Source organism: Natrix helvetica (genome assembly GCF_964273705.1).
Source record: "Natrix helvetica genome assembly, chromosome: 2".
In the NCBI taxonomy this organism is placed as follows: Eukaryota; Metazoa; Chordata; class Lepidosauria; order Squamata; family Natricidae; genus Natrix; species Natrix helvetica.
Genome location: NC_138552.1, coordinates 53,853,989 through 53,905,542, shown reverse-complemented (window position 1 = coordinate 53,905,542; position 51,554 = coordinate 53,853,989). Strand labels below are relative to the sequence as shown.

Sequence of the window (51,554 nt, the reverse complement as noted above, 5' to 3'; positions counted from 1 at the left end):
GGCAGCTGCTGCACACTGCTGGCTCATATTTAAATGGTTGTCCATTAGGACTCCAAGATCCCTTTCACAGTTACTACTACTGAGCAAGGTATCACCTATACTGTACCTGTGCATTCCATTTTTGTTGCCTAAATGTAGAACCTTACTTTTTCACCATTGAATTTCATTTTATTAGATAGTGCCCAATGTTCAAGTTTGTCAAGATCCTTCTGTATCTTAAGCCTATCTTCTGGAGTGTTGGCTATTCCTGCCAGCTTGGTGTCATCTGCAAATTTGATGAGTTCCCCATTTATTCCCTTATCCAAATCATTGATGAAGATGTTGAAGAGTACTGGGCCTAAAACAGAGCCTTGGGGTACTCCACTGCATACTTCCCTCCATGTAGATGCAGTTCCATTGAGGACTACACGTTGAGTGCGGTTGGTCAGCCAATTACAAATCCATCTGGTGGTGATGCTGTCTAACCCACATTCTTTACTTTATCTAGTAGTAGGTACCTTATCAAAAGCCTTACTGAAGTCCAAGTAAACTATATCGATGGCATTCCTCTGGTCCACTATTTTTGTCACATTATCAAAGAATGCAATAAGATTAGTCTGGCATGATCTGTTTTTGACAAATCCATGTTGGCTTTTGGCTATTACTTTGTTTGCTTCTAGGTGTTCGCAAATTTGTTGCTTGATTATTTTTTCCAGAATCTTTCCTGGTATTGAGGTCAGGCTGATAGGTCTGTAGTTTCCTGGATCTAATTTTTTCCCTTTTTTGAAGATGGGAACCACATCAACTCTTTTCCAGTCCTCTGGTAGTTCCCCGGTGTTCCAGGATCTCTGAAAGATATAATTCAGTGGTTCTGAGATCTCGTCTGCTAGTTCCTTCAGAACCCTGGGGTGTAATCCATCCGGTCCTGGTGATTTGAACTCGTCTAGGGTAGACAGGTGCTCACTTACCATTTTCTTCCCTATTTCAATTTGTGTTCCTAATCTGATTTTTGTGGTGCTGCTTTTGATAGGTTGGACTGTTTTATCCCTTTGTGTAAAGACAGATGCAAAACATGAGTTAAATAGTTCTGCTTTCTCCCTGTTGCTTGTCACCTTCTTGCCACTTTCTCCTAGCAATGGACCAATTGTTTCCTTAACTTTTTTCTTGTTTTTAACATGTTGGAAGAAGCTTTTTTTTGTTAATTTTTACTTTTGTGGCAAGCCTTTCTTCATTGTGAGCTTTAGCTTTCCTCACTTCATCTTTACAGGCTCGAGCTATTTGCTGATATTCTGCCTTAGTTACGTCCCCCTCCTTCCACTTTTTATACTTACCTTTTTTGTCTTTCAGTTTGTCAGATAGTTCTTTATGCAGCCATGCTGGTTTCTTTTGGGAGCTGTTATTTTTCTTCTTCATTGGTATTGTGCTAGACTGGGCTTTTGGAATCTCATTTTTCAAAATTTCCCAAGCTTCTTGAATTGTTTTCCCCTTGAGGATTCTCATCCATGGAATTTTTCCCAAGCTCTCTCTAAGTTTATTGAAATTAGCTTTCTTAAAGTCCAAGACTCTAGTTTGACTTTGTTCTACTACTTGTGTTTGCATAATGTTGAATTCCAATACTTGCCCCCAGGGTTCCTATAGCTTCAACACCTTCTATCATTTCCTCTCTGTTAGTGAGAATTAAGTCCAATATGGCTGATCCCCTTGTTCCCTTCTCTACTTTTTGGAAAACAAAGTTGTCTGCTAGGTTTGTTAGGAACCTGTTGGATCTTCCACTTGGTGCAGAGTTTGTTTCCCAGTTGATGTCAGGGTAGTTAAAATCTCCCATTACTATTGTGGTGTGCTTCCTACATACCTTAGTTAGCTGACTAGCAAAAAGTTCATCTACTTCCTCTGCTTGGTTGGGTGGCCTGTAGTATAGACCTATGGCAATGTCATTTCCTCCACAACCTTTAATATTGACCCAAATGCATTCAAGCCTTTAATATTGACCCAAATTCATTCAAGGTTGACCCAAATGCATTCAAATGATCTCTCCTTGGTTTTCAATGCCATCAAATAGAGAATTAGATTGGGCAGGCTTAAGGAACTGGGATGGCATATACAATTTTGTGTAGTTCTTTATTTGTGGTCGATTTCAATCAGTGTTGAGAGGGGGAGAGAGGTCATGTCTGCAGCTGGTTACTTGTACAATAAGGTGCTGCAGGGCTGGGAAACCTCTCCCCTTTTCTCTCTCCCATCTATATGTATTTGCTAAGTGAGAAGATGCGAACCAAGTGTACCACCAAAGTCTCACCAGTGCTTGAAGGCTGTTTAGGCCTGAGGAACAGAGGATCAATCCTGTCAACATCAAGTTGATTTTTTTCTTTGATCCTTCTGGCCGCGGCACAATGATAAAAAACATAAAATATCAAAATAATCAAAATATATACGGGGGTGCAAAACCAGCATCTAAGAGTGGTTAGAATGGAGTACTGTAGGCTACTTCTGCTGACTGCCGGCTGCTGGCACCCTGCAATTTGGCAGTTTGAGTCTCACCAGCTCATGGTTGACTCAACCTTCTATCCTTCTGAGGTGGGTAAAATGAGGACCCAGACTGTTGGGGGCAATATGTTGACTCTGTAAAACTGCTTGGAAAAGCATTGTGAAGCGGTATATAAGTCTAAGTGCTATTGCTATATAAGGTAAAGGTAAAGGTTCCCTTGCACAAACATGCTAGTCATTCCTGACTCTAGGGTGCGGTGCTCATCTCTGTTTCAAAGCCGAAGAGCCAGTGCTGTCCAAAGACATCTCCCTGGTCATGTGGCCAGCATAACTAAACACTGAAGGCGCACAGAATGCTGTTACCTTCCCACCAAAGATGGTTCCTATTTTTCTACTTGCATTTTTTATGTGCTTTCGAATTGCTAGCTTGGCAGAAGCTGGGACAAGTAACAGGAGCTGCCGACCATTCTGATTGACAAGCTCAGCGTCTTAGCCACTGAGCCACCGAGTCCCTGTATATATTGATTATATACTGCTATATAATCAACACTAAATTGAGGCTGGCAATACTAACATTCAACTTTAACCCAAAACTCATCTAGCACCCTGATCTAGCACATGGTGTGTGTGTGTGTGTGTGTGTGTGTGCGCGCGCAGTCTCTGCCGAACTGTTTGAAGAGTTCAAATCTTCCTTTGCTAGGTTTGAATTTCCCTCTGGGAAGCATGAAAAATAATTTGAACGGAAAGCTGCATGGAAGCCAGGTATTTTATTTTTTCAGAAAGGAGGTACAAGCAGCAAGGACACCATTCCTGGACTAGCTACTAAACTGGGATTGACTACGTATTTTTATACTCTTTTTACCTTTGAAGTCTGATTTTTTAGTAGCTTTGTGCTAATGATTCTGGCTTTTGTATGATTCTGGCTTTTGTATGATTAATGATTTCATTCCTGTTTTGCTCTACTGGCAAATAGGTACTTTCTAGTTTGTGCTTCTAATTTTAATTTTATTTGCCCCAAGTATGTTTCCCAAAACTGATACTATTTTATAACCTGTCTTTAGCACCTTTCTGTTTTGCTTCCCCCCCCCCTCATCTTGGTTGATCTTTTCTTGTGTCTGCATTTCCTGTGTGCCCCCCCCCCCATTATATCGCAATTTTAATTACTCTGATCTTTCTTCTTGTGCTATTTGTTTCTATGGGGATTTTTAATGATATTTTATTATAATGTTTCCTGTTTTTCCTAAAAAGCTTCTAGTGGTGCCTTTGTTTCTGAATTTAGGATTTTATCCTTTTTCCTTTTAGTGGTAATACCTACAGAACGGCAACGGAATTGCAGGTACTCCCACAATTCCCTGGTTCTATAACGGCTGGTAGTTCCGGCTAACCGGAGAACAGGAAAAGCCGGCTTGCTTCATAACCACTGTCGCCTAGCAACATTTGTTTCCACCCACCCACCCACTCCCGCCGCCATTTAGGAGCGGCCATCTCTCCTCGCAGGACCAATAGTACCTTAGACCACGCCCATCCCTTTGTTTCATTTCCGCCCCATTTCTTTCTACCACACCGCCTAATTCTCCTCAGCGAACACCACGTCTACAAATGATGCCTCCCGGAAGTTCTTCGCTCTCGTTTTAGCTAGAATCCGTTCGCTTCCGGGTCACCTCTTCCGTTTTTCGCCCTCCCCTTGTACGGCCACGCCGCAGGTGAAAGCCGGCGCGTCTTCGGCCACCTGGCAGGTAAGGGTGTTTTCCCCATCCATCCCCTTAAGGACCCTCTCCTTCCCGGTTACCGTAGATGGGCCTGGCGATCCGACCCTTCTCGCCTCGGCGCTCATTTTGCTTTCTTATTTCGCCTCAGCTTCGCCTCCCGTGCTTGTAGGTCGAGCCCCGGTCTCGGAGATGTTGTTGCGGCGCTGGCGAGGCCCTGGTGCCTGTGGAGGCTGGTTGGCGGCGGGGCTGCTGCTCTTGCTGCAGCTCAGCGGGTCGGTCCGCGCCTCAGAGATCACCTTCGAATTGCCCGATAATGCCAAGCAGTGCTTCTATGAGGAGATCGTGAAGGACACCAAGTGTACCTTGGAATTTCAGGTAAGGACAACATCGTCCGTTTCGCTGCACCACATAGGCAAGTGGCTATGCCGGCTGTGCTTGGCTGGGCCGGGCGGGAGTCCGCCCCTCCACACGCAGAATAATCCTCCTTACACTTTTGCCTGGTTTCAGTTGGTTGGACAGGAATTTGGGTTGAAAGCGGCCCCTTTGATCATGTATGTGGTCAAACAGGACTGAAAAGGCGGCGGGAGGAGTGTCACGAAAGGTAGCAGAAAATTCTGCAAAGACCCATTTAAGGACTGCGAGTTCCATGTTGAGACGTGGCCCCATTGACTATTCTCACCTAACCGACCTTCCTTTTAGTACAGATATTCCTCCTGTCCCGCCCCCGCCCCCCTACTGATCTGTCCTATTTATCATGGACCTTTTTGTTTTGAGCCTTCTTGTTGTATTATTTATATATACTTCTTATTATATTATATATTGCCCTTTTGATGTGTGTGTGTGTGTACAATAAGTCAAAGTGCTAGTGCTATTGTATACCTATGCTGGGTGTGGTTTTAAACACACAAAACTATTCCTGCTGTTTTGCTAGTTTTATCTTGGTAGTTGTATGTGGAGCTGCTACCTGTTGCTTGCAACAGTATGGTGAAACGTGACCAATGTGTGGGCGTAATTATTTGGTTTTCAAACCATCAGGCATAGACTTTTGTTAAATGTCTCTTTTGTGCAATGTGCAAAAGTGAAATTGTATGATTTTCACTTAAAAGGAGAAAATGAAAATAAAGTGGCTGTACAAGCTCGAATATGTATTGTATGTACAATATGTACAATCAGTATTAATACAGGTAAATAAAGTACATATCACTTACTTAGAAGATGCATATATCAGCAGCAACAATTTCATTCTGAAAATGAATAAGGCATTTCTGCCAACAACACTTTTTGTGTGCCATCAAATCAACATCTCCATTGAAAGCAAGGTTCCATGTACTTTCCTATTTTAAAAAAATAGATTATAAACTGTAGACGAATGTATTATATGATTATCTTTCTAGAATATGACATTGAAATGGAGTTATGCTGTATGGAGATTAAAAGCATGGACCATATGTTGCCTAAAATATGAAGAATATATGTATTTGCTATCCAACCTGAATGATGATTCATCTCATTGTTCAACAGAAACAGAGGAAGTACTATTTTTATGTAATCAGTGGCTTCACTGATCCTAAGAAACTATATAACAGTGTTCGATTTAGCAACATTAACTTATCTTGCTGTCTACTTCCTCATTTTCTACTCAGTGAGGTGTTGAATACTATTTCCAACTATGCTGCCATCTTTTAGTTCTAAGGTCAGGACCAAATATGAGTGTTACTCTCATTTAACAGGATGACTTCAGATAATGTTTTATATTATCAAGATTTAGGAAAACAAATTGAAATTGTAAATATTTGAAAATCGACTCTCTATAGAGTAAGATGTTTAACAGATTTTGGTTTGTTAGGAGAAGAGTGATGATAAAAATGAACTATGTAATTTTATCTATAGCATTAGCTGCAATCTCAGGAAACTATATTTTTTAGCACTCAAGATACTGAACATCATTATTGTTGGGAGTAAAACCATGTCCACATAGACTGACTATAAGCATACATTCATTATTTTACCAAATATATTACCATAAGAATTATTGAGGTAAATATTGAAAAACAAGGATATAACAGTTATAATTAGTTAAAAGATTTACAGTCTTATGACTAGGTGCTTTTCAGTTCTGCATTTCTCAACCTATTATGGTATTTGGGTAGTCAGTTGGCTGATATTCTTGGTGATGCCCTCATATAGGGATTCAGGACAATATTTTGACTAGATATCATTTATTTTATTGTTAATATACTCTATGCAGAGAAGAACATTTCCTCCAGTAGAATACTAGGAATAAAATGCTTACCAATAATGCTGGCTGTGCTTCCCATATTTCTATCTGAAATTGGATGATCCCTTTTTTGGGAGCCTCCCTAACATTGATCCTCTTGCCATCACGTTATTTTTATGGAAACTGTGCTATTACTTGATATTAAATTTCTTATTAGGGAATTCTATCTGAAATTCTGGTACAAGAGATGAATAAGAATTTTTGAGAATAGAATTAATTTTCTTTTATTACTTTGCTTTTCCCAAAATACCTGCTTCCTATGTTTATATGGCAGAGATTCGTTGATCTAATGTTTATCCTTGCTTTTATACATAAATATTTCTTTGTTAATGTTTATATTCATTTATTGCACGTTAAAGTAAATTTTCTCTTAACCAGATAAGTAGAAAAATTTTCTTCCTATCTGCTTGCCATAAAATAAAACTTAATGGCATTATTAAAATTAAAATATCAAATATGTAAAATTACAATCTCAATTGTATACAATTGTTTAACTACTTCAAAAAGTGAAATGTGGAGATTTCCCTTGGAAAGTTCCATATTTGTAATTCTGCTACTGAAAAACACTTGCATGCGCCCCTCTACATAGGATATGAATCTTAGTGCAGCTCAGAGAAGGGGGAGTAACACAGGTAAGAAGAAATTCTATTGCAAATAAATTGGCTAGGACTTGGTAAGAAAAAATAATCTTCATTAAACCCAGCATAATTGAATATTTCAGAGAAGGATTATGAAACCAGAAGAGAGTAAATAGAATGGAACATCACAATTATGAGCAATCTGTATCTACAACTCTATCTTTAAATCCAAACTACAGTAATCTAAAAGGCACTCTTACCTGCAGGATTTCCAAAAATGCTAGCTACGTTCTAAATTTGTCTAAATTTCAGGCTTTGTAACTAGTGCTGCTTGTTCAGCTGTCAGAATAGGTAATGAATGTTGACATAGATTCTCTTGGTTTCAGCATGGATTATTTGTGGATAACCTATTCTAGAATAGAATGAATTGTATTCATTCATCATAAGGTGAAGAAAATACTTAATGAACATAATCTATTTTTGAAAAACCTTGTTCAAAATACTTTGAACTTGATATAAAATATTACTCCGCAACACTTTAATTTTAATCTTCAGTGTTACCCGTGCATTGTTACAAGCTACAATGGCATGGATTTTGTTTCTATTTCATGGAATTGTAGTAAGGCTTCTCATAATTGATATGGAGATAACCTTGTCTGTTTTTACCTCCAGCTGCTGATTTCTTTTACACTAATTATTTTGTAGGTCTAGTGACTTTTTGTATCATTTTTTAAAGAAGGCTAATGAATGCTAGGTGAAATAGCCAAAGTTTCATAACAATATCTCCTTACTAAGCCTAAAGCTTTCCAAAAATGGAAAGGAACCCTCTATTCATGAAAGTTTATCTTTTAGTAAGATCTGCTGATTATACATAGATATTGTGTTTGTGCAAGTACAAGATGAATGGCCCTTCTCAATTTAGAGAATGAAGAACTTTTTCAGGAGTGCTGCAGGTTTTAATGTTCACATTTTCTTTTGTATTTTTCATTGATTACATGCTTTCAGATCAGTTTCAATTTTTAGTGACATCTTGGAGTTTTCCAGGATCATCTGTCACCCACTTGGCCTTTCAGGTCTTCTAGCAGGTGCTGTAATGGAAACTATACATTGCTGCTGGTCATCCTCTTCTCTTTTCTTTCACTAAAATGTAAAGCCTGTTACAGTTATTGGAATAGAGAGTTGGAACACATCCTTAAGTGATGTGTTTTCATGTTAACCTGATAACTTTTATGGTTATTTCTCAATTATTATTTGGACAAACAATTACTACAAGATGCAAAAATATGTGAAATGCAACAAAATGTTTTAAATTGCCTTTACTTAGTTGTGATTGCAATATATTTAATTTCCCTTGCTGAAGTTTTTAACAATGTGCTGTTTAGTATATTTGCTTTGTAAAGATACTTCATTAACTGATAAGAATAGCATCAGTGTTCCAAATACCAGTTTTCTTTATTCCACAGGTAATTACTGGAGGACACTATGATGTTGATTGCCGCTTAGAAGATCCAGATGGGATTGTGCTATATAAAGAAATGAAGAAACAGTATGATAGTTTTACTTTTACCGCATCTAAAAATGGAACATACAAGTTTTGTTTCAGCAATGAGTTTTCAACTTTCACACACAAAACAGTTTACTTTGACTTTCAAGTTGGAGATGACCCACCTCTCTTTCCTAGTGAAAACAGAGTCACTGCACTCACTCAGGTATGATAAATTCTGAATACACAGTAATGTGCTGTCTTCATCCTAAAATATACTAGTTTATAGAACTTCAGAAATTTTATTTTTGTTTAATAGCATGACCATATAGCCAGTTAATTGAGTGATATTCTCACTTCATCAAAAATGGGAATACAAGGAAGGATGGCATTTGTCACCTTTTCATTTACACAAGTAAATGCTTTTGTATTAATATTGCAAATTGCAACTTGATATTGCTTGAGTGGTTTGTAAAGACCTCTGAATTTTAAATTCCATTGCAATAAATAATTTGGTTTTTTTCCAATTTGCAAACATGAACGTTGAAATAAAGAGTGCTAACCTGAATGAAAGGTGGGATAAGAAGGCAGATCAAAACATCAGATTTCTGCAGCTTCTAATATGGAGCACTTTAGTACCAGCTGTCTTTTGAGAAGGAACAAACAAGTGAATAACGGCAACTAAAGCCTTGGCTATTATTGTGCAAAACACTCCCTAAAGTGTATGATTTTTACTGTTGCCCAATAGGAAGACCTGCAAACCTCCAGTTATTGTTAACTGCAACTTATAGCATCCATCATTGTTGATCAGGGTCTTTGAAACCTGCTTAAGTAACATATTTCGATCAGTAGACCAGCTTTTGTCAGTAGTACACAGATGGGCTCAATCCTTTCTCGTATATCATTCCATTTCCAAATCACAGTTTAGAGGATTAGAAGGAATCTCCTGTTATTCAGGGGAAAGAGGTTAGAAGCATTCAGCAAATAGTTCATATGATTATAGAGTTCATTATACATATGCATGTTTCATTTTTGGATCTCTGTGATAAAATTACTAAATATTAGAGTTAAAATTGAAACATTTCCAATATATAGTTTGCATCAAGTTTTAACATTCTTGTTGCTGACTGACAACAGTTTCTGTATGGAGAGAAATATTTGGTGATTGCCCTCTTTCATTAAAGTAATATTTTTAAAATTGGTTATTTTGATTCTAATCAAAATATAAGCAACTAGATTAATGCTGTATTACAATAATGTGATTCTGAAGAACATAATCCTTTTGATTTTTGTAAAACTGTACTGGCTGTTTTACTAATCAGTGCTCTATTTTTCTGTCTCTAGATGGAGTCCGCTTGTGTTTCAATTCATGAGGCTCTAAAGTCCGTCATTGATTATCAGACACATTTTCGACTGAGGGAAGCACAAGGCCGTAGCAGAGCAGAAGACTTAAACACGCGAGTGGCTTATTGGTCAATAGGCGAAGCCATCATTCTACTTGTAGTTAGCATTGGGCAGGTATTTCTTCTCAAAAGCTTCTTCTCTGATAAAAGAACCACTTCAACTCGTGTTGGATCATAACAAGCATTAAATCCATTGTTCGAAAAATATATTATTATTTGAATGATTTCTAGTTAAAGAACTTTAAGTACAGGGAACTTTTTAAATACCTTTAGCTTTCTCACTTCAAAGTTCTGAAATTCATATTTCCAAAAGCTGTCACAGAAAAAAAAGACAGTCTTTTATTTGTTATATATTGGGGTTTTCTTTCACATCTGCTGAGAAATCTAATAATTGCTATTTTTTTAAAAAATGAGACTTGTTTGTAAGTACATAGTGCTTTAAGAAAATCCTTTAAGTGGTTAATTAAAAGATTGTCCTTATGAATGAAAAAAAAATCTGACCTTGCAAGTTGAAATATTGAAATGAAAACAAAAACACATAACAGTAGTCTCAAAGTCTTGTACTGCACTGTTTTGAGTGTCTATGGAAATTCTAGGGTCTTGAATCATTTTTTGGGGTGTGTGTGTGTATATATATATACATATACTGTATATATATATATTATTTTACTGTACCAATTTTAGAGTCCTGGAAAAAAACAATTTTCTGTGCATTGAAAGGTTATTGTTTTTGCATTTTGCTTTTTAAATTAAATAATGGGGGAAATGCCTTCTAATTCTTGAAGCTGAGTCTTTGAGGATGGCTGTTGTTGCTGCCTTGAGAACTAAATCAGCTTTGACGCAAACCATCTAAATTTTAGGAATCTGATGTTTTCACTTGATAGGACTAAGCAAAAATGCACTGGTTTAAGTAACTTGCAGTTAAAATTTAGCCTTGTAGTCTCTTTAATATTAAATCAGAGCTGTTCAACTGAATGCCCTTTAGATATTTGTAACTATAATTCCAATAAATTTTAAAGACAGGTCTGTAATCAGGGGAGTTACAATCCAAGAGATCTGGAGACTACCATGTTAAATAAAGGATTGCATGGCCAGAAGTGGCTTGAGTGTTTTGGTCTAAATAATTGATTTATTAAGCAATGTATGCAGATGCTGGATGTATGTGAATTAATTTGCTGATTAAACATTCTAAATTGATGGGGGACAGTTTCTCGTGTGTGCTTACATACTGTATTGCCCTATCCTACCAGCTTTATACGAAGAGGCTACTTTTTGAAGAACCTTACAAGATTTGGGAGAATGAGGGATTTTGCTATATAATTGCTAGTTCTATTATACCTGCTTTCTAATGTCCCAAATGCTTTTATGGGTTTTTAAGATTGCACACTGTTATTTCAGAATACCCCAAAGAAATTAACATTACCACCATAACCATACACATTAAAGGTAAGCCTCATTCCTCTTAGTAAAACTGGCATCTTCTAAATGGATAACAAGGCTTGTCTGAGAGGATGAAGAAAGAAGTTGTAGTTGCAAAATATGAATACCACTATGCTTAAGGGATAACACTCGCTAAAATAAGCTTGATATTTTATAGTACTTTTGTGCAGAGAATTGACCCATTTCCCCCATTTCTTTGTAGATATCCTGTAAGCACATTTTACATTTTTTTTTCTGTATGAGCTACCTTACTGTGCTGTAAAAGGATGAGGGGTGCTCTGTCATGGAGTCTGACTAACTGACGATGCTAAAAATGCTTAATAGTTCCCCTTAGTTTGTGGATGTGGCTTTTTAGAAAAGAGAACATTGATGTGGTTAGAGATGGGGAATATTCCAGTGCTATATTTATCTAACATTCTGCAATAATAGCTTGCTGTAGAATGCTTGGTCTTTCATTTGAGTTTACACAAAATAAATTTATTGAACGTATTTGTTTTTTCTAGTAAAGGTCACCTACATGCCATTTGTGAAAACAGGGTAATTAAACCAGTTTTAGAGTGATGTGCTTTACCCTTCTATTCCTTTTAACGATTCATATACGACCCATAGAAATTCTATAAAACAAAGATGGACAGAAGTGATATTTGGCCATAAATCTGAGGAAGTCTCATAAGGGCCTACCGGTTCAGATTAAAGTTGCAAACTTTTTTTTGTAAATAGGTCAGTGAGAGTTTCTTTAGTTTTCCTTTTTTTCATTCCAAAATTTGGCTATCTGTGTTAAACTGGTTACATATATGATGGAGAAAAGGCTCATAACCATGGCCTGATTTCTGAATTTGTAACAGACAGTTGACAGGATGTAATTCAAGGATAAAAATGCATATTTGATGACTTGCCAAAATGGATATAAATACTATTTTTCAAAGTTCTGGGTATTTACCATGCATTATTTCAGTCCAATCATACTTATTTTAGGCACATTGTATACATCTAATTCCTTAATTTATAATAATAATATTTGACTTCTTTTTGTAGGATAGGGTTTGGGACAGTGACTTAACTATTTGGATTCTGTCTAAATTATCTTGTATCTTGCTGCAGTTTATATTTTTTTCAATATTCTTTTCTCATATTTTTGAAAGTTGCCACAATTGGTTCTAGCATATTATTATTATACTATTATTAGCAGTGGTTAATAGACAAAAGCAAATTCCAAAGCAAGCTTAAAATGTCTGTAAACACAATTTGGTCATAACAATTATTCAGATAAAGACTCTGTGTCACATATATATAATTAAAATACAGTTTGACCATATCACGGTTCCAGGTTTTTTTATTTCATTTTCTTGAAGTCCATATATATGTATAATATGATGTATCCAGTTCTTGATTTTAAAAAACCCTTTCTTTAGTGTCAGTAAGACAAAAAATAGCCCTGTGAAATTATACATGAAATAATAAAAGTAACATAAGATTCTGCTGAGTGGTTATTATTTAGAGAGTTGTGTTATGACAATTGTAAAGTTCTCTTAGAAGTTGCCATTTCTCTTTAGATTTGGATTTTAAAATTCTGTCTTTGTTTTAGAATCAAAGGCAATGCGGTCTTGACAAATTCTGAACAAATTCTCAGAAAAGGCTTCTGGTTTTGCTTACTATTATAAAACTTACTTCCATAAACTGTGTATGAGAATGCCACATAATTTATTTGTAGATATAGATAAATAAATATAACTGATTGTCAATCACTTGTTTTTTCATAAGCCAACATTCAGCATATCTTGGAGAGCAGTTCCCACCATATGCAGTCTCCCTCCCCCCTTCCTCTGCCCTTTTAATAATTGGTCAGATAGTTGCAAATCTCAGGATACTTTAATGTTGCTGAAGGTATTGATCAATCCAAGTCTCTGGGTATGTTTAGATTTTGCTTTAAGATATACATTTATTACACATGCTCAGACACGAATATATTAAGACCTGACTAATGTTCTTCACTTTTTCCTTTGCGCCTATTTTTTACCTTTTGTAATTACTTGTAGAATTTTACAATGTTTAAGTGAACTCGAAAGGTAATTGTAATTCACAAGCATATCACAGAGGGCACTAGACTGGAGAAGTTCATGATTATTACAAACTGGGAGTGGTGACTAACATGAGTTTCTGGCTACAGATTTATTGTCTCAGATTACAACACTGCAAGGAAAGGGGAAGAGACTTGATAGCACAAGCAGAAGAAGAAATACAGGAAAAAAAACCTACTAAAAATGATGCAGTGGAAATTTTTTGTTTCCTCTTCTGGAAATCACATGACTTGGTAAATATTCCAAAAATAATTTGAGAGTCAAGTACTGTGTTAACACAACTGAAGAAACTTGAGGAGATGGGAGAGAAAATAGTTACAATAAATAAATTGAGAACTACTTTGAAATTGTGAGAAAAACTTATGGGGGGGGGAGCATTTGTAAATAAAAGAAATCAGTGAAAGACCTAATACGTGTTTGTAGGAATAAAGAAAATGAATGTCCTTGATGTGCTAACTGGGTCATCTGGACCAGGGGTTCCCAACACTAATCTTATAATTTTAAATCCCGCGGACCACTAATATGATCTGCCTAATAAGTGGCTGGTTGGGCGTGGCCAACTTGATGCCACTCACGTCAAGGCGCGTCTCACCAGCCTCTACTCGTCCCTCCCCTCCCAGCTATGCCTCACCTGCCCACCCGGGCTCCTTAGGGCTCCAATAGAAAACAGTTGGAGATAAGCAGCCACAAGAAAGAGTTGGCAAAATAGCTGGCTCAGTTTAAATTGGATCTGATTGAGAAGGAGGCTCAGCAGAAGCACCTCACTGAGGACTACAAGCATAGGTTTTCCAAGCAGATGGAAGATCTGTGGGAGTGCAAGGCCAGGTACCTGTACCTGGAGGCTCAGCGGGCTGAAATGGTCAGCCAGTTCCAGGCCATGATGCAATCCCACTGGAACAAGGCCCTCCGGCTCTTCGCAACCAGTGGTGCTTCCCTGCAGCCTTCACCCAAAGTCCTGCACCGGGAGACTGAAGCAGATCCCAAGTCAGAATTTCTACCCTCCCTCTGCCCCACACAAAAAGACTCCAAAGGGGGAGACTCTGAGCAACACAAACATTCATTGTACATATCCAGTCCAGGGTCCATAGTTTGAGGACCCCTGATTTAGTGCAATATAAAAAATGCAAATAATTTTTCTGCGGACCACCAACATTATCTCACGGACCACCAGTTGGTTACTGCTCATCTAGACCATAACAGCAACTTTGAAAAGAATATTCCTATCAAACTGAAGTCATATACTCTAATCCAGCCTTCCCTTGCCTTTCAGGTAAATTGAAACTATAAAAGTGCTGTTTAATAATTTTGCAAAACTTCAACACATCTGATGGGAAAAGTTTTAATAAAGAACAATTTAATGGGAGCCCCTAACTGCAGTAACCAGAATTTGTAAATGTACACTAAGCAAAAAGGTTCAGTTAAGAAACATACACACTGCCATTTTATCTTTCATGCATTAAAGTGTAAAAAAGAATTGTGACTTATCCTGTACCTGAACCAGAAACCATTTTGGTTTACAAAATGCATTTTGTAGTTGATAACAAACTTCTAGGAACTAAAATTCTTATTTTGGGAAATCACCAATTGCCATATCAGGCTTGAATGCCATGTTAAGCCACAATTTTTGGTTGTGCAAAGTCAAAAATCACAAATTGTTTTGCAATGGCATTTTACCCATGGTTACATTAGCTATAAATGGGAACAATTTTTAATTCCTTTTTGGAGGAAAAACAATACTTTCATACATGGAAAACAAACGTTGCATATAAGAAAACATTCAGCATAGTTTTTAAGCAAATAATTGAACCTTAAGTAAATGAAATAACATTGATCACAGTTTCCATTTCATCAATAAAAAGCCAGCTCATAAAGAAAGTAAATATATCTGTGATCTTAGATTGTAAATCATTAGGCTTTACTGTCTCCAGATTTGTACAGTGGACTTAACTGTTTGTTTTGCTGGTCCCAAATCTACATGTCAATTACATCTTTATTTCATAGAAGTCATAGAATCATAGGGTTGGAAGGGAATTTGGAGGTTTAATGCAACCCCCTGCTCATAGATTCTCTATGGGGTTCAGGTCAGGTGAGTTGCTCTCATCAGAAAAGAGGACTTTGGACCACTGTGCTTCATCAAGATCAGGGTCAACGCAGCCGTCTACCAGGAGATTTTGGAGCACTTCATGCTTCCTTCCGCAGACAAGCTTTATGGGGATACTGACTTCATTTTCCAGCTGCCCACACTGCCAAAAGCACCAAAACCTGGTTCAATGACTGTTGGATTACTGTGCTTGATTGGCCAGCAAACTCGCCAGACTTGAACCCCATAGCGAATCTATGGGGCATTGCCAAGAGAAAGATGAGAGACATGAGACCAAACAATGCAGAAGAGCTTAAGGCCGCTATTGAAACAACCTGGTCTTCTATAACACCTCAGCAGTGCCACAGGCTGATAGCTTCCATGCCATGCTGCATTGAGGCAGTAATTGCTGCAAAAGGGGCCCAAACCAAGTATTGAGTACATATGCATGCTTATACTTTTCAGGGGTTCGATATTGTTCTATGTACAATCCTTGTTTTACTGATTGCATGTAATATTCTAATTTTCTGAGATGGTGGATTTGGGGTTTTCATGAGCTGTACGCTATAATCATCACAATTATGACAAATCACAGCTTGAACTATCTTGCTTTGCATGTAATGAGTCTTATGTCCTATATTAGTTTCACCTTTTAAGTTGCATTACTGAAATAAATGAACTTTTACACGATATTCTAATTTTTCGAGTTTCACCTGTATAACAAATAGCCAGCCCTTTTCCATCTTCTGGGTTCACATGGTACACAGGGCCATAGACTATAGAGAATGGGATTTCAGAGGACAGAAAGCTAGCCTGTGGCTTATTGGGTATCTGAAAACTTGATGATGGAAAACAATTGTGCAGAAGTTTTAAAATCAGTGTGTAACAGTACCTCCCCCCCCCCCCCACAAAGATCTAATGAAAAGGGCCTGCTGCCATCTGTAACTAGCCTTACAATTCTGGTAAAATGACACAAAATCTTGTTCTGTGTGTTCTACAGAATGTACTATTTAAAATCCAGAGCGGGACTGGAAGAATAAATAGAAAATGTGGAATACAATTTTTCCCCTATCTCAATATTTTAATAAATTGTAGCATATCAGAAATTACTGGTTTAGCTGATTGCTTGTCTCTTAAATGGTTTCTTGAACTAAGCCAAACACCTGCCGTATGAACCGCACCCGGACCCACCAGCAAGCCATAGACTTAGTTTGAGTATTCAGCTTCCTGAGCCATTCATGAAGAAAAGAACCAGAAGCTGGATTCCATCCCACCACAGGATCGGCTAACGCGTGACTGAATATGCCGTGTGAATAGAAGCACCCTTGGGATAAGAAGTAACTTCGATTTCGCAAACGTAAGGGCTCAAACCCGAATTAGGATAACCCTTCAACATAACTGACCCGTATGAACTTAAAAGCCGAGAACTGCGGTCGGGAACAGCGAACGAGGTCGCGGCGCGTCAGCCGGCCCCGCCCCGCCTTCGCTTCTCTTTTTCTTCCCCTGGTCGAGATGAGAGTCGGTAACTCCGCTGTGTGGTTTATTCCGGGCGGACGAATTGCGAGGAGTTGGTGGTTTCCGATGGTACATTTTGCGCCGGGTTCTGAGGAATTTCGTCGCCCGATGAAGCTGGTAAATGTCGCTTCGCGCCCCACGGGGGGAGAAGGGAGCTGAGAGTTAGCGTAATAGTCGCGCAAAGATCCTGAGTTGCTGAACCGTTTTAGTTTCGAGCTCAGCTTTCCCAAAGTGGCTACGGATGAGGGCAGTTGGAAGCCGAAACAAATCGAAAAGTTTTGGTTTGGGAGGGCTGTGAAAGCCACAGTGGGCTTTTGAGGAAATACATTACCACCCCCCCTCCCCGGGTCTTCTTGGGTTAGCTTGCAAACTTCTGGAAGTGTGAAAGTCAAATTCCTCCGACTGAGCAAGTTATGGCAACTGTTTGATAGCTTGGCAAGAGGAAGGATGTGTTCAGGTTTAAATGCAGGGATTCATGAAACATATCGGTAGCAAAATTGTGGTTTGCTGTTTTGAGTTATTTTTCTTGCCCTGAATCTTAATATCGTTCTTTTTCATTATTTTGTTGTTCTGTTATTTATTTAAGAAAAATTTGTAGGGATGTCCACTCGCTCTCAATGACTGCAGGCGGCTCACCAAAATAAAAACGCAATATAGGAACATTAAAAAAACAATAACCCTCTCATCCTCCTATGACAACACTCAATCAAAGAAGCCACTTGATGGGCTTCATCCCACTCAGGGTTCCCCAGGCCCACTGGCAAAACCAGGTTTCAGGACCTTGTGTAACAGTGTCAGACTGGGGGCCAATCTAATCTCCACAGGGATGGGAGGGAGCCACCACGGAGAAGGCCTTTCTTCTGGATCCCACCAGATATACCTCCTGGGGGTGGGGGTTGGTGTTGTGTAGATGTGAGGCTTTGAAAGTGATAACCAGCACCTTGAATTGTACCTGGAAGCAGATCGGCAGCCAATGCAACTCCTGTGGGAGAGCTGACGTTGTAAGATGTCAAGATGACAAGTAAGAAATTATCTTACTTCTTTCTATTTACACTCTTTTCACTTCAGAAATGAAAATGCAGCCAATAAATTTAACAAACAAACAAGCAAACAAATACAGGTAGTCCTTGACTTACAACAGTTCATTTAATGACCATTCAAAGTTACAAAGGCACTGAAAAGGCTTATGACCATTTTTTTACATTTACAACTGTTATAGCATCTCCATGGCCACATGATCAAAATTCAGATGCTTGGCAACTGGTTCATATTTATGATGGTTGAAGTGTTCTGGGGGTCCTGTGATCAGCTTCTGCTACCTTCTGACAAGCAAAGTCACTGGGGAATCCAGATTCACTTAACAACCATGTGCTTAAATTAACAAATTCAATGATTCATTTAACAACAGTGGCAAGAACAGTTGTAAAATGGGAGAAAATTCACTTAACAAATCTTTCACTTAGCAGCATAAATTTTGGGCTCAATTATGGGTATGGTCATAACTTGAGGACTAATTGTAAATATCTATTGAAGATGCTCTATCTGGTGACATCATCCCAGCATTCTCACGGGGGAATTCTGGAAATGGAAGTTCACACTGATGTTAAACACTGCTCTAGAGTAAAATTGAAATGAGAAACAGGCATATTCATTATGTAAAGATATTGCTTCCCCCAAATTTTGTTTTTGCCACAATGTGGAAGTGGTTTGCTCTTGCTTTTTTCTGGGATTTTTCTCCATTCAATACAAATGAGATCTGGTTCTGTTTGTTTCTTTTTCATAATCATTTAAGCAATACCATCTATAATGTCACCTATATTATATAAGCAACATTTGCAGTAACACTAGTCCTCAAGTTATGACCACTTGTTCGGTAACTGTTTAAAATTACAATAGTACTGAATGAGGGAGATTTATCACTGACTGCGAAATTGTGGCTATCGCAACATCACTGCAGTCTCATGATCATGATCTGGGTGTTTATGCAGTCATGTGATGGCCACTTGTGACCTTCTCCTGCTGACTTCCCACAAGAAAAATTAATGGGAAAGCTAGGAGAGAAGGTCACAAGTCGCTCCTGTAGATCATTCACATCATTTTTTTCTCCCAAGGACTTCTGCTATAGAGTACGAGATCTAGAGAATCTCATCCTCTGTTGCCACCCACTGCCTGCCTGCCTGTACCCTGTAATCGTCACACCAGCCTTTCCACATTTCATAGCATTTGCCCTTGGCCCACACCAATCGGTGCTTAGAAGCGTCCATATGTAGCCCAATTGCTGTCATAATTGAAGGACTACCTGTAATACAAATTGGAGAATGCTTATGAGATACATAGCAGGGACTTAAAAGTTAGAAAGAACATAACATGTTCTTGAATTCTCAGATAAAAGCAACAACCTAGAGTTGGAATAAGTCTGGATTCTGGAATTAAATGACTTCTGGATCAACAGTCCCTCTGTCTAGTGAGCTTCTTCCCATTCAGTTCCTCATAGCTATAGATTATCCACAAAACCAAGTGGTATCATTTCAATCCTACGCCCTAATATGAATTCTAACTCAAAGGGTTCTAGATAAATTGTTTTACACAGATCCTCTTAATTTGATGGCCGCCTCCTTTTTCAAGAAAGAAAAGGTTAGAGACAAGGTGGAAATTGTCAAGGATTGCTATTTGAGAAGAGAGCGTACTGCTGCCTTTGTCAAAGGTGATGGTACCACTCCCATTTCAAAGAGGCATTTTTTGGATTTAGCTCTTCATCTCCATTGCTAAAATGACCCAGGAAGGGCAAAGATCCAGCCCACATATTCAGTATTCACATAGGATTCTTCTACATCATTGGAATTCACAAGATCAGATGAATCTCCAATGATAGGAGAAAACATCATCCATGTCAACTCATTGGACTCATTAGCCCTGAAGGAATATGTGTGATTTTGTCCACCAAACACTTAGTAAAAAGATCTTAACAGTTTTCAGGAATTTCTTCTTGCCCTCATTCCTTAATTGGAGCTGAGGCCTGTACTTTGGGTAACATACACAGATACAAAAAAATATGTACTGATCCTTAGCTACCTTTCATAGATTTTAGTGAAAAGTCTTTCTAATGAAGTTTAATATTTTTGCCAGTTCTCATGATGTACAATCTATCCCATGTCAGCAAACCAAGGAGGTGTAAAAAAAAAGGAAAGTGGAAAGGAATTTAAAAGGATGAAAAAAATACCAAATACAAAAAAATTACACAAAAAGCTAAAAATATTTTTTTTAATCTGGAAAAAAAGGGATGGAGGTAAAAACAATGAGTGGAAATTTAAAAAATGACAACTTAGATCTAATAATACAATAGAACTAATATCATTAAAGCTGATTTGTGGAGCAGATCTTCTCATGTATTTTAAGTGCAACTGTATAGACCTGGAAACATTGTATGTGTGTTGTAACGGCTGATCCAAAATTATCTGAATTTCATTTTTGTCAGATTGTTGAATTGTCCTTTCCTTGTTGAATTGTCCATACAAACTTTGAGTAACAATGCTTTTGTTAATAACAGATTATTACATACATGAGACAAAACATATTTTCTGTTTCTACACTCCTCCAGTTCTCACCAATTAGGACAAATAACCTCACAATATTGTAGTCTTTCCAATGGAAGAATTTGAAGTGCTCTTATCAAGGTATTTGTGCTTAAACCTAGTTCTAGGAAAACAGAAAGCAAAGTGCTTTGGATCTTTCCTGTCCAACATCCATTGTAACAAATGTCCTGAAACATAAGGAATAGTGGTGGTATAATAATATAGTCTTGCACACAGAAATTTTAGCAAACAATCTAATGAAGCCAAATCTTTAGAAATAAAAAGGATTTTATTTAAAAATGAAAGCACACATAATTCCAAATTAAATTCATACACTAGCTAATTAAATGAATGATGTGTTTCGGTTTTGCATGAGAATCTGTTCATATTTCATTTCAAAGAACTGAGCCTTCTGCTTTGATTATTGGGCAGATTATCTTTGTTCTTTCTCCTCTACTTTTTAAGCATTAACCTCACAGATTTATAAGATATGAGGGATTAGTGGAAAAAAGTCAACTTTCACTTTGACTCATACAAAATCTGCCATCTCTGATGCCAGGAAATTGGTACACTCTCTAGGAGCAGATGACAACTTCTTAATGGTTCCCTATGGTTGAATACTTCTGCCAGCCTAGCAGTTCAAAAGCATGTAAAAATGCAAGTAGAAAAATAGGAACCACCTTTAGTGGGAAGATAACAGTGTTCTGTGCGCCTTCAGCGTTTAGTCATACTGGCCACATGACCATGAAGAGTTCTTCAGACAGCTCTGGCTCTTTGGCTTTGAAATGGAGATGAGCACCACCCCCTAGAGTCTGGAACGACTAGCACATATGTGCGAGGGGAACCTTTACCTTTACCTTATGGTTGAATAATACAGCCAGTTTGGTCAAGTGGTTTCAGCTAGAAACCAAGAGACTGTGTGAAAGGAACTGGCCCAGGGTCACCCAACTGGTTTCATAACTAAGCCAGGACTAGAACTCATAGTCTCCCAGTTTCTAACCTATTACCTTAACCACTACAGACTTGCAAAAATGGCTTCTTTCATCAGTATCAGCAGTAAGATTTATTAAAGCTTATTAGTGTAGCAATGTGCAGTAAAAGTGCATGTTTGACAAAGATATGTTAAGAGAGAAGTTAGAACTTTGGATTCCTTTGAGAACATTTGTAAAATATCATTAAGGGTTTTTTTTTTTTAAATTCTATAGAATGTCTTAAATATTCAAGATTTCAGAACTCCGCACTCATTTCTCTCTATAAATAAGAAGACTTCTCTTTTATTTCCTGAAGCTATATTTTCTTCTCCAATCTTGCCTTTGCAACCCTTTAATAACTTCCGTCCCATATTCCTTGACCTACATTCTTTTCAGGTTAACTCTGATAATAATATACTTCCTTCTTTTCCCTTTGTTTTACAGACTGGAGAAATGAGGTTACCAATTCTTTACTTTTAAGAGTTAGCCACAATGGGAAACAATATTTCCAGAAGAATTTATCCCACTTTTCTGAAGAACAGAATGAAGACTAAGTGTGCTAGTCAAAACGAACACCACTTTAACCAAAACTCCACATTAGAAAACTGTTGCCATCCTAGCATCCAAGACCTAAATGGTAGCAGTGATGAGGAGTTTGAAGATGAGTTTTACAGGTTTGTGATTCTTCATGCTGAGGAAGATATAGAAGAAGCCATTAGAGTCCAAGACCTCTTACAAACTGAATATTGTATCAAACCAGGAATCATTTTTGCGGAAATGCCTAGTGGTAGGCATTTACTGGAAAATTTAACTGATGCCATTAACAATTCTGCCTGGATAATTATACTGCTGACAGAAAACTTCTTAAGAGACCTTTGGTGTGAATTCCAATCATATACTTCTCTTTTGGGTGCACTGACCATCCCACACAAACATAACAGTGTGATACCCATGCAGCCACGAAATAGACCACTCTCATGGGAAAGGACTCCTTTCATCCTACAGTGTATTAATGTTCTTCAAGAAGATAGTCCTGGATTTTCTGTTCAAGTAAAGAAAATTTTCCAAGAAGCTCGATATAGGCAGCAGGAAAAAGTGTGGCGGTATGGAAGAAAGAAAGAAATCGTCCCCAAAATCCTTTAGTGATAAATGTAAAAAGCAGTTTTCCCAAACCAGCTGCCTTTCAGAAAGGCTAGGCTAGAACAGAGTGTTCACAACCAGCTTAAGCAATAATCACAGGGACCGGCAAAGATGGGAAATACAGTACTAGCACGTCTGAAAAACATTAGCTTGAAAAACATTAGCATTACAAATGCATTTTTTAAAAAGTAATTTATTTGTTCAAAGATCCTGTGATACTCTAAACTATGTCCATATTCTTGATTTTGTTTTGAATACTTAAAGCTCCTCTTCAGATGAGTTTCCTGAAATAATGCTACCAAGAAAAGTTCTTATTTTCCACCATTCTAGCTGTAAGCTTTAAAAGTCTTAAAGAGAGGGATCAAAGGACTATGTATGGAGTAAGCATTCTATTTGTAGGATATTCACTTCAAGGATTCCAGGTGACAAGGGTTAGAAAGACAACTATCTGAACCATTGAGAAATCACTGTGAAACATCATGAAATGATGGTCTCACCCAGTGATGAGTTTCAAATTTTTTTAGAACCTCTTCTGTAGATGTGGCCTGCTTTGTGGGAGTGGCTTGCTGGCCATGTGACTGGGTGGGCGTGACCAACTTGTAAAATGTGGTGAAACTCACTTAACAATGCTCTTGCTTAGAAACCAAAATGTTGGCTCAGAAACTCTGGCATTTGAAGCACGCAAGTCTTAAAGCTGTCAAGTTACAAGACCCTTGCACCCCTAATCCTTTAGGGGGAATAAACCCAGGGGTGTTCAAACTTGACATCTTTAAGACTTGTAGACTTCAACTCCCAGAATTCCTCCTCCAGTCATGTTGGCTTAGGAACTCTGGCATTGAAGTGTGCAAGTCTTAAAGCTATCAAGTTACAAGACCCTTGTACCCCTAACCCTTTAGAAAAAAAACAGGGGTGTTCAAACTTGACAGCTTTAAGGCTTGTGGACTTCAACTCCCATAATTCCTCCTCCAGTCATGTTGGCTCAGGAACTCTAGTATTGAAGTGTGCAAGTCTTAAAGCTGTCAAGTTACAAGATCCTTGTACCCCTAACCCTTTAGAAAAAAACCCCAGAGGTGTTCAAACTTGACAGCTTTAAGACTTGTCAACCTCTCACTCTTCATCTTGATGATGTGTGGACGGGCGGGAGGAAGGAGATTGAACCGGTTCTAAATGGCACTGTAGATTTGTGGAGCCTCTTCTATAGAAGAGGTTAGAACTGGCAGGAACCCACCCCTAGTCTCACCTGATATATTCTAAGAGTTAAAACAGATTTAAAGAGTAAGCACTGTTTGTGATGTGAATGTTCATCCTATTATGGATTTTAGTAATATTTCAGAATATGGAAATACTTATGACTAGACATCATAAAGGGATTAAAGAAATGTACATTTTTGTTATCTAGTCCACACATTTTGCACTAAACCATAATGTGATTTAAGTTATGAACCAGTCTTATATAAATAATTTATGGCTTACGTAGGATATGTAAACCCAACTAATTACTGTGTGTTACTATATTTTTAATCCTTTTAAAATATAGTATCTGTCTTTCATCTTTAAATGCTGCTTGGCAGGACAATCTCTCACATTCCCCTGATCCCAGTTGAGAATTACAGTGTTCATTTTATGCTGCTCTTTTATTCAGTGTAATAATATCATTTCCATTTGGATCAAACTGACCTAGCAATTCCAAGACTTTTTGTTGGAATAGCTGAAATAGAAACTGCATTTTTGAAGGAACACAATGGAATTACAAGGTCTGCTTCAAATCCACCCTCAACCATGGAAGCCAATGGATGACTTCAGATCAATCATTCTTTCTCAACCCAATCTACTTCAAAAGGTCATTATGGAATAAAATTAGGTGATAATTATATGCTGCAAGGAGAGCTAGTTACACGTGTCATCTTGAATTTTTGAAGGAAGGAATGGATATAACTAACAAGTAATGCAATATTGTTTTATTGAAAAGGCCATGATTGATACAGAACACACAGGCATAAATTATAAGCCACAATTACTGGGTTTACACTCACAAAATCAAAACACAAATCACATTATGGCTTAGCAGTCTGGTAAACTATGCAGATGTTGTTGCCATCTAAATTACCATCTAAATTGCTCTTTTTGTTAATTTTATGGTTCCTAGAGCTCCCCTCTCTATTTGTCTTGTACTAAGTTAAAGCATTAAATATAATTATTTTAACATAACCTATACATTTATTGCTGATTCTATTAATTAAATTATATACTGTCCATCTTATTTTTCAAAATCACACTGGGTGGCTTACAATACAATAAAAAGCACAAATTAAAAACATTAAAATTAACAGGCATTTGATAAAACTAGGAACCTACTCCTTATCTTGACTGACTTTGTAAAGGTTCCTTAGACTTATCAGAAAGCTGTGAAATGAACTTGCCCAGTCTGATTCCTTTTTCATAATTTCACCAGAATAATTTTAAAAAGCAAATGTATTTATTTTTTTAAAACCATCTGATGTTTTCTAAAACAAAAAGCTAATGGTATATCCTAAAATAATTCAGATTTCCAAAAAATCAGTCTGGAAGTACAACTGGTATATAGGCCACAGATATTACCTTTGGGACATTGTTTTTATTGTTGAGACATTGCGTGCTGCATATTCAACCAGCAATTTTTAAAAGATTACCAGCCTATTACAAAAGCTTCAAAAAATCTGATCCAACATGCTGCCATGAAAGTAGAAGTTTGAAAACATTAGAATACATTGAAACATCTCAACTCCTGAGTGCATATCATCTAACCTAGGGAAGATGTAGTGAAATTTTTATCTCCAAGCCAATTGCTAATGTTACATGCCCATCTCCAATGTCCCTATGGCAAGCACATTTCAAAAAGAAGCCCAGTTTTGTAAAGTTCTATCCATGAAGGATTTTTAACCCTTTGGGAATCCTATTTAGGGTCAAGGGTACTATGATTAGGTACCCTGTTTTATTGGTATTTCATTAACATATCTAATGGCTTACCCTTTTTAACTGCTGTTCACAGGAAACAAATACAAGCTTTGGGGTGGGGGGGACTGACCATAAACGTTTGCTTTTCCATTATGTTGTGAGTATTATTGTGCCAAAGACCTTGGCTGAGGGGAATAAGGTGCAGTTAGTAGTAGCCAACGCTAGCTGGCAGACAATCAGCAGTACATGCTGTTCTTGTTCAGATAGGCAGCAATGAATGCCTGACATACCATTAAGGTTGTCCGCTAGGATAAATTCCATTTTGCCCGGGTAGAAAGCCTTTTATGTCCTGACTGAAGCTAACACAGTCAAAAACATCTTCCTATGCTGACTGTTCTCAAGACAGGCAGAGTTTAACCTTTTAAACAGTGCAGACAAAAGCTTCCTATTGCACTGGAAGGGAACAAACACTATAAATAGGATACAGACACAGTAATTCATAACATGACATTTTAAGCAGCAGGAAAACGTTAACAAAGCTTAGAGAGATGGAAATCTACATTTCTCACATACTACAAGCATATGGGGAATTCTGGGAGTTGAAGTCCACAAATCTTAGTTACAAAGGTTGGACATCCTTGCTATAAAGATTATAGCACATGTAGATTTTCACCTGTCAAGGGGTATGCGTGATATGCTACATTATAAAATATAACTGCTGGATTCACTCAATGCAAAAAAATTAATGTGATCTGGTTAATTTTGACAGTGCATAAGATTTCTGCCCATGGCTTGGAGTTGTATGAATTGAATTGTTTAGTTTGTAACTGTGCTTTAGTTCTTAATATGTTATATGAACATAGCTACGGTGCTTTATTCACTAAATTCTGGTTGCGCTCATACAATCCATTAACCAGCATTCATACAAGACACTGACTTAGAAATTAAATAGAGAAAGCTTGCACAAGAAGCCATCTCCTCCCCCAGCCAAGAAGATAAAATGATCAAGGTTAGTATGTTTTGAGAATGTAGTTGTTAGTCTTGCACTAATGAATTCAGTCAATGGATAAATGAATCATGATTTATTAAAAATCCCTCCCTTTGAAATATCATTCCTTCAGAAATTACTGGCCCCCACTTGATACTCTTTCATAAGGCCTTGAAGGCTTGATTTTGCCAGCAGGCCTGAGGAACCCAGAGTGGGATGCAGCTGATCAAATGGCTCATTTGACTGTGTGTTGTCACCGGGAGTAGGGGGTTACTATATTTAATTTTTTAATTTTTTTAAAAAAATTAATTCTATACTGTGATTTTATTTCTTGTAAGCTGCCAAGAGTCGCTGTGAACAGGTAGGCAGCCATATAAATTTCCTAAACAAACAAATAACACAATTGTCAAGATTCTCACAATATGCCAAGCCAGACATGCAAAACCTCTGTAAGTTTGAGGTCAGATTCTGCATTGCATGTTGAGAACTGCAATTCAGCAGTGAGTAGCTACTGAGCACATTTGGAGACAGAGTTTCAAAAGTGAAAGGACTGTCTTAAACATTTATAAATATTCTGGATTCTAGTTTGTTTTTTGACTTGGGCTGTCAGATCTTGCTGCAAATCTCTGGGCAACTACATGAAGGCTACAAAGATTTTCTATGTCACTTTACTGCCATTGAACTTTTGCTACCCAGATTTGAGTGCCCTATCTTAACAACCTTATTTAAACTTTCCAAAACTGTAAAATGCAGGCTAAACTTTGGCTCCACCCACTCTAGCTGGCGTTAAAAGGATATTACAGGGCTCCACTTTTGGCAGCCCTGCTCTAAGCCAGACTAAAACACCACATTGCATCTAGCACAAGGTCTTGTATCCAATATTATGACTGCTTTCCAGTAGCTACCAACCCAACAGCTCTACCAACCATTAGTAATGCTTTACCTAGTTGTCACACAAATAATATAACAACATTTGTGGCCTGGACATTATCAATTTATCCAGCATATATTCATTATTTCCCAGGTTTCACTAGTTTCATGAAAGGGGTATTTATATGCATTCTTACTTGATTTTCCTTGTTGAAGAAATATGTTTTTATTGTATTTTATTAAAACAATGCCCTACCAATAATATGTTCTGAAGTTATGTCTAGTAATCTTTGTCCATCTATTTTGAGCAATATCTAAAGTGGCTAACATGTCATGGATATGATGTTTCAGTTTTTCAGAAGTACAGTGTCAATATATCTGCCCTGACAATATTCATCTGCCCTCAGGCACTTTCATAAAAGTCAATATTAAACAGGCAATTTTACATTATTCTAAAAGTATTAAATGATACTGTTTCGATGAAGTAATGAAATTTATCTCGCGAATGGAAAAGTGGTATCTTAGCACAATACTTTCCCTGAATGATTTTGATAGTGAGAGGGGTGGCATATAAATTTAAACAAACAAGCAAAGCATTTTCTCAACTCTGCTGTTAACCACCCACCACCCCCAGTTCTCCACTTGGGGTTTTCATATGTATGCATGTAGAAAAGATGAATGTGAAGTGATGCTGCACATTTCATTCTTTTTCTTTTTTCTTTTGTAATTTCCCACAACTGCTTGGTTTCAAATATGAATTTACATGTCAGAAAGCCAGTGAGGGCAAAACAGTTAACAGACAAGCAGGAAAGCGCTCTTTTTGGCATGTCTGATGTACCTTTGCTCTTAAGCATTTTGAAGCATAGATAAAGTCATTGCACAACAACTCTGTCACTATTCAGATAAAATAAACAAACAAAAATAAACTGCTAGCTAAAATAATGTTACTTATTACACTGAGGCACAAAGAAACAAAAAAAACTATTGTCAAAACACTTCCAAAGAGCTAGACTTTAGATGATATAGAGAGAGACACAAATTAATGGTATCTTGTGAAAGATATTTGTTCTGTTGTGTTGCTTAGTCAAAACTGATAAGTTTCTTGAAATATGCCTTTGAAGTGAGGAATGTTTGAAAGTCTTAATTGCTGCTCAATGAGCACTTGACAAACAGCAGAGTGCTCTATCAGTACAAGAAGCACACCCCGTAACTGAGGGAGATGTAGGAGGTGCTGGAAAGGCCATATGTTTTGGCAACTAACAGGACTAAGTTTGCAGGCTTCAATTGATATCACTTTCTATTTTCAAGACCTTTTTTTGGTAGCAAATGTTTGTTCTTTCATTTTCGTTTTTTTCTTAAGAAAGCAGATCTTTTCCACCTACCAATCTTTTAGGGATGCAAAGAACAGGGACGTCCTTTCATTGTATCTGCCAATTTGCTTGTCCTGCTGTCTGTTTCACAACTAACCAGGGAATTTGATCTATTCAGGATCTAACTAGTTTCACAAGCTGATAGGCTTAACTTTTCCTGTTTATATATAGATAGAATGAACCTTCCCTAGTAGCATCCTGTAATTCAAGGTAATAGTAGTCCAGCTTTGAAACACATTGTAATCAGTAGATGTGGAAGCTGTTAAACTGTCTGAAAAATGTTTTACAGGAAGTCTTCAGGTTAAAATAACAATTGGGACTGGAACTGCCATCACTAAGCAATGCAGTCATAAAATGGGATGTGAAGTGACCATATCACTTAGCCATGACAATTCTAGTAATCTCAGTTGCCATTATTAAGTGATGCCATGAGAATCATAACTCTGACTTCTGACTTTTTGCTGACTTTGCTGACTGGGAAGCCATCAGGGAAATCAAAATCACACAACCATGGGATGTGGCAAAGGCTGGAACTAAAAGGACCCGTTTTAAATACCATTTGTTCAGTGCCACCGTAATTTTGAATGGTCGCTGAATGGTCGCTGAATGGTCATAAGCCAAGGAATACCAGCATAGAAATGGGAGAAGGATCTTTGTCTTTCAGTACCCGCTAGTGTGATTCCTAAAGCCAATTTGAGAGCACAAGATTGTTTTGCTGTTGTGGAGAAGAGTGGTGAATACTCCACCCCCTACCCATTGCATTTCATCTAGCTGTCACATTTATTATAGATTATATTTTATTGATTTTATTGTAGTTTGGTTGTTATGAGTTGCCCAGACTTGTTGGGAATCAGGCAGCATACTAGTTTAATCAATTATAAAAGCTCATTACACTACTGTCATTAGAGATTTGTTGTGCTTTATGATTTGTCTAGCAAGAAGCTTATTTGTACATTGTTGATTCCTTTTGGGAGACGTCTTTAGATTAATTACCTAAAAGGTAAAAAGAAAAAAAAACATTCAGGAAAGAACACCTGCATATTCCCAGTCACATTTTAGCCATATTTACTTTAGTTTAGATTTAAAGGCAGGGTTAGTATTCTCTTTTGGGAAAGTATTAAATATGTACCTCCGAGAATTTTACACAATGAGACTTGGATTCTGCCACCCATGAATATCACAGGTTTTCTGGTGCAGGATTTTATGTGCTGGTTTTTGTTTTATGTATACGTATGGTGTGTGTGTGTTCCTATGGTACTGTCTATTCCACAGGCTACTTCTGGATGTTTCTGGCTATAGCCATTCTTGAGAAGTACACATGTATGCTTTTTACAACTGATCCAGATTAGGGCTCAATTTTATTGGGTGGATTTATGCTGGTATACTTTACTGTTGACTCAAGGACTGGAGAAACACGTTAGCACAATCATACCAGAAGAACCTAGAGTCAGGAACAACTAGCACGTATGTGCGAGGGGAACCTTTACCTTTACCAGAAGAACCCTAAAGTAAAATAGATTGCCCTGTTACTTCCTTTGATGTTTTTATCTAGAATTGCACTTTCCATGTCTGGGTTAAGTGGTGTTAAAGTTATTGCTTAATATGAACCTGCAAAATATATTGTGTAAAGTCCTCTTTTCACTGCATCATGACCTTGTTCATTCTCTTGCTTCTTTTTCCAATTTTTGTTTTCTCAGTGGTGAATGCTTTCACTTTATTGGTCTTTGCTATTTTGCTGTAGCATTTCTTTTCTTCAAAAATTAAAACTTCTTTAAGCCTTATAATTCCTTAAGTTTGCAGATTTCTTTGGGAAACTATAGATAATATTATAACTACATGAATACAGGCACCCAACAAAATGAGTTTATGATGATATTCATAGAATGATATATATAACCTACATTTTTCAATCCAGCATGTCCTGTAGCTTTAAGGTGCTAGAAAAGGGAGGAAGTTTTTTCTTTTTTTCTTACGGCGTTCTTGTGTTCTGTGATGCGTGCATTTATTCTCCTGTTCATTTGTCCTATGTATGATGCAGGGCAGATTTTGCATGGTATTTCGTAGACTCCTTGATTTTCTAGCTGGATTTGTCTTTGGGGTTTCTTAAGATGTTGGCTATTTTTGGTCAGTGCTGAATGCTGTCTTGATATTGTGTTTGTGGAGAATTTTGCTGATTTTATCTGTGGTGCCTTTGATGTAAGGGAGGAGGGCGATGCTGTTGTCCTGTTCTGTCTCGGTTTTTTGGGGGGGTCTCCCTTTGGATTAGGTTGTTGTTGTTTTTTAATCCGTTGGAGATTAATGTCTGTGAGAGTGTAACTCCGTTTTCAGGTGATCTTTGTCGGCTAGGCGTTTGGTTCTGGAGATGAGAGTCTTGGCTACAGAGTTGATCTGTGCAGGTGATGGGATTGTGCGTTTAAGTAGCGGTTGGTGTGTGTTTTTTTCTGGTAGATGGTGTGTCCTAGGGAGCCATTGGGCTTTTTGTAGATTAGGATATCCAGAAAGGGAAGTTGGTTGTTTGCTTCTATTTCCATGATGAATTGTATTTTGGGGTGTAGGCTGTTGAGATGTGTGAGGAAGTTGTCCAGTTTTTCTTTTCCATGTGGCCAAATCACAAAAGTGTCAATCTCAATCTTACACGGGAAAAGACCCGAATACAACAAGACCAGCATATCAGAGATAGCCTAAAACTTTGGTTCAGGCCTAAAAATCAGGCTACAGGCTCAGGCTACTTCATATCGACACTTGTGAAAATCTACGAATATATTGAGATTGTCTTGGCAACGTTTCAGCGAGGTCTCACTCACCACCTTCAGGCTGGGTTTTGGGCTTAAAGTGTGATCAGAGCTGCCGTCTTTCTGTAAATCTTGGTGGGGGGGTATGGCTTTGTTTCAGTCCCTTACATCAAAGGCACCACAGATAAAATCAGCAAAATTATCCACAAGCACAATATCAAGACAGCCTTCAGCACCGACCAAAAAATAGCCAACATCTTAAGAAACTCCAAAGACAAGATCCAGCTAGAAAACCAAGGAGTCTACGAAATACCATGCAAAATCTGCCCTGCAACATACATAGGACAAACGAACAGGAGAATAAATGCACACATCACAGAACACAAGAACGCAGTAAGAAAAAAAGAAAAAACTTCCTCCCTTTTCCAGCACCTTAAAGCTACAGGACATGAAATCAATTTTGAAGGAACCAGATTAATCTCCAAAACAGAACATTTCAACAGGAGAATAATTATGGAAGCTATCGAAATAGAGAAACACCCCCACAACATGAATAAACGTGACGATATCTCCCACCTACCAAACATCTGGAAACCAGCCCTAGTCAACAAACGAGCCCCACCCACCACCCAGGCCGTTACAATACAAAACAACAATGTACACATAGCCAGCACCAATCAGCACCAATCTACCAATCATGATACAACCACACAATCATTCCACTTACTGAAACAAAGCCAGCACTCCATACCTCCACACCAAGATTTACAGAAAGACAGCAGCTCCGATCAAACTTTAAGCCCAAAACCCAGCATGAAGATGGCGAGTGAGACCTCGCTGAAACATTGCCAAGACAATCTCAATGAAACAAAACCAGCATACCTACCCCTGTGAAAATCTACGATTTTCAGCTCTACCCTAGGAGAAAACCATGTATTTGTGCTGATAAATAAATAAAGGGAGACTAGCATAGATCTATTTCAAGCTATTTAGTTCTCATCAGCTAGCCAACAATATGGCTAGCTCAGTGATGGCGAACCTTTTTTGGCTCGCATGCCATAAGCGGGGGGAGCACAGGGGGGTCGTGCGCGGGCGTGCCGCACCCATAATGCAATGTGCGACACCCTCCCAGCATGCATGACAAGCGCTCCCCTCCATTTTTTTTGCATGCTTTTTTCGTCCTCCCCAGGCTCAAGAGGCTTTATAGCCTGGGGAGGACGAAAACAGCCTTCCCCGCCCCCGGAGGCCCTCCAGAGGTTTCAGGAGCTTCCCTACGGGCAAACCGGAAGTTCAGGAATGGACTTCCAGTTTGCTCGTAGGGCTAGTTTAAGCCCTCCGGAGTCTTCAGGGACCTTCAGGAGGCTTCCCTGAAGGCTCCAGAGGACGAAAACCGACCCAACGAGCAAACTGGAAGTCACTTCCAGGTTTGCTCGTAGGGCTGTTCTTAGTCCTCCAGAGACTTCCAGTTTGTCCGTTGTGTCAGTCAAAACGGAGGTTCGGGAAAGGAACTTTCAGGGACCTTCAGGAGGCTTCCCTGAAGCTGGGTTGCTTTTCGTTCTCCGGAGCCTTCAGGGAAGCCTCCTGAAGGCTCCTGAGGGCTTAAGCTGCCCCTATGATTAAACCGGAAGTCCATTCACGAACTTCCAGTTTGCCCGTAGGGCCAATTTTTTGCACTCCGGAGGCTTCAGGGAAGCTCCTGAATCCTCCAGAGGGTGGGGGCCAAGGAGGCTCTTTTTGCCCTCGCCAGGCCCCTATAAAGCCTCTGGAGCCTGGGGAGGGTGAAAAATGGCTTTAAAAAAGGCTGAACTCAGCTGGCCATCGTGCACATGGCGCTCCCAGCTGACAGGGCAACGCCTCGTGTGCCCTGACAAATGGCTCCACGTGCCACCTGTGGCATGCGTGCCATAGGTTCGCCATCCCGGGGCTAGAATATGGAGCAGAACTCTATCAAGAATCTGAATGAATTCACAATACTGAAAAGATAATTACTTTATGCAAACTGTTTCATGCTCAGCTACCCTTAGAAACAATCTGGAAGCGTAAAGTGTCCCTCAAAATGTGCAGAAATAGAATTGTAATCCAAATAATGTTTCATCTTCGGTTAAAAGAGATGGGTTAAAATAATTTCTTCTTAGGGTTGGATCTTAAGGATACTTGGAACTGTAATATTAGCTATTGTATTCAAACCTATCACATTGAAGACAATTTTATTATTTGATTATACACCACTTACCATACACTTGACTAAAATCTGACTATTCATTCTGTATAATTTAAATCAACTAATCAAGTTTTAATTTCATAAACACTCCACATTTGGCATACAATGCCAGCTGACATCTAAGACCAAATGAGGCCTTTCTAAAGATTTGTATAGTCTTTTACTTTTTTCACAAAATTTTAAGAGATACATTTGTAACTGTCCCATTTTAAACCACTGCTTTTGGATTGTTTTTTCTTAACACATAGAACAATGGTATTTCATTTAAAAAAAGAATGACATAGCTGCATGCCTTTAGGTAGAAACCCTACAAATTCTGCTTGAGAATGGTTTTGCGCTTACAATATATCTGAATTGAATCCGGATCTATCACAAGTCAGGATCCAGATTCAATTTAGAATAGAGACACTGAAAGTAATGGAAGTGATGTCTTCTGGAGCTGTACTGCTCAGGTCTAGATTCTAGGTGTAAAGGATAATAAACAAACAAACAAACAAATAGGGAGGTAAATAGATAAACAGTAACACCTCAATGCTTCTGAATACAGACGGAGAATATTTATTCTGGGAAGTGATTTCCTCCCAAAGTTTCTAGGAGCATCCCAAAGTGCTTACACGTAACTCCAAGAAACCAACGCACTGATGATGGCACGACAAAATCCCAAAATGTATTTTCTTCGGGTTTTTTTTTTTTGAACCGCAGCGTGCTGATCCGCTTGTCAGAATTAAATTCGGCCGGCAATGAACCCTTTGCGGCTCGCGGCTCTCTCGGTCGCCCAGACACACGCCCAAAGAAATTATCCATTGCTTCCTCGGCGGGCCTCACGCAGCGGGCGGGAAAGTGAGTCAGACTGGCAGCGCGCCAGGGGAAGCCTCAACGGGGTCGGGTTGCTCATAGGCCACGCTCCTTTGGCGCCCGTTCGCCTCCATTATGTGCTAATTTAGCTCAGCGTTGCGCGACTCGACTTCCCCGATTTCCCTCAGGCCAGAAGTCAGCAGCCGCCCGCACCTCAACGCGCCGCCCCACTTCAGCTTAGCACCCGCCCTCGCCTTCTCAACCGTCTTCGTTCCTGCGCTCTCAGCCTAACCTGATTCTTCGCCGAGGCCGCTCCTCCTCCTCCCTCCTTGCGCCTTGCGCTTTTCCCCCATTTGGGCCTGATCTGAAGGGAGGGCTGGAGAGAGGCGGGCGGTAGTAAGGTAGGGTGTGTTTTATTCGCTGGAGCCGGGAGGGGAGGAGAGGGCAGGGGCTCGGTCGTTGCTGTCGGGAGCGCCTGCCCTGTCATGGAGGAGCTGCGTTGGGAACCGGGCGCGGCGGTGGCGGAGGCTTCGGTGTAAAAGAAGCGGCGCGGAGGCTGCTTCGGGAAGCCGAAGTCGACGACGCGATCCTTCGACGCGCCTCGGGAAGGTAGTTCCGTTTACCCGGGCGGGATCGTTTGCTCAGGCGGGGGGGTGGGGGGTGGGAGAGAAAAGAAAGAGCCCCCGTCCCTAGTCTCCGCCCTGGCCTCGCTCTCGGACGCCTAGGAGCCCTGACTGTCGGCGATAGTAAAGGGGAGTGAAAAAGCGGTTGAGAGCCGGCGGCAGCGAAATCTGAAGGTCGGGTAAAGGGAAAGTGAAACGGACACCGGCCGCGAACCGGGACGGCGAGCCGAGGTAGGTACTTCCCTGAAGCCGGGGCTGGCTGGCTGGCTTCTGCTGCCCTTCGCCACCGGAGACTCCCCAGGGAAGAGACGTGACAAAGGGCGTTCAGAGTCGCGTCGTGCCCATAACGATTTTGCAGCTGCGGCGACGGGAGGGGGAAAGAGGCATCCCGAGACACTAGGTTGAGGACCTCGCATACGAGTGTCGAGTTTCGAGAAGGGAGCAATGAGGTTAGATATTCGTGGTCGCTCGGTCGTTTTGGGAGATAAAATGAAAAGCTGACCGAAAGGTACACTAAAGGACTCCTCGAGGTTGAGGGCGCGCTTCGTGCTTAGGGGGTGGTGATGGAGGGAAATCGGTGACATTTGCAGGACAAACTTAAACCCCAGGCACGTCTAACATCCTTACTTTTTTGTGACCGACCGAGTAGTTGCAGTCTAAACCTGCCAATATAGATTGTCAGAAGGGTTGAGCCCAGGATGGATTTGAGGGTTCGTTGAGCAAAACATTATCGGGATTGCTGTAATAATTTACAACTTAATTCTGATGACAAAAGCTGGGAGAAAATGGATCATTTCAGCTGTATCTTTTGTTTTTGTTTGTTGGAGGGGACTTCTGAGGAAGGAGAGCGCAAATATGGGCCCAGGCATTGTTCAAGTGTTTCACTTGGTAATAAAAAAAGTCATTTGAACAATATATCCACTTATCCATTCATAATTGTATATAGCTGCCCATCTCTAGGCAGTGTCAACAAAGCTACGGAAGAATAAATATTTACAAAACAGTATTATTAAAGGCTGTAAAATTATAAAAAGTATAGAAGTAAAAGGGAAATATAAATATTAGATAAAGAACAGGTATTAAAAATCGGGTAGCTGCTTCAATACTTCACCAATCTTAAAATATGTATTTTGTTCTAGGCTGCAAAGTATAGCACTTGCTTTGGAAGTCCCATGTTGAAAGTTGATGTTGTGTACAACGGTAACACATCTGCCAAGGATAATTCACAGAACAATATCCAAATTTGTGGTCCCAGAGCACAGGCGTTTTGCATTCATCTTGCTTCTGAAGAACAAATCCAACTGAAAGGAAAAGACTAAATGGATCTTAAGACAGCCGTATTCAATGCTGCTCGTGATGGCAAGTTGCGACTCCTCACCAAGTTACTGGCAAATAAAACTAAAGACGAGGTGGCTTTACTGATGTCAGAAAAAACAAATGGTGCCACTCCCCTCCTAATGGCAGCCCGATATGGGCATCTTGACATGGTGGAACACCTCCTGGAACATTGCAGTGCTTCTATAGAAATTGGTGGTTCTGTGAATTTTGATGGTGAAACTATTGAAGGGGCGCCACCGCTATGGGCAGCATCAGCAGCTGGTCATTTGAAAGTGGTTCAGTCTTTATTAAATCATGGAGCATCTGTCAACAATACCACTTTGACAAACTCAACACCTCTCAGAGCTGCCTGCTTTGATGGTCACCTAGAAATTGTTAAGTATCTTGTGGAACACAAAGCAGACTTGGAAGTGTCTAACCGTCACGGACATACATGTCTTATGATATCTTGCTACAAAGGACACAAAGAAATTGCTCAGTATTTACTTGAGAAAGGGGCAGATGTAAATAGAAAAAGTGTCAAAGGTGAGTTCAGTATCCATTTTCAAAAGGGCAGCTCCTAAAAATCTCTCTTCAGAATATTCTTGTCAAAGGTTCAAGGTGTGAGCAGACTAAATCACATTTTGATTTGTTCTTTCAGTATTTACCTAGGCTTTAAAATAATTTACCTTAGCATATAAATAATAGTTTTTTTTTAAAAAAATGTTATTTAGGATATATTCTGCCTATAATTCTGCCAGTATTCTGTATATAAAATTAAGCCTATGCATGCATATTTTGGAATAATGTGGTGATATATATTTTTTTAAAAGCATTGTGTGAAACCTAGGGTGGCTTTTTTTGGGTCATGAATTTTTTCAGTACATACTAAATAGGTAAACTTAATATAAAATTGTTGTTTTATAGCTATATTGTTTATTTGAAAGTGCTAATCTGTGATAAAAAGAAAGGTGCCTATGAATCAATCTCAGTCCCTGATGTCTTCATGGAAACATTTGTATATATTGCCTTTTCCTGGGATTTTGTCATCAGCCCTGGATTTCCTTGGTGGTTTCTTATTCAAGTTCTAATCAGGCCCAATTCTACATAACTTCAGAACTCAGACTGATGTAAGCCAGGTGCTGCCACCTGCTGAAATCTTTATGATAAGGAACTGAATGAAATTAGTCACTCTGTGGTGGAATAAACAAAGGATGTGGTATTGGGATCACAACAAATCCCTTTGTGTTCTTATGGTCCACCCTAGGCTACTGAAACAATGTTCAAAGTGTTCCTCTAATTTATACTGTGATGGCAGCTGCCCAGCCTTGTCTTTTTGTTCTAGTTGTGAGCATGTAGTTATATTTTCATAATACCTTTTCCTCATTTTTAACATAGTTCCTGATTTAGTAGGTAGGTATGGTCATTCTTTCAGTCTACTATTTATTTTAGCTGGCCTCTCTCTGACTCAGATACATGTGATTCTATCTTCCCATTTTAAAAAAAATGTTATAAGAACTCTGACATTACACATAGCTTTCATTCTTCCAAAATTTGGCCGGGGTGAAATATATTTAATTGTTCATAATACTCATTATGCAATTAAATATTGTGTGATAGTAAGATTTTTATAAATTAAATCTGAATGACTTGCTTTGGGATGTTTGTGATTGTGAGTTTAGTTATAAGCTCATAAACTAATATATCAACTTCTCATATAGAGTACGGTAATAATCTACATTAGTCTATCTCACAGATTAATGCAGAAGTTACAACATAGTTATAAAAAATCACTACAAAATTTCTAAACGCAATATTCAGTGCTCTGCTTTCTGTTGCTTAGTGAACTTCTAGTCCTGTCAGTTTTCACTGTGTTACTGAATGACTCATAATTGAAATATAAGTTCTGCTCTTAGAGCAGTGTATGATGAATTCTATTTTTATAACATGAAGAATACTGCTGTTACTGAACTTGGCAGTAGAGGCTAACCTCCTTTCCTTAAATTCTCAGCCTCATTTTAATACATTATTTTTTTGTAAAGCACGTTGTAAGACAGATACATATATAACCTGCATATCATATGAACCTTATGCTAAGATTTCTTATATATTACTCCATGTTTCCATGACCAGGGAAATAAATAAATAAAAAGAATAATTTTACATATTTTAATATAACAGTTGCTTATAAACTAGGTTTTATGATTTAAGATAAACACTAATTTGTTAAGCAATCTGCAGATACAACCCAGAATTGAAGGTGGCTTGTTTAGTATTTTAGTCACAGTATAGTAATTTTATTTTAAAATGTCAGACTGTGCTAAACTCAGAACATATTTTGTTTTATTCCTCTCTATAGGAAGAGAAGGTACAGGACAGAGAGTATTTACTAGCAATGCTTTCAATGGATACATTTTGCTTTATGTGTAAACATAATAAGTCATTGTTTAATGTTATGTGCAAACCAAGACTTTTCTTTTATATATATATATATATTATTTTTAAACAAACAAAAACTAACAAAAAACATAAAACACATACAACCTTCTTCCATTTCATATAGCATGTCATTTGGTTACAAGATTTTGTGCATCCTTCCCATGGTCACCACTTACAATTATATATTGAATCACAAATTGTTCATTAGATAAACATAAGTACATTATTATTAAATGTCAATTTTTCAACTGTAATTACTATTCCTTAATTTTAAACAAGATATTCTGAATATTGAATCCATACATACAACATCATTTTGCATCAATAGTTCAACTCCAATTATTATTCCTACGTTTTAAACAAAATATTCTATATTAAACCAAGACTTTTCAATAGAATTTTCTCATTAATGAAGAACTTTGATAATTTAAGTTAGGTAAATGGGATCTTATAGCCCCATATATGAATATTGTCCCCAATCTTTGAAGTATGACCTGATTGTTTATGAGAGAGGGGACTTTCAGGAAGCTGAGTTGTTTTTTTATTGACTGCAACCTATCTTTGACGTATGGGTGCAATACAAACAAGTTTACCAACCATTTTCAGTTTGTCCATTATTGTTTAACAATGTGCTATTTATTAATTGCATTACCCTATTATTTACACTTAAAGCAATATAAATGGAATGTGTATCAATTTGTCACTACAATAAAAATTCTGTTTAGTAGTTTGGGGTGAAAGATGGTGACTACCCAGTTAACCTACTGAGCTACCTACTGAGTTAAGTCAGGACTTGAATTTTGGTACCAGCTAAACAATTTGAGGGCTTCATAACATTTTTTCAGTTTAAAATGTGTAAATAATTCAAGGTCTGAAAATCTGTAAATTACTGAAATTATTAACAGAAGCGACAACATAGAAATAAGTTATTGGTGCTTTGGAAATATTTAAATATTGATAGTGTTTGAGAAAATCACAGTATAGTAATTTTATCTTTCAGAGCAATGTTTCAAAGCATTTTTCAAATAATGCATAAGTTATTAATCAAACTTTTGCCAGTTTATGGAGCAATGAAGTGTATTCTGCCGAATTGAGCATTAACAAACAATCTTCTGATTGTGTTAGAAGAAATGTTTGTGTTTCTATCAATTCAAATATTCTGTTTTTTTAAAGTTTGGGAGAAAATTCAATATGATGCATATAAGATTGATAGTCTCTATCTGGATCAGAAAATAGCTAAAATCTATAAACTTTGATGAAATCTAATAAAGACAATTAGTTTTTCTGATACCATCTGTTTCATTGTCAGGGAAGCTTTGCTAAATGGGTATCTGTAAAGATTTTTCCCCCCAATTTGCACAATATATTTTATCTTCTGTTGAAGTGATAGTAGAATATCATTTTCTGTCAAACTTCTATGCTTTGAAAATCTTGCTGATAACAGTATAGAGAAATAAATCTGAGTAACATACTGCTACAAAGCTATTTTAAAAATGCTAGGTGGGTGCATTTTTAATATTTCAGTTTTTAGACTTACTAAGCTCTTGATAACTGAGCATGTGATTTTGATGTGTCTATGAAAGAACAGGTTGCAGAATATTCTAGACAGACAGAAGAGATACATTCTCACTTAGTTATATACATTTTTTCTTCTTGGTATAATGTATGCTGATTTTTATGTGATCCTAGAAGATAGAAACTAGTATAATACTTGAAATTCTAAGACTAACAAACATATATACAGGTAGTCCTCGATTTAACAACCGTTTGTTTAGTGACCGTTCAAAGTTTCAACGGCACTGTCAAAAGTGAGTGACTATTTTTACACAACAGTTGCAGCATCTCCACAGTCACACGATCAGAATTCAGACACTTGGCAATTGACTCTAACAACTGCAGTGATTCATTTAAATTTGGCAAAAAAGATTGTAGAATGAGGCAAATCTCACTTAACAAGTGTCTCGCCTAGCAACAGAATTTTTGGGCTCACTTGTGGTTGTAAGTTGAGGGCTACCTATGCTTATGTTTTTTAGCAAATAGTAAATTAAGGACATAGTTAAGAAAGAAGCTGAAGTAAATATATAGCTATTTGAAATATATTTATTTGAATTGTTAGAATACAAAACTATTTCAGTAAATTTTAGGAGCTGGTGGTAATATTGATACGTAGAAGATCAGTTGAAAAAGTATAATCTGTAACAATTTCTTTTGCTAAATAGATAGAAAAGTAGTTGCATCATGTACTGTTTGTATAAATACATTAAGTATTCTTTTAACATAAGGAAGGCCATTATACACTGTACTACTTTAATCCTTTTTTGTGGATTTATAAATAGTAAGCTCTTTATGGTTGGGTCTAAGTAAAGTGTAAGGATAAGTAAATGCTTTCAAGAGGGGTATTATTTTATATTTCATATTTCTTGACTCTGTGAATCCAGCTATAACAAAGAGGATAATCTGGCAAACTGACCTAATGTTATAAACTGGGTCAGATAATTTGCAGTCTTCAAAGTTCACCCTGGGATTGTGGTGATTGACAAAAAAATAACTACATTTTCCTGTATGAAAATATATGAAAGCTGTAGTACAAATCTAAAATAAGCATAAGATATGGATTTAAATAAAAACAAATTAACTTTGTTTTTTAAACCAGTCCCATCCACATGTGTGATATAGCCCGTCCATTATAAACTTTCTTGAGTGGCAACTCATTCCTAAAGATGCATAAAGTAGCTACATTGATAAAGGATTTAAAGCAGTGGTTCCCAACCTTTTTTTGGACATGCCCCACCTAAGCATCTCTAAAATCCTGACGCCCCCCTGGGACATATAATTCTTACTTTACTCAAAAAGTGAACTCTACTCACCCAGAGGAAACCTAAAAGGCCATTAACCTGGTTTAAACAAGCTTCAAATTGCCCCCATTAAAAATCAAATTGCCCCCCCGTGGGGCGTGCCGTGGACCCACGTTGGGAAGCACTGATTTAAAGTGATATGAAATAGAGGAGAAGTGTATTTAGATTGGATATGCAGATTACATGTGAGACAAGAGTATAAATAGTTTATCAACTAATAATTTTAATGTATAAAAATCCACTGTATTTGTTGAGATTTTCTGAGATTGCCTGAGATGTTTTGATGTATGTGAGTTTGGCAATTTCTTGGTCAGTTGTATTATGTTCGGATATTACTTTGTTCTTGTTTTAAGTTCTGATGTAAGTTATTTTGTTCTTTGCACAAAGTTTCTCCTATTTGTCATGTGTAGAATCCAGAGGGGCATTGCTGTAATATATGGCTTACTACATTAGAGGAAGAATATGGAAAGATATTTCTAATCTTGTATATGTATTTGTTGAAGTAGGGGCAAATTAGACATCTGGGATTGTTGCAAGGGCTAGTTCTCACATTGACATTTTGTCCTATTGTTTCCTGTTGTTTGTGATAATCGGCTTCAGGTTGTCTGTATGCAAGTATGGACTTGCCATCGAGTGTCTGACAAAATGCATTGTAATTGTCTAGTTGGGGCTATAGCTTGTTAATAATGTACTTAAGTGGTTTGAGCTGTGAGTTGTAGGTGTTCTGTTCATCAGTGGTCTCTTCTGTTCTGTTTTGTTGTTATTTCTTTTAATAGACCATCCCTGGAAACGATCAGGCTTTGTTGATTTGTCTATTGATCTCACTAGACAAGTGGTTCAACCTCCTGAATGCTAGTTTAATTCCTTTAGTTTAGTATTCTGTCAAGTGGATATACATGGCAATCTTTTTAATGTAGTGCTTTCGTGCCCATTGTGTAATGATACTAAATTGACATTGGAGAAATAGATTATTCTGTGGATAGGTTTAGGCCAAGGTTGATCGTGATATGGAAGTTGTGGAAGTCATAATAGAATTTTGAGAAAGATTAATTTATATCAGTTCAGATGATGAAAATTAAAAGGAGGGGATTCATGGAGTAAGTTAAAACATAGTTCTAGATCAGCCATAAAAATGTTGTCCTATTGAGAGCTGTGCATATAGTGGGCACTGATGGGTAGGCACATGCCAAAGGTGAAATAGTTATGGACAAATACAAAATCACATAGTCTGGTGGTAAGATGTGTCTTTGGACATTAGTAGTGATAATATTTTTGGTAGCTTGGAGTCTATATTTATGAGGGATTATAATGTATAATACTTCAACATCCCTGCTGGCTTAAATGTTTTTGTTAGAGAGATTGCTTATGGAGGTCAATTTTCTTAGGAAATCTATGGTGACTCCTATGTGGCTGGAAGTGTTGGTGGCATAAAATCTGAGATATTCTAACCTGTGCTTACGACAACACAGAGGTTGTCTGGTTTGTGTATTTGGGGAATTAGCTAGAAGATGATTGGTTAGAATCCCTGGGGTTTCCCTGTAGATATCTTCTCATATATCCTTAGGAAATTATTTCATCAGATTACATAGTTCTGTTATATGTTATGGTGGGATCTGAGAAGAGAGGTTGGTAAAATATGATTTTGGCAATTTCCAGGTTTAACTGATATCGAACTTTAGATGTCCATACCTTTTTTTAAAGGTGCTCTGCTTGTATTAATATATACACTTTGTATCAGTTTTTATGTCTTGCAGCCTTCTGCCTATATTAAACTACATATGTAATATATGTACACACTTCATTTTGAAATAATAAATATATTTAACATCCAGAGTGTTCCTGCAAGAAATAGTGGAAGTTAGTTAAGAGTAACCACTGTTTCATGTGTACAGTATGTGAGGATTTGCAGTTTAGATAGCTACAAGTTGGTCTTCAAACATGTACCTAAATTTACTGTAGTTGGCAAATTGGTAAGGCTGCCTATGAAATCAATCTGTTTATATCATTTTGATATTCGAAATAATACACTGATACATCCTATCCTTAGGATAACATTGTGATTCAGCTGCACTATTTAAAATATCAGATACATTTAATAAAAATAGTTAAATACCTGGTTCAATACTTGATTTGATCTGAATGTTTCATCAGGAAATACCTTAGCATTTTGAATTGACAAGGTGTGCACTATTTGTCAATAATTTATATGTATTTATTTATGTTCTATCTTTTTTTTCTTCCAAGATTTCATCTCTGCATAAGGTTGTCATTTGTTTTGTTTTTTATTTTCCCTACAATAATTGTGTGAGCTTGGCTTGGTAGAAAAAGTGTGGTTAACCCAAAATCATTTGGCAAAATTCCAGTTATAGCCCAATGTTATAACCAATATGCTACCACGATTTTTGAAGAACCTAGTCCAGGGGTGTCAAACTCAATTTCATTGAGGGCTGATCAGGGTTATGCTTGACCTCAAGGTATGTGTGGCCAGGGTGGGTGTTTTCCGGCTGTGATGGCTTTCTTTCGGCGAGCTCCGTTTTCACTGCGACAGCCTCCTGCAACCCTCTGCCAGTGAAAATGGAGCTCTCTTTTCGCTGGCAGAGGCACCACAGACAGGTTTCCGGGGTGGCCCCATGGGCCACATCTAAACACCCCATGGGCTGGATCTGGCCCGTGGACCTTCAATTTGACACCCCTGACCTAATCCATCATGTGGAAGGACCATGGAAATAACCTTGGAGAACTATTCAGAAGCCATTAAGACAATAACATGTGCAGAAATATGTATTAAGCCCAGAGGGATAGGAGATTATTAGAATTAGACTCAGAGTGGCTCCTCCAACTCCCAGTCATGTAAGAGGGGGAGGAAGGGAAAAGACAGGCAACATTCTGTTGCATTATCCTACCTCTATAAAGTATAGGTCTAGTTTTTCTGTGGAGTTGTTTCGTGATCTGATTTAGACTGTCGGCTTAAAGCTGATGTCACATGAATTGTAGGCTAGGAATGCTAAAACACAACAGAAAAAGATACCAGTGTTTATGTTTTTCTTTTTTTATTTGGATAACTATTTTACTATTCTGCAATTACTTATTGAGGAACAGAGAAAGCCCTTCCTCTATGACCTTGTCATTATTCAAGTGCTCTTCTTTTTTATTCATTTATCTAAAGGCCTGGATATTGGTTAGAAGGACAAACATAGAGAATAGTATTTCTTTTATACAGCCAGAATACAGTAAGAATGTCTGCTGAAAAGTTGCAGGAAAATTGTAAAAAAAATTCATTTAGCTTTTTGAGTAGGCAAATTTTAAGGTACTGTATATACATATGTAACACTGATTATTTTTCTATGATTCGGTATATAGTCTTTTTGATATGCTGTTGATATAATTATACTACCCTTGGATGTTTGTTTATTTGCATATTTACTTAAGATATGAAATACCATTTCAGCAGTTACAATTAGATAATGTATTTGATATTTCAACTGCATTTTTCCTTGATTAGATGCTTATAATAGATGTAGTCTTGCTCTGAAGATTATAGTGATATTCATTATCGTTGCTTTCTCTTTTCTAATAGGAAATACAGCATTGCATGACTGTGCAGAATCCGGTAGCCTGGAAATCATGAAGATGCTTCTGAAGTATTGTGCAAAAATGGAAAAAGATGGTTACGGAATGACTCCCCTTCTCTCTGCAAGTGTTACAGGCCACACAAACATAGTTGACTTTTTGACTCAGCATGTTGAGACAAGCAAAACAGAATGCATTAATGCCCTGGAACTCTTAGGAGCCACATTTGTAGACAAAAAGAGAGATTTGCTTGGCGCTTTGAAGTACTGGAAAAGAGCTATGGATATGAGGTACAGTGATAGGACTAATGTTCTCAACAAACCTATACCTCAGACATTAATTATGGCCTATGATTATGCCAAGGAGGTGAACAATGCTGAAGAATTAGAGAACCTAATTGCAGATCCTGATGAGATGAGAATGCAGGCATTGCTAATTAGAGAACGTATTCTTGGCCCTTCTCACCCAGATACATCCTACTATATTCGGTACAGGGGTGCTGTCTATGCAGATTCTGGAAACTTCAAACGGTGTATCAATCTCTGGAAATACGCTTTGGACATGCAGCAGAGTAATTTGGACCCTCTGAGCCCTATGACTGCCAGCAGTCTTTTATCATTTGCTGAACTCTTTTCATTCATGTTACAGGACAGGGCAAAAGGTCTACTGGGCACAACAGTTACCTTTGATGATCTTATGGGCATACTGTGCAAAAGTGTCCTTGAAATAGAACGTGCTATCAAACAGACTCAGTGTCCACCTGACCAAATACAGCTCAACAAAGCGCTTTCCATCATTTTGCATTTAATTTGCTTATTGGAAAAAGTTCCTTGTAGTACTGAACAAGATCATTTTAAGAAACAGACTATATATCGATTTCTGAAGTTGCATCCTAGGGGAAAGAATAACTTTAGCCCGCTCCACTTGGCTGTTGATAAGAACACAACTTGTGTGGGGCGCTACCCAGTTTGCAAATTTCCTTCTTTGCAAGTCACAGCTATATTAGTGGAATGTGGTGCTGATGTAAATGCTAGAGACTCTGATGACAACAGCCCTTTGCACATATCTGCACTGAACAACCATCCTGACATTATGAATCTTCTTATCAAGTCAGGTGCACATTTTGATGCAACAAACTTACACAAACAAACTGCTATTGACTTGCTAGATGAAAAAGAGATGGCAAAGAACTTGATCCAACCCATCAACCATACTACATTGCAGTGTCTTGCTGCCCGTGTCATTGTGAATCATTGCATACATTACCAAGGGCACATCCCGGAAAAACTTGAGAAATTTGTTTTGCTACATAGATGATAGCCTCACAATAGACTCTTGGAACTGTGAGAGCATGAGTTAGCAACATAGTTATGATATGCCAGCGACACATCATTGTTCATTCAGCTTGGTCTATCTTGATAATTGACTAAATCATTAGAAATGGATCTGCAGAATTGGTTACCCAGTATTTAAAAGAAACATACCATATAATATATTTTGTGGATTATTTAGAAATGTAACACTATATTTGGACTCACTTAAATTGCCAGCCAAAGGCTTGTCTATTCTGGTTTAGTTTGCCTGTTGGTTGTTTAGGACTGAATTGAATAATTTTGTGATGTTGTCTTATTCTTACTAGTGTGTGAATCTTCTATAGTTGGGAAATCATTTTTTTCGTTCCTGCTTGAGCAATTCTACTTTTTTCTAATGAGTTCATTGCTGAACTATACAAGTTGTAAAGACTTGTTGACATTTGCAATTACCATAAGTGCTTTTATCCTCTCTATGCACTGGCTTCTATATGACTGTTTTTGTGTTGGCATATTTCTATGCACCACTTGGCTAGTTCCAGCTCTGATACTGTGTTCTTGCAGTTTGTTAGAACTTTCTTGGGAATATGCCGTTTACAGCCTGACAGTTTTTGTCAGCTGTATAAACTTTAATTTGACTTCTTTCCCCTGGCTGTTTCTGCAGTTGCTTTCTATTGGTTTTTTTACAGAGTTTTGTGCTGAATTTGGAGTAAGATGTGCTCATGTTGGCAAACCCACTTTAAATTAAGTGAAAATTGTTTTAATAAGTCTTGTTGCAAGCAGAGAGAAGTAATGTATTGCTATCTTCTCCTCTGTCCTATTGTTTTTGCTGGGGCTGACTATGCGACTAGGCATAGAAATTTTTATTTCAAATTTAATCTGATTTTTTTTATAGATTTGGCAGGAATAACTAGATCAGACAGTCTGAGATTACAATTTAAGACACTTAACCACAAAAGAAACTAAAGCATGTTGGCATGATGCTTGTCAGATCTAGCCTTCAGTTAGTACAATTAATGATATGGTTGTAAACAGAAGCCTTCTATAGAATCTCCCTTCATTTTAAAATAACTCCCATGGATAATGTGCATGCATTTTATGCTATAATACCTTAGCCATATTTATGGAAACATCAGAGGTCCTACATAGTCTCCACTGAAAGCTGTCTATTTTTTTAACACTTGCACAACAGCTTAGCTATTACAGCAGCAAGGGCTTTTTAGACTTGATAAGGAAACCATAAGTAAAGACTATAAATGAGATTCAGGTAATTAATATAATTCAGCACTTTATTGTTGATTCATAATAAAACTTATAATGGCATATTAGACCTGCAACTGTCTTAAATAAAATGGTTCTCAAGAAAATAAAATGTTCCTTTTCCTTGAGTGGAATACAATGTGAATTCCTGTTTTATATCTAACATGGTGTCTTGTGTTTTATTCATTTGATATCTAATGATACTGCGACTACTACTAATGCCTTTTCAGTTCAAAAATGCATCTACATTTGTAGATGATCCAGGAAAAATCAGTTTGATGCATCAACATTGACATAATTCAGTTGCAGGATTAAAAAAAATACTTATGTGACAGCCACAGGGTGGCTGTTCATATAAATTATACCACAGATCCTTTTCCCCCATGTTTAAATTAATATTAGAGAATACAGTATATGTAACTGTATGATATTCATTTTATGAAAACAAAAGAGGCAATATCTCAACCAGAACCTCTTCTCATTCTGTTTTGTATCCTAGGAAAGGAAATGAATATGTTTTAATTTAAATAAATCATGGTTTATATTTTACCTGCATTTGTAAAAATTCTTAAGAGGAATTAATACACTAGGATTAAACTATTAGTCATTTTTTTATCTAATAGGATAAATTATCTAAAATATGATTGTAATAAAAATGTGATTTATTTATAAAATGAAAATAGAAATTTGACATACAATAGAATAGTAAAGGAAATAATACCAGTTCATTGAATGGTTACTTTAGCTTATTTTCAATTTATTGTGGCATAGACATACAGTACATCAGAACTGAACTCTTTATGAGAGTGCATAACCTTTGCATGCTAAGAAACCTTTACGGATAGTTGTTATAGGCATTTTTTGCCAGATTTGAAAAATAACAGTTCTGTTCATGAACATGCTTTGTCAGTATCAAGCAAAGTATATGGTGCTTAATAGGATTTTAGCTGGTTATATTGTTAATATAACCAGTTCAAATTTCACTGGGTCATGGTTGGCTCAGTCTTCCATCCTTCCAAGGTGGGTAAAATGAGGACCCAGATTGTTGGGGGCAATATGCTGATTCTGTAAACCGCTTAGAGAGGGCTGTAAAAGCACTATGAAGTGGTATATAACTCTAAGTGCTATTGCTAATAGTTAAGCAAGGACTCTATAAAGCTGTAATGAGTGCTTTTCCAGTAGAGTAGAGGGAGGGGTCACGTGAGGGTTTAACACAGCCTGATTGGTCCATTAGACTGAGAGAAAACTTCTTAACCTTCAGCTTCTTCTGTTGGTTCCCAGTTTCTTCTACGCCTTCCCACCCCTACCCCTCATTCCCGGGACTATCAGGAAGGTAGTGGCAGAGAGGGCCCTGGTCATAATGTTAGCCCCTTACTGGCCAAGGAGACCTTGGTTCGCGGACCTGGTCCAACTGTCGGTGATCGAGCCGTGGAGGATCCCGCTAGGGGAGATAGCTCTACGCCAGGGGGTCTTATACCATCCGGATCCGCAGTGGCTCAAACTAGCCGCTTGGCTCTTGAGCGGGGAATCTTAAGGAGGAGGAAGCTGTCCTCGGGGGTCATAACGACCTTGGAAGCCTCCAGGAAACCGTCCACTACTAGAATTTACAATGCCACCTGGGCGGCCTTCGCCAGATGGAGTGCTTCCCGTGGACTAGATCCCTCTAGGGCCACGGTTCCGGACATCCTCGAGTTCCTGCAGAAGGGACTAGAGGACGGATTGTCCCATAATACTCTAAAACCACAGGTGGCTGCCTTGGCCACCATCCTAAAGGGGGAGGGGTCTTATTCTTTTTCCCACTCCCCGTTGGTTAAGCGTTTTCTGAAAGGGGCGGCCAATATCCGTCCACCCCCCCGTCCACAGGTTTCCCACCTGGGACCTCACCCTGGTTCTTAGGGCGTTGACGGGGTCCCCCTTTGAGCCCCTCAGAACTGTCCATATGCGCCTACTTACCCTTAAGGTGGTTTTTCTGGTGGCCATCACCACGGCCAGGCGCATATCGGAATTGGGGGCACTATCTTCCCGTAGAGACCTGTGCCTTATACATCAGGACAGGGTGGTCCTTCGTTTGGATCCCTCGTTTATACCGAAGGTGAACACGCCCTTTCACAGGGCTCAGGAAATAGTCCTGCCCAATTTTTGCCCTAATCCCTCGAGGGAGAGAGAACAGGCGTGGCACAGGTTGGACGTATGGCGCGCTGTTCGCATCTACCTGAAGCGGACGGGGGGCGTTAGGAAGACGGAGGCGCTTTTCGTCTCCTTTCAACCGGGGTCGCTGGGGGCCAAGATATCCTCCACCACAATTGGGCGGTAGATTAGACAGGCCATAGTCAAGGCTTATGGAGCTTTGGGGCAGTCCCCTCCCCTGGGCATAACTGCTCATTCGACTCATAGCGCGGCTAGTACTGCGGCCTGGGCAACCAGGGCGCCCCTCGAAGATATCTGCCGAGCAGCTACCTGGGCCTCTCCTACCCCCTTCATTCAGTACTATCGGCTAGATGTATACGCCTCGGCTGAGGCGTCCTTCGGTCAGAGGGTCCTCCAGAGGGTGGCGGCCGATCCTCCCCCTGGGACCCAGTCTACCCTCCCTGGGACGTAGCGTGGGTATGTCCCTCACGTGACCCCTCCCTCTACTCTACTGGAAAAAGAACGTTGGTGTTACCTGAACGTTTCTTTTAAGGAGAGTAGAGGGAGAGGTCACGATCCCGCCCTAGTTAGTTAGGGTCCAGGGAGGGGGAGGACCGGGTGGCCCCGGGGGGGGCTTGTCCTTGTGTTTCTTGTGATTTGCAGACGCAGACCTTTGACATCGCGGAAACTGGGAACCAACAGGAGAAGCTGAAGGTTAAGAAGTTTTCTCTCAGTCTAATGGACCAATCAGGCTGTGTTAAACCCTCACGTGACCCCTCCCTCTACTCTCCTTAAAAGAAACGTTCAGGTAAGACCAACATTCTTTTCCTTGGCTATCATTCAATCAAAGCACATCTTTGAAGTACCTCAGAGAAAAGAAGTGGCATCTTACATTTTTCAGTTTATGCAATGGAAAATTCCTAACTGCTGTAAAAATCTAAACCTTAGTTGTATATTGCATATTAGAGAGCCAGATTGGTCTAGTGCGGCGGTTCTCAACCTGTGGGTTGCAACCCCTTTGGGGGGTCGAACAACCCTTTCACAGGGGTTGCCTAAGACCATCGGAAAACACATTTTCGAAAAAATACAAAAAACATAAAATAATTTTATGGTTGGGGGTCACCACAACATGAGGAACTGTATTAAAGGGTTGCGGCATTAGGAAGGTTGAGACCCACTGGTGTAGTGGTTAAGGCACCAGGCTAGAAAGCAGGAAACTATAAGTTCATGTCCCATCTTAGCCATAAAAGCCAAATGAATGACTGGGCCAATTACTCAAGCCCAACACACCTCACACCTGTTGTGGGGAGGAGGAAGGTATGTTGGATATGCTATTTGGGATACAAATCAAATTAGCCCTATGTATGGACTGCAAATTTCTGTAGAAAGAATGTCACTTTAATTGTATTTAAATACTATATTGGCCACGTGCAATT

At 38.4% G+C, this 51,554-nt stretch overlaps 3 protein-coding genes across 5 annotated transcripts; all 3 read left to right on the top strand.

Moving 5' to 3' along the window:
* The first annotated feature begins 4,037 nt into the window (after window positions 1-4,037).
* On the top strand, window positions 4,038-12,830 carry TMED7 (transmembrane p24 trafficking protein 7). Of its 2 annotated transcripts, none has more exons than XM_081944632.1 (4): window positions 4,038-4,196; window positions 4,339-4,544; window positions 8,489-8,734; window positions 9,853-12,830. In XM_081944632.1, exons 2-4 carry the CDS (start codon window positions 4,359-4,361, stop codon window positions 10,087-10,089), a joined length of 669 nt encoding a protein of 222 aa, XP_081800758.1. In that variant the 5' UTR covers window positions 4,038-4,196; window positions 4,339-4,358; the 3' UTR covers window positions 10,090-12,830. The 2 variants fall into 2 exon arrangements, with proteins under 2 accessions (XP_081800758.1, XP_081800757.1); XM_081944631.1 differs by having other exon boundaries at window positions 4,039-4,196; window positions 4,318-4,544.
* A 4,064-nt stretch (window positions 12,831-16,894) lies between these two features.
* TICAM2 (TIR domain containing adaptor molecule 2) lies at window positions 16,895-22,930 on the top strand. Its single transcript, XM_081944633.1, has 2 exons — window positions 16,895-17,141; window positions 22,012-22,930. Exon 2 carries the CDS (start codon window positions 22,060-22,062, stop codon window positions 22,708-22,710), a length of 651 nt encoding a protein of 216 aa, XP_081800759.1. The 5' UTR covers window positions 16,895-17,141; window positions 22,012-22,059; the 3' UTR covers window positions 22,711-22,930.
* Window positions 22,931-34,423: 11,493 nt separating this feature from the next.
* On the top strand, window positions 34,424-48,130 carry FEM1C (fem-1 homolog C). Of its 2 annotated transcripts, none has more exons than XM_081945244.1 (3): window positions 34,424-35,226; window positions 36,380-37,103; window positions 45,429-48,130. In XM_081945244.1, the coding sequence occupies exons 2-3, from the start codon at window positions 36,560-36,562 to the stop codon at window positions 46,736-46,738; spliced, it is 1,854 nt and encodes a 617-aa protein (XP_081801370.1). In that variant the 5' UTR covers window positions 34,424-35,226; window positions 36,380-36,559; the 3' UTR covers window positions 46,739-48,130. The 2 variants fall into 2 exon arrangements, with proteins under 2 accessions (XP_081801370.1, XP_081801371.1); XM_081945245.1 differs by having other exon boundaries at window positions 34,424-35,471.
* Window positions 48,131-51,554: the final 3,424 nt, after the last annotated feature.

What these genes read in the sequence shown, in the direction of transcription:
- FEM1C (XM_081945244.1), top strand. Translation starts at nt 36,560, where the DNA reads ATGGATCTTAAGACAGCCGTATTCAATGCTGCTCGTGATGGCAAGTTG. An exon ending in AAATAGAAAAAGTGTCAAAG is followed by an intron (nt 37,104 to 45,428) that starts GTGAGTTCAGTA and finishes CTTTTCTAATAG; the next exon opens with GAAATACAGCATTGCATGAC.
- TMED7 (XM_081944632.1), top strand. Translation starts at nt 4,359, where the DNA reads ATGTTGTTGCGGCGCTGGCGAGGCCCTGGTGCCTGTGGAGGCTGGTTG. An exon ending in AGTGTACCTTGGAATTTCAG is followed by an intron (nt 4,545 to 8,488) that starts GTAAGGACAACA and finishes TTTATTCCACAG; the next exon opens with GTAATTACTGGAGGACACTA. An exon ending in GAGTCACTGCACTCACTCAG is followed by an intron (nt 8,735 to 9,852) that starts GTATGATAAATT and finishes TTCTGTCTCTAG; the next exon opens with ATGGAGTCCGCTTGTGTTTC.
- TICAM2 (XM_081944633.1), top strand. Translation starts at nt 22,060, where the DNA reads ATGGGAAACAATATTTCCAGAAGAATTTATCCCACTTTTCTGAAGAAC.